At 38.2% G+C, this 72,089-nt stretch overlaps 2 protein-coding genes and 13 non-coding genes across 15 annotated transcripts in view; 14 read left to right on the top strand and 1 right to left on the bottom strand.

The window, feature by feature from the left end:
• The window catches only part of LOC119915997 (alpha-N-acetylgalactosaminide alpha-2,6-sialyltransferase 1-like), a 13,162-nt gene extending 2,725 nt beyond the window's left edge, over window positions 1-10,437 (top strand). Inside the window, exons 3-7 of the mRNA XM_038735821.1 lie at window positions 6,592-6,730; window positions 6,812-6,915; window positions 7,947-8,030; window positions 8,344-8,443; window positions 9,626-10,437. Coding sequence (XP_038591749.1) covers window positions 6,592-6,730; window positions 6,812-6,915; window positions 7,947-8,030; window positions 8,344-8,443; window positions 9,626-9,835 — 637 coding nt within the window. The 3' untranslated portion in view covers window positions 9,836-10,437. The remainder of the gene's footprint in view (window positions 1-6,591; window positions 6,731-6,811; window positions 6,916-7,946; window positions 8,031-8,343; window positions 8,444-9,625) is intronic.
• A 26,409-nt stretch (window positions 10,438-36,846) lies between these two features.
• Window positions 36,847-48,808, bottom strand: LOC119915996 (alpha-N-acetylgalactosaminide alpha-2,6-sialyltransferase 2-like). Its single transcript, XM_038735820.1, has 9 exons — window positions 48,641-48,808; window positions 48,137-48,413; window positions 47,588-47,750; window positions 42,196-42,358; window positions 39,674-39,812; window positions 39,486-39,589; window positions 38,875-38,958; window positions 38,465-38,564; window positions 36,847-37,603 (listed from the first exon to the last, which is right to left on the bottom strand). Exons 1-9 carry the CDS (start codon window positions 48,733-48,735, stop codon window positions 37,394-37,396), a joined length of 1,335 nt encoding a protein of 444 aa, XP_038591748.1. The 5' UTR covers window positions 48,736-48,808; the 3' UTR covers window positions 36,847-37,393.
• Window positions 48,809-55,859: 7,051 nt separating this feature from the next.
• Window positions 55,860-55,975, top strand: LOC119916639. Its single transcript, XR_005447129.1, has one exon. It is a non-coding gene; the product is annotated as a U5 spliceosomal RNA (small nuclear RNA).
• A 100-nt stretch (window positions 55,976-56,075) lies between these two features.
• LOC119916641 lies at window positions 56,076-56,190 on the top strand. The gene has a single exon (XR_005447131.1). It is a non-coding gene; the product is annotated as a U5 spliceosomal RNA (small nuclear RNA).
• Window positions 56,191-56,290: 100 nt separating this feature from the next.
• Window positions 56,291-56,405, top strand: LOC119916644. The gene has a single exon (XR_005447133.1). It is a non-coding gene; the product is annotated as a U5 spliceosomal RNA (small nuclear RNA).
• Window positions 56,406-56,894: 489 nt separating this feature from the next.
• LOC119916652 lies at window positions 56,895-57,010 on the top strand. The gene has a single exon (XR_005447141.1). It is a non-coding gene; the product is annotated as a U5 spliceosomal RNA (small nuclear RNA).
• A 1,438-nt stretch (window positions 57,011-58,448) lies between these two features.
• On the top strand, window positions 58,449-58,563 carry LOC119916642. Its single transcript, XR_005447132.1, has one exon. It is a non-coding gene; the product is annotated as a U5 spliceosomal RNA (small nuclear RNA).
• A 954-nt stretch (window positions 58,564-59,517) lies between these two features.
• Window positions 59,518-59,632, top strand: LOC119916646. Its single transcript, XR_005447135.1, has one exon. It is a non-coding gene; the product is annotated as a U5 spliceosomal RNA (small nuclear RNA).
• A 488-nt stretch (window positions 59,633-60,120) lies between these two features.
• LOC119916640 lies at window positions 60,121-60,236 on the top strand. The gene has a single exon (XR_005447130.1). It is a non-coding gene; the product is annotated as a U5 spliceosomal RNA (small nuclear RNA).
• Window positions 60,237-60,336: 100 nt separating this feature from the next.
• LOC119916645 lies at window positions 60,337-60,451 on the top strand. Its single transcript, XR_005447134.1, has one exon. It is a non-coding gene; the product is annotated as a U5 spliceosomal RNA (small nuclear RNA).
• A 488-nt stretch (window positions 60,452-60,939) lies between these two features.
• On the top strand, window positions 60,940-61,055 carry LOC119916638. The gene has a single exon (XR_005447128.1). It is a non-coding gene; the product is annotated as a U5 spliceosomal RNA (small nuclear RNA).
• Window positions 61,056-61,162: 107 nt separating this feature from the next.
• On the top strand, window positions 61,163-61,277 carry LOC119916647. Its single transcript, XR_005447136.1, has one exon. It is a non-coding gene; the product is annotated as a U5 spliceosomal RNA (small nuclear RNA).
• Window positions 61,278-61,765: 488 nt separating this feature from the next.
• Window positions 61,766-61,881, top strand: LOC119916651. The gene has a single exon (XR_005447140.1). It is a non-coding gene; the product is annotated as a U5 spliceosomal RNA (small nuclear RNA).
• A 1,457-nt stretch (window positions 61,882-63,338) lies between these two features.
• Window positions 63,339-63,452, top strand: LOC119916648. The gene has a single exon (XR_005447137.1). It is a non-coding gene; the product is annotated as a U5 spliceosomal RNA (small nuclear RNA).
• A 660-nt stretch (window positions 63,453-64,112) lies between these two features.
• Window positions 64,113-64,226, top strand: LOC119916636. The gene has a single exon (XR_005447126.1). It is a non-coding gene; the product is annotated as a U5 spliceosomal RNA (small nuclear RNA).
• The last annotated feature ends 7,863 nt before the right edge of the window (window positions 64,227-72,089 follow it).

Below are 72,089 nucleotides of genomic sequence, written 5' to 3'. Positions count from 1 at the left end.
GGTTGGTTGGTAAAACATACAGCCAGCGTTGGTGCTTATACAGCAGGTTGTCGCTTTTTTCTTTTCTTTGCCATGCAGAGCTGCCAAAGCTGTCTTAGCTATGTCAATCATTTTAAGTGGAATTGCTCTACTGACATAGGGTGACCAGATGTCCCCATTTACCAGGGACAGTCCCCGGTTTTTGTGGACTGTCCCTGTCTGGAGCTGTCCCCGGAAATGTCCCCTTTTTTAACTGTGAGTTAATCATAGACTGTATAAGGTGTTAACAGATCTGAAATCAGATTTTATGTGGCCAGAAAGACTGGACAGCAGAGCATACAGGTGTCATGCCAAAAAGTGATGCTGTATGACCCAGTCTCTTTACGTCTACAGCTGCTTTTGTCTCGATCAAACAGACATAATGTGCAAATAAACATCACTTTACTGTATGTCCGTGGTAATAGCAAAGGTATGTCTTTGTGATACTTTAACGTTTCTTTTAACGGAATAATCACAATTGAGGCCAAATAGGGAAAAGTGTTTGCAGTTTATAGCGTAACCAGGCATGACATTTACGTGATCATAGGCAATAATAGAAGCTTGTTGTTGCCGATGCCGATTTATTGTGACTTGATGCAGTATAATATTTAAATGTTCAAAGAAACTGAGTTACAAACTAGTAAGCTGAGGAGGAGTGACCCTGAGCAGCAGCAGTGTGTTTACCAGGGAAACTACAACTCACGGTGAGCTGTTTGAGCACTATCGCTGGCTGTCTTTTTTACAAATCAACCACAACAAAAACACAGACCAGAGCTCCACATACTGCTCCATGCTTTTCCCCAACGTTTCCCCAAACTCAACACTTCCCCAAACTCAATACTTCGATTTGAGTGTGTAATATTTCTGAGGATCTATCCACAGAAATACAATATAATATCCATAACTATGTTTTCAGTGGTGTGGAAAGACCTTACATAATAAACCATTATGTTTTCATTACCTTAGAATGAGCCTTTTACATCTACATAATCGCGGGCACCCCCTTTGATGGATGTCGCCACATTGCATCATCATGTTCCTACAGTAGCTGAAAATGGACGGGGCTACAGAGCGCATTTCATCACTAAGTTGTTCTTGTTCTACTTCTGGTAGAATTCAGGCAGTGCAGACACTCATCACTATGTTGAACACGTACTTTAGAAGAAGAAAAAGTAGTAAGAATATACTGCAGGGGTCTGCAAATAAGTTTTGCATCGGAGCAATATTTTCAACCATTAGATGGTGGCTGAGAATATAAGCCATAATATTGACTTTCATCAATGTGTTATTTAGGAAGGCGCAGGACTCACAACTCAAGGGTTGAGGGTTTGATCACACCTTGAGATAACTTTTTTTTTCTCTCTTCAACAAATGGATTTTGCAGCAAAGGTTTGTCAGATCACGGTATGTGCTGCACTACTTTTGTTTCAGCGTTTGATCCTCATCCATCAGCCTACGGACGCTTTTGCATCCCCAGTATCTCCAGTCAGAGGACATTTAAGGGAATCACGTTTTCTGACGGCTCTTTCAGAGGTGTGTCAAGCAGGCTACAGACTCTTTTAATCTCGTTCAGAATTTTTCAAAGTAAAAGCTCAGCTCAACTCCAGTGCATTGCAGTAAACAAGCTTCTTCACTTTTATTTTGTAGGCAAAACCACCAATGAGGAAGAGATTATGCGAGTAACTGTTGCTGCCATGAGATTAATTTCAGCACCATTATCAAAGCATTTATTTATTTAGCACCATAATCTGGCAGTGGGCCTGATATTATTGATGGCGGTTAGTTTTGACGATGGTCCATAATCACAGACAGAATTAATGTGTTTTCCTTGTCAATGTTTGTATAAACTTTATTTAATATGTGGTTTATAATGGGCTGTGGTGCAGAAACAGTGACAGTGTTTCACACTCTTAGCTTACATTTTCCATGTTGTCTGTCACTAGCCAAGTCACAATAACTGAACTGGTTTTACTGAATATTAAGTAAATATCATTTCTTAAATAAATATACCTAAAGAAACCTAATTTCTTGACTGGCCACTCTCTGCTGTCTCAGAAGAGACACCTGTTGTGCTGTGTCAGCCACCGTAGCTGTCCTACGCTCTTTGAAAGGGTAAGGGGACAGTGGTAGACTGGACAGATGATTGCAATTCACAACCCATAATCTTACACACTGAACCTTTAAAAGTAAAATGTTGCTATTTTTCAGAATCACAAGAATCAGAATCAGAAGAATCAGAATTTTGAAGTAACTGAAGCTGTCTTAAGCTGCTTGCACACCGCCCAGACAAACGCAGAACGACTCCAACCAACACACTGATCAGTGTTTGATCAGTGTGCGCTGTCAGTCGGTGTTCGTCGGTGTCAGTCGGATGGAGTCTTTAGAGTTTGACATGTCCAGCCGGTTCAGGTGGAGTCGTAGAACTTGCACCGTTTTCCAACAAACTACAACATTCTGAGAGTGTTCCTTGACAACTAAGCCTACTCGCATGCGGAACATCAGCGCGCACGACTTTCTTCGATGTATATGTAGGTTAGCAAGGTGTTTATTACTCGCCCCTTGGACCTCGGAAACAGACCCGTCTGTGAACAGCCTCTCCTCTTCGTGCAGTCCGAATCAGAACATGCACTGAAGGAAGCAAGAGGTGTCGTGCTTAGAAGTAATTATCCGCCGAAAACTGATTGCACGCAGCATGTTAAAGCTCTAACGGCAGTATCTATACATCTACAGCTGCTTTTATCAAAGAGTCATAACATTCAAATACGCACTTTATGTCCATGGTAGCAAAGGTAGGTCTTTGTGAAATGTTAATGTTTCTTGTAACGGAACAATCACAGTTGCACTTGCCCAAAAGACAGAATATACCTTAATCAGTGCTTATTACTAGTTGCAATACATTTAAATGGCCAATACAGCTCATATAGCCAGTGCAGTTTTGAACTTGCCAAAAAACTGATTCCACTTCACTACTTGTGACTAAAAGGTTCTCAAAATGAATTGATTTCAGTTATAAGCGTTATATTTGAGTTATGGCTGATTGTAGCTCATCCAGTCCTTTCAACCTGTAAAAATGCCTTTAGGGCCAATACAACCAGTAACAAGCAGCCTCGACCCTGTGACTTAAATAAGAAAAAATAGTCAGTTCCTGTCTGGTTTGTGTGAACTTGACAGTTTGCTGCCAACTTTACAGTGTTGGTGTTAGTTGGGCACAGTCTGAGCAGTGTGCAAGCAACTTTAACTAACTACTATGAGGAAATAAAAAGATTCTATTGTGTTATGCCAGTCATCTGGCCAAAAAGTCACACCTTAATTATAGCCATGGTTAATGTTATTACTAAATCCTGTGGTTTTCCCATTATGAAATGTCTGCATGGCACTGTATGTAGCCAAGATGATACATGTTTGTGATGTTTGTGTATGACATTGGCACTAAATGCATCTTCTTCACAACTTATGAGTCATGAAACAACGCACCGTTTAGCTTAACAAGACTGTCGGTGCTGAAGTCCATGTTTGACAGTTTGATACACAACGAGGCTTCACTTGCCGCTATTTTGTTCATTTCCACTCTAGCTGCATTTTACGTTACTTAACGTGTAGGCCTACTGAGGCGCGTGAGGGGGGGCTGTGATTGGATGATGACAGGTGTCATGACCATTGTCACGTGTCAGCATTGCTGCTGTTGCTGTTGCATCAGTCAGTGGTTAGATCAGCATATAGCCTAGTCAAAAAACAGGACAAGAGAGGTCACGTATGGGACAAATCAATTGGGCTGCACTTTAACTAACTACTATGAGGAAGTAAAAATAGTCTATTGTGTTATGCCAGTTAGTCATCTGGCCGAAAATTCACACCTTAATTATAGCCATTGTTAATGTTATTACTAAATCCTGTGGTTTTTCCACTATGACATGTCGAAATGTCTGTGGTGACACTGTATGTAGCCAAGATGATACATGTTTGTGATGTTTCTGTTTGGCATTGTACGAATGAAATTCTTAATTCACAGGCTCACTCCAACAATGCTCAAATAACATGTATTTTTTTAAATCACAAAAGTAAAAAGAGAGAATCTAACATATATGATAGAGCAGCAGTTAAAATATAAAATCTAATAAATATATAGTATATAACAACTCTTAAAATCCTGTGTAGTTACCTTAATGTTGTTTGTGCAAACATGTTCAGAAAACCTGTCTTACATTTCACCTGTGATCTATCTTAAAAATCCCATGTGCTTATATCATGTAAATGTATTATGGGGGGAATGTCTGAAAAACCACATACATTTAACATGTGTGCCATGTTAAAGGTACTGTATTTAACATGTGGTAAATTCACATGTGCCTTTTCCTGAAGTCTAAAAATACTGGATTCAGCCTACTACCCACCTCATCTAGGTTTTTAATTGTAGTACAACTCCCCCAACACTGCTAAAACCCCCACATTCCCAGAAATGTTAGCAGCTAGTAGCTAGCAGCTCTGTGAGGCTGTACTTAGGCACAGAGGGGCTTTGATGTAAATACTAACGCTAGCATAGCAACAAGCGCACTATAACCGTAACCTTTTAGCATGCTAACATTTGCTAATTAACACAAAGTACAGCTGAGGCTGACTGTATTTGGCCATAAACATTTACATTTTTACCTCATGGTAGTGTTGCCTTTGTCACTATGAAATAAGGAACAAAAAGTGACCAGCTGCAGCAGTGTGGGTATGGTTTTGTGTGAATATATAGTGTATTTTTTTAAGCAATTTGTCATAATGATAGCTAATCTCTTTAATAAATATTTGGTAGGTTTATCACATTTAAGAGTAGGCCCACATTTAAGAGTAGGCTTAAGACTTTCCTCTTTGATAAAGCTTATAGTTAGGGCTGGCTCAGGGGAGTCCTGAACCATCCCTTAGTTATGCTGCTATAGGCCTAGACTGCCGGAGGATTTCCCATGATGCACTGAGCTCCTCTATACTCTACTTTCTCTCCCTCTCTATGCAACCTCATCCCATTATTGCATGTTACTAACTCGACTTCTCCCCTTTCCGGTAGTCTTGTGCTTTCTCATCCCTCTCCTCTCACCTCCCATCACTTACTGCAGGTTTTTTCTGGCTCTGGAGCTGTGGAGTCTGGATCTGTGGCTGCGGGTCACCTGCTGCCCCCGTGTTCCTGCTTGACACCCTCTGCTACAACAACTACTGTTACTAGTCCTATTGTTATTATTGTTATTATAATCATTAACATTACGATTATTATCATTAACACTACTATAAATATCTGTACCATTTTTCATTTAGTCTATAGCAACATCACCTTTACTTTCTGTACCTCTGTGTGTATATTATGTAGGTTACAAAATGTTATCCCCTTCATCTAGCCTACATATGACTAACTAAAAAGAACGTAGCTTGTGATGTGTTTTATTTCCAGTTCATGCTTTTTCGGGCAGTTCATCAGAACTTGATGAATAGCCTGCCATTTGCAGTTTCATCACTATCTTCATAAAAGTCAAGTAACGTGCACCGTCTTTGGTCCTAAAACATTCATTGTGATCATGTCAGCTTTCGTTCTTTTCGTGCCAAATGCATCTTCTTCACAACTTATGAGTCATGAAACAACGCACCGTTTAGCTTAACAAGACTGTCGGTGCTGAAGTCCATGTTTGACAGTTTGATACACAACGAGGCATCACTTGCCGCTATTTTGTTCATTTCCACTCTAGCTGCATTTTACGTTACTTAACGTGTAGGCCTACTGAGGCGCGTGAGGGGGGGCTGTGATTGGATGATGACAGGTGTCGGTGACCATTGCCAAGTGTTGTGATCAGCATTGCTGCTGTTGCTGTTGTATCAGTCAGTGGTTAAATCAGCGTATAGCCTAGTCAAAAAACAGGACAAGAGAGGTCACGTATGGGACAAATCAATTGTGCCTAATATAAGGGACATCCCGGCTAATACGGGACGGTTGGCAACGCTACCTCATGGTGATGCAGGAGGAAAATCAGGGGTTGTAAACTTTATCCTCTTGGCAGCATGCAGGTCTGTCCTAAATGTGAAGGGAATCTATCCAACAGTTATATAAATATATATTTAAGTCTGGACCAAAGTGGTGGACTAACAGACGGACCTTGCCATCTATATAGCCACTGACATGGCTAAAAATATCAAGGATGACGGTAGCTAACATAAGGACAAAAAAATATATATCAAAAGCATAGCAAAGTATACATAATGTATACATGTGTAATATACTGTATGTTAAGCATTGCATTTCCTATAATCTGACCTATCCATGAAATATATATACGTATGTGCTCATATAATGTCAGTCAATCCTTGTATATGTAGTAAATAATATACCAGTCAGTATAGACAGGTATGTGTGGTATTTGTTCAGCTGATTTTTGCTATTTGCCTTTTTATCATCTGTTTAGCATGTAAGTAAAGAGACAGCTGCTGTCAACCGCAGTCAGAGTCCTTGTGTGTTTCATTATACACTAAACTTGATACAGATACTTTGTATACTTTACAGATAATAAATGAAGGCCACTCTCACATTTCGATCTGTTTGTGTGGCAGGATGAACGGTGCAGCCATTAAAGGTTTTGAGGAAGACGTAGGAAACAGAACATCAGTGTACGTTCACACAGCCCACTCCATCACTGCGTCGCTGATATTTTTCGAGAACTATGGATACACATCTGCCCCTCATGATGAGGTACTCAAACTCGATTGACATGAGTGTAATATTAAAACCCCACACTTACACACTCACCTGTCATCTTCTTTCTTTTGGCAGGGTATAAAATATGTGCTGATTCCTGAGGGGATGAGGGATTTCAACTGGCTAGAGGGGCTTTTCAAAAGAGAAAGGATCTCTACTGGCCCGTATACCAATGAACGGTAAATAACAATTCTATATACTATTAGTGGAGGGTAGCATGCACACACATACACACAGTATATCCAGTGCTGGAACATAGTGGATGGGGCCTGGAAACGTGTCACCAGGTCTAATATCTGATGCAGGAGAACATTTATTTATAAAATCACATAACTTGTGACTTACTAAACTAATGGAATAAGGCAAGCAGGTATCATGTCATGTTAACCACTCATAAGATACACTGTATGCTGCTTTGTTGCTCAACAACTCATACACTGAACTTGAAACAAGTGAAAAACTACAACCCAATGTCTTGTAAATTCGGCCCTAAAGTTATTCATCAAGTGTTTATGATTTCCAGGACAGCTTTGTACCATCTTCCCTGCAAATTCTTCACTTTCTTAAGAGTAGGGTCACCATTATGTTCCTTAGTGTCCTTTGTCAATTTCTCATGATATGTTACCACTTGTGTTGTATGGAGTCTTGAATGTGCTACTGCAATTAAATTAAATTAGGAAATATTTAATTTTACACGTAAATATGGATGTAAATTAAATAAAAAATAAAAAAATGACTGCGCTATGTAACATTGAATTCATGACATTTATCACTACAATGGCGTAATGGTTTACGGCACGACTCTTCATCAAGCAAGCTGTAACAAGAAGAAAAAAATACATTTTGTACAATGTAAGGTCTTTGGAAGAAGCTAGCTTGGATTTGGATATCACATCGGAGGAAGCGAGGAAGAGAAAAAATTGCTTAAGATCAAAAACTAGCAAGTCCACAATTTCCCTTCTGAGATACATTACCTACCCTAGTGCACTGACAAAGGCAACATCCGCCCATACTGTTAGCAGCTGCCAACAATAACAGCAGATTATCATGAGTCACCCAGAAAACAATGTAGTTTGAAAGGCATTCCTCATCCAATTGCCTCAAGCTCCAGCAAAGAGTATTAACATCATGTACAGACAAAACTAATAAAGCCCACTTAGCATGTTCTTGTTTCATTAACCCTATTGACATTTATATTTTAACCCTCCAGGCCATGGACCTACTATGGCGGGCAGTACAATGAGAGCCGCTTCTATGTTCTGCACCAGGATTTCCTCAGATATGTGCGGAACAGGTCAGCCTCCTTTTATAATCCTACTTTCTTACTTTGTGTGGTTTATAACAATAATGATAACCCTTTTGCTTCACAAAACAGGATTAAAAGCTGAAAATGAACAATAACAAAGTACAAATGTTTGATAACATTACAAAAAGTAATAATAAAACCAACAGATAAAAATGAAACAAATAACAAAACATTTCTCAAGTCAAATAAACCTGCTTTAACTTTATGGTCACTTTGGAGTCTGTAGTTTACCTTGTCTTATAGGTCAGACAGATTTTTGTATGTATGTCTATGTTCATTTGGTGTTGTTCATTGCCCACAGGTTCTTAAAGTCTGATTATCTGAATGATTCAGACTGGGCGATAGTCAGACCAACCAATGGGGCATTCACTCTCTTTCTGGCTCTGCACACCTGTGACACTGTAAGTTAATATTAGCCATCTAAAGGTATCCATGCCTCTATAAACATGAAGTATACAGTTATAGATTTTAACTCTAAATTGGTATAGTTTATGAAATCTTAAAAGAACAGTTAGACATTTGCTGAGAGTTAGATGAGAAAATAGACACATCTCGTGTCTGTCCATTAATTATACAGCTGGAGCCAGCAGGCGTTTAGCTTAGCTTAGTATAAAGACTGGAAACAAGGAAACAGCCTCCTACCAGCATCTCCAAAGCTCACCAATTAATGTCTTGTTTGTATTTGTATTTGTCTGTATTAAAACTGAAGTGTAAAAACGACAATTTGTGTTTTATTGGGTTAAATACGTTTTTACGTTTCAGTTTTTCAGATATAACATGTTAATTAGTGAGCTTTAGTTGTACTGGTTCAAGCAAATGTTGTTACCAGGCTAGCTGTTTCCCCATGTTTCTGGTCGTTATGCTAAGCTAAGCTAACCGTCTGCTGACTGCAGTTTCCAATTTTTGGGGCAGTTGTCAAAGAAATATTGTGAGCCAGGTTCAGTTGTGATGAAGACGTTTCGGAGACTGATGAAGACTTAATATAGCGTGGTTTATTGAGCCCAGCCGAGGAGAAACAGTGCCAGCATACAACATGTGGACACGTCAAATACCAACACCAAATCTGAAGGATAACATCTCTTGCTCCCTTTTATGTTTCTCTTTCATCTTTAGTTTCTCTGGTCATCTTTAGCTGGCCTTAATCTAGAACAACTAATCTATCTGAGTTTAGACTCCAGTGCTGCATCATATTGGAATCTATTACTACCCATGAGTTGTACTCTAATCTGTGGAGCCAGTGAGTTCTTGTAAACATTCTTGTAAGACTCAACCTTGCCAGATTCCCAGAGAACACTGATGTCTGCTAGCCTGACCCTTGAGCTACTGTCTCTACCTTACCAGTCTAACTGTTGTCTCCCTAACAAGGACAGTCAGCTAATGACTCTAAGCTAGGACTGTCTTACCTTTCCCTGTTACATCAATTAAGCCCCCTAAGAAATATAACAGACATGATATTGGCATTAATCTTGTCATCTAACTCTCAGCAAGAAATTGAAAAAGTGTATTTCTCATAATGTTGAACTTTTCTTTTAACAAATCTTTTCTTGGTGTGAGTTCTTCTGTTCTCTGTTTTTGTCATTCAGGTGAACGCATATGGATTCATGACTGAGGACTACAAGGAATATTCCAACTACTATGTTGAGAAGAATGTTAAAACTGATGTCATTTTCTACGCCAACCACGACTACATCCTGGAGATGAAATTGTGGAAACAATTGCATGACATTAAAGTAATGAGGCTATATCAAAGAACAGACTCAGAAACTGGGACAGAAAAGCTGAAGCAACACTGACACACTTTGTTCACCCTTCTTCAAAAAGCCTTGCCTGACAATGTGTGACCGACTGCAACACTGTTTAGATTAGCTGTGATAAATAGGGGCATTGATCTGGTTAACCAGGTTTGTTTTTCAGTTCTGGTCAAACAGGAAATGGAAAACAACATACAATGGTTAACAAATTCATCACACCACTGATGAAAAATGTAATATTATAACCTTCATGAAGGTAGGAATTATAGAAGGCTAATGTATTGGTGTATTGGTTGGTATTAGTTAATTGTAATTGCAAAAATTCATATAAAGGTACTGTTGTTTTTTAGCATTGTTTTCCCATGTCATCCCATTACATCTCAGTGGTGGAAGAACTTGTATTTTATCTGAGTATTTTGATATCATGACACACTTCCTATTTCCACTTCTTATTTGACAGCTACACATTTTTGCACACCAAACATGTAAATGTTCAAGTAATTGTTAACTATTTTGATAAACATGTAGTGATTTTTCATGCAATAATGCCAAACATTTCATGGTTCCAGTGTCTCAGATGTGAGGACTTGCTGCTTTCCCTTTTAATTATTTTTAATACTAAGTAAAGAAAGTAAACTTCTGTACTTTGACTTAAGTAAAATTTAAAAAACAGGACTTTTACTTGCAGTGGAACAACTTAATTTTTAAATAGAGGATCTGAATTATTTTTCAACCACTGGAAGCTACAGCGACAAAAATATCGTGCATGAAGGAAGTTGCTGCTAGAAACGTCAAAAAGTTATAGTGACTCAGCTGTTTTGTCGTTGCTGAAATCTGTTTTTTAAATGTGCCTTTTGTCATGTACTGGAATGCTATCATACTAGTCATGTACTGGTGACATAGTCATGGGCAGCGCATGTTTGTGTGACGATGACTGTCGGATGAAGAGCATTGTGGTCAAAACTTCAGTCAGATTATACAGGAGTGGTTTGAGGTTTGTTTTGGCACCACACTACATGTCACCATCATAATAAGGAGTTATATCAGTCTCACTATCATCACACAGACGGATTCACAAATGTATTTCTTGATTCCACAAAACAATACACACAAAAATATTTATCATTGTATATAAATATAAAACAAATCCACAAATAAACAATTACTATTTCTGAAGAATATGTATTGTTTTAAATAAATGTAATGGAAATCCATAAATATGTATTTAAAAATGTTTGCGTTCATTTTCATTTAAAAACATATTTCGATGTAACATTTAAATTGAACGAACTGCTTGTCATTTGCTCAGGGGCGATTCCAGGATCAAATGTTTACGGGGGCTTAGCCCGTAATAAGAGTTAGGACTAATTGTGACGTAAATGCAGTCAATGTGGGCAGACTTGGCATAATAAGCATAAGGTCTTGACTACCTGTCTACTTTCTCACCTGGTTCTCTCTGTGTGCGTACCCATTTATGCTCTCTCCATCTTTGTGCTGTAAACCAAAAGGCAAATGTAACAACAGAACAGCATTTATAATATAATAAGAGGTAGAATTATAAAAATTAAAATTATTCATCAATTAAAAATTCATCAATAGTCCCTGGGCAACTTAACTTAATTTGATACAAACAACAAATTAGCAAACATAACTTGATTCTAAGAGGCCCTCCTACCTGACCCGTGAGCCATGTAAACTTTTTGCTGTTAGCTGCACATGTTGAAATTAGTAGACTTGTACATAGGGATGGGGATCGTTAAGTTTTATTGATATTGATACCCTTATTGAGACTGCTTAACGATCTGATTCTTTATCGATACCACTATCGATACTTTACTATTATTTAGTGATGGTTATTTGGTAAAACCCAACGGGCATGAGATAGGCCTGCATGGTATGAGGAAAATATTCAATGTGCGATAATGTTATATATTGAGATGACATATCACTTGCGATAAATAAACATATATTGAAGTGTTGGCTACATATTAACTGCCTGGTTGTTTTTAATGTAATATTTTAAATAAAGCTAAATGTTGTTTCCAGAGCAGCAACATTAATGTTTACAACAGCAACGTAACTCAATAACTTTATCTGACATCACAAGTAGTGAGTGACGTTTAGAAAGAATAACATCAGTCTGTATCAGTCCCTCCTCCTCTCTCGCTGGCTGCAGGTAATCTCAAACCATACTGATTTTCGGGTTTTGAGAAATTTTGGAACCAGGTCCTTTTGGAACTGGGTCTCGATCCCCATCCCTACTAGTACAGAACAGAGTGAGGTATAACAAATAGGTAAAAAGGTATTTATTCAATAGAATTCAATAGAATTGAATTTTTAGACTCTGAAGCTAATAATGACACAATAAAAACATTGTAGAAACTATCAAATGTAAAAAATAAATGAAAACAAACCAAGAAATGTGCTGCCCTGCAAGGTTAACAAGACAATCACTAGAGAGATGCTCTGCAAGCTAGCAAATCAACTTTACATTACTGTTATTTGTTGAAATCAAACTTGGAGAGGAGAGAACACAAATCCACCTGATCCCAGATGTTTGACGCTGTCCCTATTGTTACACATTAGAGGTGTTACTCTGCACGTAGCAGTGTCTGTAGAGCATGTGTCACAGTAGGTGTTGATTGTTCTTTCAGTCGTCACTTCTGACAGCAGAGTGTTGGTTAATCCTCTCCTCTGTTCTGCCACAAGGAGGAGTCAGTGTAAGGTAACACTGAGGCCTGTGCTGTCAGGGTAGTCCCTTCAGAAACTATTTATAGAAAGGGGAGAGGGGGGAAGTGGAGGTTTATGCTTTGTTATATGTGATAACTGATGTCAGGAGGATAGACAGCTGGGAAGACAATTATGTCAGAGGATTGTAGCAGCACTGATATTCCCCGTGTTTAATGATACTTCAGATAGTTCCGGGAAGTTGTTAGCAGGGAATTTGAAAGCGTCTTTGGAATTAGTCAATAAATGCATTGATTCTAATATTTAGCCCATTTAGCCCAGCAGCATGTATGTAGTTAAATCAAAATGTAAAAGAAAATTTAATACTGAGTAGGGGAAAGCGAGGTATGTTGTCACACTTTTCACACTGTCTAATATTTACTGAGCACCGTACATCACAATGGTACAAATGTCATACAAAATGAAAGAATGAAGTCTTAGGGCAGACGTTTTGTATTCATTGCATCATCTCATTATGGAGTTGTAGACTGCTGAATAGAGAGTGTGCACTTGTGACAATTTGCCCCATTGGCAGGTAAGTTGTCACACTGGATTATCAAACAGTTAGAAACTTGTGAATATTGATCAGTGAGTTTCAAATTGTAACCAGAACTAAAATTAAAATCAATCAACAATCAAGCCTAGAGAATTTGGATTGTAAATAATTTAACTCAAAACAAAAATGTTGGCAGAGCTCACATTAAGGGGTACAACCTCTTTCTTTGAACTTTAAAATCAAACGTTCTCTGGAGTGCAAATAGATCTATGGTAATTGAATGTAATGCTGCAGATAACTTTCTTAAATGTGTAACTTCTTAACTAAATAGATGTGGTGTTTAAACACACTAATGAAACTAATTTTGCATTTCTGTACAACATACATATGTATCTGACTAATCAGACATGTGTTTAGAGTCACAGTTCTGGCACACATAAATTGACTGGCCTGAGGTGCAAGCATCGCAGGCCCATTTGTTGAATTTCACACACTTTAACTACGTCTTCTTTGGAATACTGCATGAAAATGGCTCCACATAGATGAGGCCAAAAGAGATGTCAGCGGCTTACGTCAAAATCTTTAGCTGTACTTCTGATTGATTTGTTCTTCAACTTCACCTGCTTGACTGCCTTTAACATTATGTCAGATGGTGTACTATCATTCTCTGTCTTCTGTTTTCTTCCTTCCTTCAAAAACACATTCCTCATTGCAATTCCAAATTAATTTTTTTATTTTTGTATTTGTCTATTACCCTTGTTGACTAACTAAATTAATAACTGGATGATAGTAGTGTGTGTGTGTTTGTATCTACTAACATACTACATGCCTACGGTACAAGACCGTATATACTCTTGTCCAGGCATATGGCTGCTGCTGTAAACTGCAGTGTATAATATTCTATTTACAGTAACATTTAATACTGATGTCAGAGGTAATTACACAATTTCACATTTTTTTGAGCATGTTCTATGTTTATTTGTACTGGTCATTGAGACAACTAGCCCCAAACTGACATTGTGCAAATCATAGGTGCTAATTTTAGCTAAATCTCAAGGCGAGCTTAACATAGCACTTCAGCAGAAGTATCAAAAGACACGTTATTGTCTCCTCTACTTTGTGCAAAGTTATCATTTTGAACATTTATACCTAAGAAGGTTGGAATACATAAAATGTAAAGTGCAAATGTTTTACTTTTAAGCAAAAAAATCATAAAATTGTGTCAGATTAAAGTGACCTTGACCACATGTGAACAGTAAGTTGAACATAGAAAAAGAAGTCACACAAAATGGCGATTTGATTTTTGACATAGAGCCTCTATTGTTGGAGTTATGAGCAGTGTGAAAACTTACACACGAGACAACTTACCCCGCTCTCCCCTAATATTTAGAGCTAGCATTGCCTGACTTTTTGACATAGTTTAGGCTAAGCTAACCTATATTGCGGTTCTATATCGCTTTAAATTCTAAATTCTTGGTAAAGAGCAACCACACCTTATTGATACAGGGAGGGGGGGAAAGTAATGTTTAATTCAGTCAGGACAACTTTCATCAAAGACTGATATTTCAAAATTATATCTGGTAGTATGGCTCTGTTCTGGGATCTCCCTGCCCATCCATGCGCCTACGTGGAAAGCCATGAGGCAGCTTACACATGCCTATGTGGAAAGCATGAGGCAGGGAGAGCACACCTCACTTGCCTATCCACGTGCCTACATGGAAATGCCATAAAGTAGGGAGAGCACCCCCCGAGGCCGAGCAAACATGCAATTTACATGTTTAATCAGATACTAGTGTTGGGCCGCGCAACCATGACGACTACATGTTTGACTACACAAAGGGGGTCAGAGAACAATAGAAAGCTCAGATGGCCCTAGTCTGTTAATTCACACCTACCTGTGAGCTCTAAACTTTAAAACCAAACCAAAGGTTTGTATTGGCTGAAGCTTTCAGGAGGCAGAGTAATCCCAGGAAGTATAGCCATTTTGTCAACGGAGGTATAAAACACCTCCGAACCCTCATCGTCATTCCCCGTCTGTCATAGGACTGTAAGGAGGTAAACAAACTTTGCCTTTCTGCAACTGCACAAGCAGCCATAGGAGGTATTTTCTTTCAGCGCTGAACTTTCTTTGTTCCTGAATACAGACTTCACTCGCCAGACGAGCAACTCTGTTTTCTTCTTTCCTTTTTAGCTCTATTATTTTTCTTTGTTACCAACACAATTTTGGATCCCTAAGGAAACCGGTAAAAACACAAGATAACATTTTGTGCCTGCAGAAGAAGACGGAAAAACTCCATGCTTAACTGAGAAAATATCACCTCCATGTTTTACCTTCTCAACCAACGTCGATTTCACTGATTACTGTTGCTGGCGCCAAAGAATCAGCCAGGCCGTTGAACCTACCGGCATCGTCAGAACCGAGCGGAGAGAAACTCCGCCAGATTTCCCAAAAGGACTGACGCATCTAATCGCTATCAAAGCAACACGTAAGAGGCTTTAGTATGTCTGGGCAGCAGATAGTTCTATAACCTTGTTATTGTAACTTACTTATACAAGCTTCATATGGGGAATTTCTTTTAGGAAACTCCAAGGGATATCGAAAGACCGCCGCGTCTTGTTTATTGCTGTGTGTTTTCCATGCTACGCACGTTGTTGTGTCCGGTACCACCTGCTGGGCCGTGGCTGCTTTGTTCCTATTACTGTGTGAAAACGTATCAGTATTTCTATCAAGCCAGGGAACACGGTTGCTGAATGCAAGTTCACTACCGTCCCTCTCATTGATAAAGTTATAGCTGAGTGTTTGCAACAGTAATTAGGATTAGGATTTTTGGTGTTTGTTTCTGTTGTCTGAGAACAGATACAATTGCACATTCTATCTAATCCAAAGCAGCAACCGCTGCTGAATAAATCATTCACTGTGATTGGCTGTAAGATCATTTGTGGTATATTGTATGTACATAGCATTGCTTTGTGCCTTTCTCTCCTCGTGATCTCTGAAGCTAACCAGACCTGTGACCCACAGCAGGCTAGCATCAGAGTGCATCCCCATTTTTTTTAGTTCAGGGGAGAGTGATTTTTCGCCATCTTGATCTTGAAATCACATGGTTTGAACCGCCATCTTGATTCCAAAATCAGCTGGCCTCTAGCACAACCGGATTTGGCAATCGGATCCGCCCCTTCTCTTAGTCTCTCCCCCTCCTTTGTCTCTCACATGCCCACACACACACACACACACACACACACACACATATGCTGGCTGGTTTGTTGTATGCTTTGTATGATTTGTTTTATTGGCTTTATTTCATTTTGCTTAGAAAAGTTAATAGTGATTTACTTGCTAAAGTTATTGATCATTGATCTATGCTTGAGTTGAATAAATCCTATTATAATTTTAATAATTCGGATTTGTACTGAAGTACAGGAACTTGATTAAATTACATTTCACCACTGACTTCTAATGGAAACTATAGAAAAAGGATCAGTGTGTAGGCCTACATGATTATTTAAATTCATGCCACAAAATGTTACTCATGTATCAAATATCTTGGAGATGGTTGCACTGTAGCCTCATTGTCCGTTGTGATTACCTAAGATTAATGCAGCTTTATGAACCAACATGCACTACGGGTGTGTGTGCACATCAGTCACGGTGACTTGTGTTACACAAAAGACTTGTGTTACACAAAAGACTATTACTTTTAGCAGTCACTGTTAAATTGATCTCACTTCTAATCAACATCAACAGTGTACAATCAAATCCAAACATGTCTAAAGAGGGAAATATAAACAGAAAATGCTGTTGCTGCTGCTTACTTCAGAATCAGAATCACTTTATTGATCCTTTATTAATTGAAGGTAAAATTCTTGTGTTAGGCCACAGTTGTTCACTTTTAAATGATTGAAATTCCTGTTTTTTTGCGTGGTGGTGACACATAGATGATATCTATGATGGTGCAAGAGAATGGGACATTTTTTGAAAGGGGCAGGACGGACAAACCAACTAAAGATAAACAGAGACCAGTGACGCATTTTAATGAAGCTTACAATCTTTTTCCACACACCTTGCCCTTTAGATGAATCTGACCTATGCCCCATTTATTCTTGGGACTCTTAATGTAAGGGCAAGGACTACATGCCATTACCTATCAATGAGTGGGATTTTTCTTTGTTAGAATTCTTATAAACTCAAAACTGTACAGTATTTCACAAGAGGAAAGCACAGTGTCAATTTTTCTCATTTCCTACACAAGTGATCATCTCACAACCCCTTGAGACTTAGTCTGGCTATTTAACAAACTAACTGTTTCATGATAACAAACCGTAAGATGAGTGTTGGATATTATGGATTATGAGCAATTGATTCAAATGTTGTTGATTTCATTAAACTTGCAATTGTTTTTTCAACCACTGATATTTTTTAGGTTTGGCCAATGATTTAATCAGTAAGTATGATTTGCTCCCATGGTGCCTCCAGTAGATTTGTTCATGGGCTGGATTTGTTATAAATTGTAGGTGTGTGTATATTCAACAATTAATTGTTATAGGTTCCCTGTTAATTGTTAGCCAGATACTGGGAAATGCAACTTTGCAAACAACAACAAAAAGTTCTCAGGTCAGAATAAAGCTGTTTTAACTTTATGGTCACTTTGGAGTCTGTAGTTTAGCCTGACTTCTCTGGTTTCTGCATTAATGCCATGGCACATCCAGCCATGGACAAATTGGGTGTAGGGTACGCACACCAAAACACTTCTACTAGGTGTTACTAGAGGAAAGAATCAGACAAAAAGTCTGCAGCAGTAATATTATGTCCCAGCGCCTTCAACTGAGCAAAGTTTCGATCTTAAAGAGGCATTGTCAGGCATTGTCAAAAGACATTTCCCATGGCCACACCTTTAAATTCTTTCCAAGTTAATCATATTAAGAAGGAAGTTAAGTGAAGCAAAGAAAGAATTTGAACTGTCAAATTATAGACTTTATACCTTTTTTTATTCATTCATTCCCACATTTAAAGTACAATTTACTATAATTTCTTTTCATATTTTTGGCAGTCCAGAGCCCATAGGCCTACTGACACCTTCACAGTGCTTGTTTTGTCCAAACAACAGATCATACCTAAAAAATAATAAAATAATAAAAAGGAAAAGCTGCAAATCCTCACATTTGAGACGCTGGAACCATAAACTAAGGTTTGACTGCCTTGTGAAACCAAGTAAACAATGAGTTATTCAAAGTTTTTTAGTTGAATAACATTTTGTATGTGACTTACGTTACGCAGGTGAGTTAAGTCAAGTGACCTATGTATGTACCAAACTTATTAATTTGCAACCGTTTCACAACGTTAACCACAGGTTTAACATCATGAAACTTGCATTATTTATGTTGCTGCGCTGGACTGTTTTTGTTGTTGTTGTTTGAATTGATTGAACAGAACATTAAATACAGAACATATCGGGGGCACAAAAAGAATGATAAATACAAATGTAGAAAAAACAAGAAATTTTCTTGTGTGTAAACAAGAAAACAAACTAGCCATATTAAAGGATCCAGATATATACAATAATTTAACATCATTAGCATTTTTTGAAAATGTAAAACTTTCTTAATATTTTGAAAGGTTGATTTTGAAAACAGGAAAAAGGGGTCTACAGTCACTTATTTTACACTTATGAATATAGAATTTAGCAAATATAAAATAAAATGTATTATTAAAAATGTCATCCTCCTCCTTCTTGTACTCAAAACCCCAAAAAGAGAAATAAAACTAATTAAAGAATATTTGTATAAAGACAATAATAAAAATAATTATTTGTATAACACTTTTCAATACCAAAGTAATTTTCAGCAATCAGTGTAAAACGTAGACACACACACAGTATCACACACAGCGGTGTGCAATGACTAAAACATAAAACAAGTATATGTACAAGTAAAGCAGTAAAAAATCATGCATCACATTTTAGTTTGAATTAAGTAAATAAAACTTAAATCAGTCAACAGATAAATAATGGAGGAATAAATTACACATCACACATTAAAAACTATTTTGTATAAAAACATTAGTCTTATGAAGTGAGATAAAAACCAGGAACAGACTCTGCAATCCTGATCTCCTCTAGCAGACTTCCAAAGTGCAGGGGCCCTGACAACAAAGGCGCTGTCTCCTTTAGTTTTTAGCCTAGACCTTGAAATTGTTAGCAACGCCCTACCAGAGGATCTCAGTCTGTGTCCCGGCTCATAGAGGGATAAAAGCTCACAGAAACGTGAAGGTGCTAGCCCATGTCTGGCCTTAAAAGTAATTAAAATAATTTTAAAATCAATCCTAAAAGAAGAATCATCTGACCAAAATGTTTCAATATGGATGGAAAGTCTAAAACAAATGCACAGTTGTTTCAGTGGTAGCGTTACAGAAAGAGCAACTGGTGTCAATGCTCTTTTTAAATCTGGAAGAAAGAAATATCTTTAATCATTCGATAAAAGATATTTATATTGTAAGGACCACACTTTTTTCAACAAGACCACATGAGGTACAGTGACAGTATCTTGTCCAGTTTGTCGTTTAGGTATAAGGACATGTTGAAAGTGAAGTGACTACAAGTAGTACAGTAAATGTACTTTCCACTACTGATACATTTTGCCTAAATTATTTTTGATATCTATCCTATACATTACAGCCTAACAAAAATGCATGCAATTGCTGACAAAATAACCTCATCTCAGCCATTAGGACAGTAAGTAATGTCAAATAGCTATAGAGTGATCACCAGCAGTAGGTGACAGTCTCACTTTATGTTAACGTTATGATTATCTTATTATCATTGAAATTAACAGAACTAATCATTATCATTATCACTACAGCATGGCACACAACCTACCCAAGGGCATCACTTTGTGTTGAAAAGTAGTGGAGAAATTTAAGAGCTTCAATTAGGGGTGTGACGAAACACTTTGTCCATGAGACAAGACATTGCACAAGATTGTGGTCATGAGAACAAGACAAGAATATAATTAAACATATTTAGAAAAAAATATTTACTGATGAAATATACGATTTGGGCTCAGGGGGGTTGTCCCCCAGAAGATTTTGAGCATTAAACACTTAATTTCCACGTCTTCATTTATATTGAGGGAAAGACAAAAATCAGGTGGCCGGTGAGAATCCAGAATATAAAAATCTAATAGAATATAAGCTGTAGTTTGTGGTGCTGTTAACCTCCACGTGTGTACAGAGGGGTGTCAGTTGACCATCCCATTTATATTAATGAGGGTAGAATAAATAGTATTGTCTTACTAAGGTGAAAAAACACCTTAGTGAAAAAAATTGGTATGTTGTTTTCCACTTCCTGTTTGATCAGGATTAAAAACAAAACTTGTTAACCAGATAAAGGCCCGTAATTAAGGTGAGTTCCAGTTGACATGGGAAGTCGGAATTTCCGAGTTTAAAGGTCAAAATTTCAAAGGGAACGCCCCCTTAAGTCAGAATCCCGACTTGGGAAGTCTAACTGTTGATACCAGTTAGTGAAAGCTGTAGTTAATACTGTTTATTAGCACTTCTGTGTACTTGTGACTCATATAAATGTTCGTACACAAAGTGCTGTCCAACAGCTGTCTGTGGACGTGTTGCTACAGTGTTTAGTGTGAGTAAATACCGCACAATGCATTTTTTTAATCAACCGGCGTATCAATAGCTAACCTGGCTAGTTGTAAACAAACAGCTGGCCGAGCGAGGTTTTCCAACTTGTAACTGGAACGCCAACTTGGGTGTGACTTCATTCCCAGCTCTGACCTCCGACTTCCGAGATAAATGGAACGCAGCATTATCACACAGCTAATCTAACAAATTGTCAGATAAGGTTTGAGTTTCCTCATCTTTTTGAAGAAGGGTGAACAAAGTGTGTCAGTGTTGCTTCCGCATTTCTGTGCCAGTTGAGAGATTATGATAGTATGATTGTTGTATTACTCAGAGTAACCAAAATTATTGTGTTTTCTTATATTGATCTCTGATGTATTTTAAAGGTAGAAGTTTATATGTTGGTTTATCATTTATTAAACTAGACCTGATGTGTGTGTTTTTTGGAGAGGTGCAGAAACAGGGGTTCTCTGCATGATCAGATAAGGAGACTTGAACAATTGTCACGGTCTGGTATGGGTGAGGCAGGTTGGAGGACCCAAACGCAGGACACAGAGCGGAGCAGGTATGGTTCAGTGGTTTTAATAAGCAAACAAAAGGCGAGCACACTTACAAACAGAATAGCTGATGACTGAGTCCCAAAACAAAGGTAGTCCAAACAGATATCCAAAGGAAGCAGGGTAATACGACCGGGAGACACGACAAACAACAGGAGACCTCACAGCAACAACAGGAGACAGCATGCAATGACCCGACAAAGACAAGACAGAAACACCAGGTATATATACACACAGGGACTAACGAGCAGGGCGGGAGCAACACAGGTGAAAGACATGAGGCTAATGAGACACAGGCAGGGAGAGAGAGAGCGAGTGTAGGGGAAAACAGAGACAGAAATGCAGAGTGTGACAACAATGGGAGAGGGGTGGTTTGGAATGTGGTACAAAACATCTCTTCTCCAAGATATCTCATTTCAGGAACTACGCTTCTAATCTGCCCAGCAACAGCATGGTGATTCGTGGAGTCAGAGGACAAACATTGGGGTCAGAGGACTTGGGCCAATCATGGACTAACCTACACTTTTGTTTTATGACATGACGATGTATACTAAAACACAGGGTCAGGGAGAGATAGCCAGTCAGACTTCATGAACTGATACAGCTTGTTGTTTGAGAAGGAAGATCGACCCAGAGCTCTGTAAGCTTTATTCATTTACTTGTAATCAAACTGATTAACTTGGACCAAAAACATCTTCTCCTATTGCTTCATGAAAGAACACACAGGACCAAGGACTACACATAGTTTAAAAAGGTTCATTTAAAGTCACAGTCCAACACAGTTTCTGAGTCTGTTCTTTGATATAGCCTCATTATTTTGCTGTCATGCAGTTTTTTCCACGATTTCATCTCCAGGATGTAGTCGTGGTTGGCGTAGAAAATTACATCAGTTTTAACATTCTTCTCAACATAGTAGTTGGAGTATTTCTTGTAGTCCTTAGTCATGAATCCATATGCGTTCACCTGAGAATGACAAAAGCAGAGAACAGATTAACTCACACCAAGAAAAGATTTGTTAAAAGAAAAGTTCAACATCTTCAGAAATACACTTATTCAGTTTCTCATGTCGGTCTGAAAAATTGGTAGCTACAGTCAGCAGATGGTTAGCTTGGCTTAGCATAAAGACTGGAAACATGGGGAAACAGCTAGCCTGGTAACAAAATTGCCAACCAGAAGCACAAAAGCTCACTTCAGGGGCGGACTGGCCATCCGGAATTTATGGAGTTATCCCGAACCGGGCCAAACCAATACTTTCAAAATGGTCCCTCCCAACTTGGACCAATCCTCGTTTTTGCTGACATTTGATTGGCTCAACGGCGCTGATCAAAGGAGTTCACTTTCCAGCTGGGAGTTTGGTCTCAATACATCACACAGCCCAGGGTTGTGTGACAAGTATAACAGAGCAGGTAAATATGTCGAAAAGAAAGACAGAGGAAAAAGACATGGTGCCGGAAAAATAAGAATTTTGAAGACAAAAACGCTGGTACAAGAGGCAGCTAAATGCATTGTAGTTTTTGATTATATTTAACTATTTTAGCACTTTGACTGACTCTGGTTTGATTTACCTGGTCTTGTTCAGTGCAGTGGTGCCTTGCTTTTAAACAAACTTAAGAGGCAGTCAAGTTTCTTGAAGGTCTTTATCAAAATGAAATTGTCTGTACAGGCCTACAAAGGCTACAACAATATTTATTAAAATAACTGCAAAAATCTTTCGCCATGCCCCCACACTCACTCACATAAAAGGCCTCTCCATCTCAAAGTCCCGGGCTGAATTTCAGTCCTAGTACATCCCTGGCTCCCTTATTAACATGTTATATTTGAAAAACTGAGCCATTAAAACAACAATTTGTGATTTAAAGAAATCACTACATCTGGTCAAGAAATAGTCCTGCACATAAACAGAGGTGGGTAGAGTAGCCAAAAACTGTACTCAAGTAAAAGTACTGTTACTTTGCAAAAACAAGTACTCAAGTAGAAGTAAAAGTAGTCAACGTACATTTTAACAATCAAAATAACTACTTGAGTTCCCCAAGTCTTTTATTTGATGAGGATGTGACTAATTATTTCAGATGGTCTTCCTCAGGTAAAGGAGTCTTTGACCTATAAGTCAGGCTAAACTACAGACTCCAAAGTGACCATAAAGTTAAAACAGCTTTATTCTGACCTGAGAACTTTTTGTTATTTATTTAATTTTCATATTGTGTAGTTTCAGTTTTATTGTTATTTTTTGTAATTTTATCAAACATTTGTCTTTATTGTTATTACAGTATTATTATAAACCAAACAAAGTAAAACAGTAGTGGGATTTTAAAAGGAGGCTGACCTGTTCCGCACATATCTGAGGAAATCCTGGTGCAGAACATAAAGGCAGCTCTCATTATACTGCCTGTCATAATAGGTCCATGGCCTGGAGGGTTAAAATATAAATGTCAATAGGGCTAATGAAATAACAACACGCTAAGTGGGTTTTTATTATGTCTATACATGCTGTTAATAGTCTTTGCTGGAGCTTGAGGCAATATTGGATGAGGAATGCCCTTCAAGCTACATTCTGTTCTGGGTGACTCAGCAACCACAAAATGAAAATATGTTCATTGACAAATCACTTGTGAGATGTTTTACTTAGTTACTGTTTTCTATTAAAAGTTCACTCCCCTTGTGTGCCAGGAGAAATCCAGCCTGTTTTCTGTTTGTGTCACATTGTGTTTTATTAGTAAATTAGCGTCTAGCCTAATTAGACCATGGGGTTTTTGTCAGGTCGTCTCCTGCGATTGCTGCTTGTAAATTTCATCAGTATTCCTGCCTGTTTCCTCATGCCATACCGGTTTGTTTAGTTTTTGTATTTTCTCCTTTGTTCTTGGATTTTCAGTCAGCCAGCTTCCTCTGTTTTTGTTCCATGAATCTTAAAATCACAAAATAAATGAAATTCAAAAAAATCTAAATAATTGCCAAAACTTTAAGACTTGGATTCATGATCTCAGTATTTATAAAAATCCTGCCTATTGCCCTGCTTATGTTTGTTTTGTTTGGTGTATGTGCCATGAGATGTAATAGGATGATGTGACAAACGTCAACTGACCTCATGGTTGGGAGTGCATGGCAGCACAAAGTGAAAGTGACATAAACCAATTTACATGTATGCACAAACAACATTGTGGTAACTGCAAAGGAATTTGAGTTATAATAAATATTATGTATATACATTATTAAATTCTACACTATTTTTGTTATATTATACAGTATCTCACAAAACTGAGTACATGCCTCACATTTTTGTAAATATTTGATTATATCTTTTCACGTGACAACATTGAAGAAATGATACTTTGCTGCAATGTAAAGTAGTGAGTGTACAGCTTGTATAACGGTGTAAATTTGCTGTCCCCTCAAAATAACACATCACACAGCCAATAATGTCTAAACCGCAGGCAAAAAAAGTGAGTGCACCCTAAGTGTAAATGTCCAAATTGGGCCCAATTAGCCATTTTCTCTCCCCGTTCTCATGTGACTCGTTAGTGTTTCAAGGTCTCAGATGTGAATGGGGAGCAGGTGTGTTAAATTTGGTGTTATCGCTCTCACACTCCCTCATACTGGTTACTGGAAGATCAACATGGCACCTCATGGCAAATAACTCTCTGAGGATCTGAAAAAAAGAATGGTTGCTCTACATAAACATGGACTAGGCTATAAGAAGATTGCCAAGACCCTGAAACTGAGCTGCAGAATGGTGGCCAAGACCATACAACGGTTCAACAGGGCAAGTGGGGGGTCAGTGCTCAGACCATACGCTGCACACTGCATCAAATTGGTCTGCATGGCTGTCGTCCCAGAAGGAAGCCTCTTCTAATGATGATGCACAAGAAAGCCCACAAACAGTTTGCTGAAGACAAGCAGACTAAGGACATGGATTACTGGAACCATGTCCTGTGGTCTGATGAGACCAAGATAATCTTATTTGGTTCAGATGGTGTCAAGCATGTGTGGTGTCAACCAGGTGAGGAGTACAAAGACAAGTGTGTCTTGCCTACAGTCAAGAATGGTGGTGGGAGTGTCTGGTCTGGGGCTGCATGAGTGCTGCTGGCACTGGGGAGCTACAGTTCATTGAGGGAACCATGAATGCCAACATGTGCTGTGACATACTGAAGCAGAGCATAATCCCCTCCCTTCGGAGACTGGGCCGAAAGGCATTATTCCAATATGATAACATTGTAGCAAAGTGTCATTTCTTCAGTGTTGTCGCATGAAAAGATACAATCAAATATTTACAGAAATGTGAGGGCTGTACTCACTTGTCTGAGAACTGTATGTTAGTCTCTCTCTTTTAAATTTTGTGAATTTTCTTTATACATATTGTTTCAGGATTGGAGAGAGTCAGAGAATTAAGACCTACATTGCCAATGACTGCTTCACTGTAAATGTGCATTTAACAATGAACTTGAACTTAAGATGTTAAACAGAAAGAAGTGACATGGCTGAGGTACAGGTTTATGAGTGTGAAGCCCTGTCTACTTGTTTTGTCTCACAGTCACTTCAACTGTCTGCTAGACCAGCAAGGTTAAATTTTTGGGCCGGACAGAAGATTAATGATTTGTTCCGTAACTCAAAAACAGACAGTCCCAAACCCACGATAGAAAGTGTCTCAGTTTGTCAGTTTTGAGGCTGGATCCAAAGAAGGTCATGAGAGCCAAGTGGAGAAATGATAAAACAGTTGCTATGCGGAACTGGATAAACAGATCAAATTCCAGAAAGCCCAGGAGTTCTTAACATTCACACTGGCAGCCCATTTAGTTGTGATGTTTTGGGCCGACTGACTTCCTGGTATAATAAAAAAAAAATTTCTACCTCCTTTTATGATTAGTCAACCATGAAAACTGATGTGCTAAACAGAGTTTCTGAACCACAAAAATACCTACAAATAGCCAGGTTATCTGATTATAAAATCAATGATGTAAACTATTCAAATGCAGACTAAATGGGTCATGGCACCTATTAAAGCTGTTTCTGAAGAGTTCACCAATTAAACTTTTAATATCACATAGAACGCAATTTAATACTTGATGGCCGAACTGACCAAGTAATGAATTTTTTTTTTCAGCAATACAGGTGCATTTCATAAAATTAGAATGTTGTGGAAAAGTTCAGTTATTTATATCAATTTAATTCAAAACGTGAAACTTTAATAAATTCATTACATGTAAAGTAAATTAATTCAAGCCTTTTTGTTTTAATCTTTCTAATTATGGCTTACAGCTCGTGTAAATCAAAAATCCATATCTCAAAATATTAGATAATTAGAATAAAGAATGTATAACACAGAAATGTCTACCTGAGAAGATACTAATCTCTCAGTCTGGTTCAGTACACATAACCACAATCATGGGGAAGACTTCTGACTTGATAGTTGTCCAGAAGACACTCATTGACACCCTCCACACAGGTCATTGCTGACAGGACTGGCTGTTCACAGAGTGCTGTATCAAAGCATTTTCATGGAAGGTTGACTGGAAAGTTAAGGTGTGCTAGGAAAAAAGCAACAGGGATGACTGCAGCTTTAAGAGGATTGTCAAGCAAAGCCGATTCAAGAACTTGGGGGAGCTTCACAAGGTGTGGACTGAGGCTGGAGTCAGAGCATCAAGAGCCACCGGGCACAGATGGGTCCAGGAAATGAGCTACCAGTGTCACATTGTTAGTGTCAAGCCACACCTGAACAATGTCAGGCAACATCAGAAGCATCTTACTAATATCATAACATCTAATATTTTGAGAAATGGAACTAGACAGCTGGGCTTGGAACCAGCAAACAGACAGGCAGGCTTGGTAGCAGCAACAGGGTGTTGCCCCGACAGCCTGCAATGAAATACAAAAGCATTTTTAACCTTCACATGCCTTTTTTTCTTTCTTTCTGAGGAAACTAAATTCAATGATTTTAAAGAATGTTCAAGACACACAGATACCCTGTAGAAGAGTAATAAAAAAAGACCTAGGAAAAATGACCAGCAACATCTTTACTCAGTCATGACACCTCAAAGTATTTAAAATATAATCCCAGAGAGCTCCCTAAAAACTGTTGTTACGTTTTCCTAAAAGCTACCAGACATAGAGCACTAAACCACACCATTGCTCATTTTAGTTATAATGAATACACAGTTTTTACACAGTTATTACATATGAAGGCGGATAAGATGTTAGTTCGCTGAGTCCATGTTAACCCGATGTTAACTTAATTGGAGTTTGTGCGCGTTCGCATAAAACGAGTGTGTTTGGCCGAGTTTTTTCACAAAGGCGCATGCACCGTATTTCTCCAGAGGAATGCACATTGGTAGTGTCAGGAAATTATCAATATAAAGACAGGTTAACGGCTAAATCTAATATCGTGGCAGACTACAAAGCCAGGGAGGCTTATTGGACTAAATTTGTAGCCAAGTGTTCTTATTGTAGGCTAGTTCAAATGTCTATTGTGTAGGCTATTTTATGGGCTCTTCTTTTATGTGTAATATGATGTAAAGGTACAACTGCACATAAGGTCCATTTTCCATCCAAATTGGTCCATCCAAAAAAAGGAGCCAGTGGAGGGGTAGTCCTAATAATCCGAGAGAAAATTTAATTTAATCTGGCCTACAAGTAAAAAACTTGAATATTCACTGACATTATAGTCACACATTTGAGAGAAACTTTGCTTTGCAAGGCTTCAACATCACTCACACACACACGTCTGCCGTGTATTATGCATGTACTGCAGCTTAACTCGAGCCTCTGTGATCCTGCAAAATCCTGCAAAAATCTCAGCCTCCTCTGCCCTACTTGCTCCTCGGTCCCCCGTGCCCGTGTTCCCCCGGCATCCTCCTCTCCCTCAGCCCCTTGTCCCTTAATAAAACCTGTTAAATCCAGATTTTGCGTTTGAGTCCGTTCTGTCCTGACTCACAACAAATAAACAGTCAAACGCACTCTCATGATTCTTCTCTACCATATTATTTTTATCTCAGCCACAGTTATACATTTGTGCAATTACCAATGCAATGTGTCTGATGCTACTTTACCTGTGAAATAGGAAATGAGACACGCAGCTGTTTCTTGGTAACATGGTGATTTTAGATAAGATTTAAGATATGAAAGGGTACTGGTGAGCCGACCTGACAGCATTAAACAACATGGCATGAGTGAGTGTTTGGAAAGAGTGAATAAATCTGTCATGATGCAGTAAATACTGTTCCTTTTTTTTCTTACATACAGTTGAAGGTGCTCTAAATAATATTTCTATATTAATGTTGGCGGGAGGAAAAACCCTGAGAACGGTCCAGAGGCCTAATGGGCCCTCGCTCTCATAGTCTGAAGTCCTCAATGTAACTGGTACCTCAACCAATGTGAACTATTGTCCTTTCAATGTAAATAGTATTGTTTTGAATGAGACAGAGATTCTCATAAAGTACAAATCAACACAGGTTTAGTGATAATTGCAAGCAAATAAAACAAATACATGTGTGCCCGAGCAGGTCCAACTCTGTATTACATTAATTGTTATATCCTGTCTCGCTCCTCCGCTTGTAGGTATTTTGGTTAGACTCACATTCTCCACCTCCACACATATTCAATATTAAAATAGTGTATTACAACCATACAACACTCCTAAAGAAATAAAACTGAAATGTTACACAAGAAGTAAAACATCATCTTGATCTTAGCAAAACACTGTATTTGCATAAAACAATCACACAGATGGACATTAACACAGGCAATCCAAGTTCGTATGCTGTATCACATGACGACCTTCACTGCCTTCAGTATATATATACATATATATGTGTGTGTGTGTGTGTGTGTGTGATTTTTGAAACCCTATGGCCCGGGGAGGCCTATCACGCAAAATAACTAGATTAGTTATCTTCCTCTTTCTTCCGCATTGATTTTGTTTTTCCTCCTCAGTTGCTGCACACCCATGGTCCACCCACACACAGTGTTTTCAGTGTACAAATTGTACTTGATCTCTTACGTGATTCAGTTGTTTTTGTTTTACCTGTTGATGCAGGACAACTTAACCCATTATGTTTTTCCAAGTATTTGTTGTAGTATGTTTTGCTTATTGATAGTCGGCCGTAGAGATATCACAGAAAACAAGGCGAGAGAGAGACATGCAACAAACACTATTCGTTTGTGCTTTTAGTGGTCAGCACCCTGACCTCTAGACCACCAAGGCTGACCCCTTTGTGTAGTGTTGTGCATGGCTTACAATACCAGTACCAAAACCAGTACACTTAAAGTGATACAGATCCCAATAAAGTACTTCATTCAAAACCTAGAGTAAAATGTCTTTCTGTTGAAGCCAGAGTAGTTGATTGGTATTATTTTTACTGTTGTTATGGACAAGTAAGGTGATCTATTTTCTTTTCTTCTTTTTCTTTTTTCAAATAACTGTTTTATAAAAACATTGGGATGTTGTTTCACATCCCTGCTTATCCTAATCAGGTCATCCTCACAGATAATATTATCAGAGAAAGGACAACAGCTTAGGAGTTTTTGTATTTGAATGAGAGAGGAGGAATGAAATAGTTTAGTGATCACTGTGAGTTGTATAAAACAAATTTAGTTAAAGTTTTAATGTGTTTGTTAAAAGTAAACAATAGAGAATAATTTTGTTAACTTTCAATAAATCCTGAAGAACTGAATTTAAAGGTCTCGTCGAGATCTTTTAGCTTTAGTGGTGAGTCGCAAACCTCCTCCAAAAAGACGACAGTAAGAAGTAGAAAACGAGAAAGGAGTTGGCTTAAACAAGTCACTACAGAGTCTACAGAAGCAAGCAAAGGAAAAGAAAGCCTGCACATCCAGCCGATCACACGACTCGGCTACATCTGATATAAGCAGCCGCAGGCTCCATGAGCAAAATCAGCTGATCACTGCTGCGCCACAAAAGCATTGTATTGCTGTGATGTAACGCAGTAATCAGTCGGTAAAAGGTGAGGTGAATCACAAATACAAATGTACAGAGGAGTGGTAAAGGATATTGGAAGATGAAACCAAGGGAAAGACCAGCTTGTAGAGTTTAACTTCCAACACTAGCCATGTTTCCATCAACGTTTTTTAATGCGCATTTTGAAGTATCGCATTACGAAAGGTTGATGGAAACAGCAAAATTCTGGGGAAAAAATCCATGATTTCGCAAAAATGTTTTTACGCTCGCTTGAGGTGGTTTTTGCCTTTGTTAAAATAGAGTAAATGCACAAAATGGGAGATGGAAACACTTTTTCCGAATAAGTTCTGACGTAGAAAACTTCTGATCAGCTGTTTCTGCTGTTGGCGTCTTGTCCGGTTGTGCAGAGTTCTGTATGCCTGGTGACAATTTCATGCACCTCACGGCTGGTAATGCTCATTTGTGCTGAGAAAAGAGGTGGATGACAATCTCGGCAGTTCCCTTTCGGTCGGTACACTCGGTACAACACATTAGTATGGGGATTGTGTCCTCGCAAGACCAACCTGAAAAACTTTATCAAAACGTCAGGGCCAATGAGACTGTTGCAGGCAAGGGGAGTCCCGCCTTCCCCATGGCCTATAAAAGCCACTGCACAGTCTCATCTCCTCAATCTAAACTGCACTTCACCGAGTTAGCCCATGCCGAGGGGCTGACCTGTGTTGTGGCACCCTCTGCAGCTAGACTAAGTAGATCCGTCATTTACACCACTTCCCTGCTGAGAGAACTGACTGGGTGACATCCCGCGCTGTCACGTCCAGACAATAAAACGCCATGAAAGTGTGTGGAGAAGCCCAGCTCGCGGCAGAGCAGACTACCTCCACTGGAACCCCTTTGAAAAGGGCCCAAGAAGCAGCCATGCCCCTGGTGGAGTGCACGTGCACCCCACTAGGAATCTGTGCACCCTTTTGTGTATAAGCACGAGAATCAAGCATGAACTAGGCGCGTGTAGCCAAATAAGGGAAAAAAAGGCATGCCCTTCTGTTTCTTTAGGTGTGTTGCTTGCATGTTTAGCTGCAAGCAAAACAATACAAATCATTAATTTGAAGTTGTGTTTAAATTCATTTGGAAATGTCTTCATGCAAATACCAGACAAATTATATGTCTTGCTGTGCGGTTAATTGTACGTACAGACCATATAAGCCTGTGCTCTAGTTTATTTGGTGAGTGAAATTCTAGTATGTTATTTATGTGTTAGATATCTGTGTGGATATACATATACATAGCTTTTTAGCTTAGCTCATTAAGCTAATTAGACAGTTTCAAGCGACCATAAGCTGTGCTATTGATGCTATGTTAACGGAAGAGTACGCTAACTGCAGTTTTAAAGAGTCAAGGAAAGTTAGCAAGAAGAGAGAAATCTAAATGTATTAACAAAGTGTTAGCATTAGGGTGATTATACGTTTGAACAATAGGCATTTGTGTGAAGTTGGAAAGTAGGAAAGTAGTAAGTTGGAAAGTGTGGGAGATAAAAACCCTCAGACTGGGCCAGAGGGCAAACGACCCCTCACTCTCACACTGCATTCTCTTGAATGTAACTGAAACTTAGTAGATGAACTGTCCTCTCAATATAAATGGTATTCTTTTCTATGAGACACAGATTTCAGTGAAGTTCAAATTAACTCAAGTTTTGTGATAATTTCAAGCAAATAAACAATTACATTGTTTTAATTGTTGCTGGTCCTGGGAGCAGACTGCCTATACTTTGTATTACATTGGTTAATATAATAATATCCTGTCTAGCGCCTCATCTTGTGGTACTTATGTTAAAACCCACCTTTTCCACCTCCATATCCACGCATGTATAATATTAAAACAATACTGTAACCTCTACAAAAAAATAAATGTGAAATGTGACATCAGAAATAAGACATCATCTTGATATTAGTAAAAAGTGTATGTGCATAAGACAAACAAGAGTTAACATCAACATCAACACAAGCACAGGTTTGTGTGCTGTGTGCTGTATCACATGATGACCTTCAGAGCTGCAGCCCTCTTACAAAAGACACTTTGTATTCAAAAATGTACTCTTCTACACTTATCAGGCCTTCTTTACCCCGGGCTCCTATGTTTATAAAACTTAGTTTACCCCTATCAAGCCTGGCTCCAGGTGCTATCAACTTTATGTGAGAATCCAACAAGGTATCCCAACTTCCCCTCTGACCAATTAGCAGCACTGTTTGACTGGCTGCGTGTGTGTCTTTGCACAATGTGAGGTGTGTATGTGTGTTGTGAGAGTAAAAGACTGGAGCGAGAAAACAGCACCTAAAAGTTCAGTGTATCATTCAATAAACACCTTAAACATTATTCTAATAAACATGTTAATCATTATCCTAATCTAGCAAGGCATATAAAATATTCACACATCACGGCTACATTAAAATATTCAACGTTAGAAATGTTAGACAACAGTATTTTTCCTGTGTTCCTTTCTTCAGTGCTCTACAGAGTGTGTTTTACTGCTGGCCCAGGTTTCCTGAGAGATTATCATGCTCAGGCAATCTCAGAGTTGAGTATGCTTATGTCAGTTGGGAAGAAGCTGCTTGTGTGTCTTCAGTCAGTAACTGTCAACCCATGTCGTCTTTTGAAGTGCCAGAGGAGCGGATTGCAGAACCCATTGAGATGTTGAGCGCCTGTGTCCAGCACAATATATAAAATTCCCTGCTTCCCGCATGACTCAACTGCTTCTCTTCTTTGCTTAGCCTTTTTTTTACTTTTACACCACAAAACCTGAATTGCATTGCACTCCACATTCATCAACTTCCTATGTTAATTGGAAATAGCCTCAAAGTGGTCGCTGATCTTACAAAAAACGATCGCCCACAACCAGTTCAAGGCTGCACGCGGGAAATTGTTGTTTGCGTGATCCTGTAAAGATCGATCTAAAATGAAAACTAAAATAGCTAGAGCATTCATTCTAGCTAATGTTTCTGTGTTTCGCGCCATCACGCTCGCAATGACGTTATCACCTTAAGTTGGTGGTGATAGGGTATTGCCCTTATCTGGCCGCGGGAGCTCATTGTTTACATGATACTTTATTGATTCTGTAGCTACTATTACATAGTGTTTTTCTCCTGAGTACACGGATATATGTCCTGTTAAAACAACGGAGCCAACTTTCAACATAAGAAATGTTACTGAATCAGAGGTTTTGAGAATAATTAGATCTCTCAAACCATCTAGGGCTAAGGACATATTTGGCATGGATGCAGTTATGCTCAAAGAACTTGGTATAACCCTAAATAGTCCCATTACCAGAATTATTAACCTCTCAATTTCCCAGGCAAAGTTTCCAAGTGTCTGGAAGCCTGCTGTTGTTGCTCCAATTTACAAGAGTGGAGATTCCTTTTCTACCTGTAATTACAGGCCTATCAGCATCTTACCTACAGTGTCCAAGGTTGCAGAGAAACTGGTGGCTGAGTAAATCATTTGTTGTTTGAATACTAGTTCTTTTGTCCTGCACCCAATGCATTTTGGCTTCAGATCCAATTATTCAACAGAGACAGCTAACTGCTTTTTTTGTAGAAAAAATCAGATCCTCATTAGATAAAGGTGGTGTTGTTGGAGCTGTTTCTTGACCTTAAGAAGGCTTTTGACACTGTTAATCACAGAATTCTCATGTCCAAGTTATGTAGCCTCAATTTTTCTTCAACTGCACTCAAGTGGCTCGAATCTTATCAATTAAGTCCCTCCAAGTACAGAATCATCGATCAGCTGCCCTTCATTTTTTGACAGGTGTCCCACAAGGATCTATTTCGGGTCCATTACTATTTACATTATATATTAATGATCTTCCATCTGTATGTCTTGATATCAACATCCAAATGTATGCGGATGATACTGAAATTTATCTACATGGTAGCATTAGGACACAAGTTGCTAATGGACTTACAAATTCCATGGCTCATGTAACAGCATGGTTGCAGCGACCCAACTCCACATTCACTGACAAGGAACCCGCAGGCGGGTCTTCCAGCTCCGCTGTTCCGTTGGTGCTCGCCAAAGTAACAGTAACGTTAACTGTACGGCCATCAGAGTCACACCAAATGGAGTAAATTATCAAGTCACACACATAAAAAGTGTTTCTTTATGATGTTAAGGCATTTATTTAATCCTACGAAAGGACAAGAACAAATTTAAGACCTTGGTAAACGACATTTAATACTTTGGTAATGAAATTTAATACTTTTAAGGCCTTATTTTTGGAATATGAAATTTAAGACTTTTTTAATACTTTCAAGACCCCCTCGAGTAGCCTGTCTCCACATCATCAACACATTCGCTAATGTATGATGTCAATGATTGTGTATATTCCTCAAGATTGATGTTGCTGGATGGTAAATCCTTTTCTAATAAATATAGCAACTTCTGATTAACCCACGCCAATATCAGGTTTAAATAACTAACTTCCAGTTAGTCCCACCCATTCAGAATGTGGATACAGATACAGATACAGATAGAGATAGAGAAGAGATAATGTTGTACTCATTCATCCCTACTAATTATACACTGCAGTTAAGTCATATGTTCAAATTCCAACCAAAATATACACACTTTTATGGTAAACAAGAAAGGACTAGTGCCACCATTGGTGAGGGTACTTGACAACGGCCTTATGAATGTAAATTGAAACACATTCGGAATTTAAATCTTCTCAACTTGAAACGATTAATTAGGTATTTCATCTGTTCCATTCTGTGAAGAACAAATGCTGGGTCAGATGTATGACCAGGCAGGACCAGTTAAGCCTGGTCCCCACCTTCACCAGCTTTATAAACTTAGTCAAAAAATACTCCATTATTTTCTACTATAGTCAATAAGTTTGCAATCAAAAACTTCTCTGGAGATGGTCAAGAGTCGGTGCAAAAGAGTTTATTCCAATACAGGACAGATAAACCCGTACAACATCTCTGCAGGTCGGAGGATGGAGTCAACCGTGTGGTCTGCAGACAGCCTTATATATCCCCCTCTGGGCTGGTTTGCCCCCTCCTCTCCTTATGGTGAACTTCTTATCATCTGCTTTTATGCTGCTTACACATGTTGTTTTAACAATTAACAATGTTTTCCAGCTGTCATTCATTACTGTATTGTTGACTCTCTATTTTTACACTACTGGATAAGAAATTCACCATTTACATTTCAACTTCAGTCTCATCCTTATTTTTTAAAGTTATGCATGCATAATCTGACACACAATTACATTTCTTAAAAGTTAATACAAGAATAACATGTGTAATGCTGTATCTTTCAATAATGCTTGGTTTCTTACAGTAATCTTGATGTTATGCTGGCTGTTTTCTACTTTCTGCTTATCCTCTCTCTGATGTCTTTTCTTCATCCTCTCTCTGACGCTTTTTATTCAGTATTCTTTCTCTGTCGTGAAAATGATCATCCTCTCTCTGTTGTGAAAATGATCATCCTCTCTCTGTCGTGAAAAGTTAAGGAAAAATTCCTTCAGCAAGTTCACTCAAAGCTCACACAGGCTATAAGCATCAGAGGTTGGAAGTTGACAATCAACCCTTAATCAGTAATTATTAACATGTAGTCTTAATATCAGTAGACTAACACATCAGCAGTTCCTCATGTAGTCATAACAGCAGTGGACCAAAGCATGCACTTGTCACAGCAGATTTTGAACACCTGCAGCCTCTCCTGCAGTCATAAATTTACAGTAGATAACAGTTGAACAAGGCCCTGCTTAATCACAGTGTCTGCAGTCAATGCTTCTACAGTGAGCCTGTTTCTGCATTCATGACTACAGTACAGCACTTAAGAGTAAGTAGCAAATAAGGCACATCTAGGCAATGTACAAATAATAAAAATGATTAATGATTAATACTAATTAAGGATAATAAAATGTTTAAAAATTATGAATTAAGAGTGATTTATGATTAATACTGACTAAAGATAATCACTGTTGACTGTTTCTTGACTGATGTCTGTTTTTTGTCTGCACTGCTCCCCCTCTCTCTGTCCTGTAGGCATGCCCTCTGCTGATCATGCTATTTTAACCATAACCTGACTTAGTGGAATAAGTTGGTGTCTTTTGTGCTGTGTGCTAGAGACAGGACATTCTTACTGTGATGGACTATATTGATGTATGTTTTGTAACACAATTTTCACTAATTCTGCTTCCATAGTTTCCTTTGCTGGTGTTTTTGATGATGCCTTGCTGTCTCACTGTGCTTCCTCACTCTGCTCCCAAAGCACATGTGTTTGCTTACACACATACATGTGCTACTCCTGAGCCTGGGCAGTTAGATACAAAAAGAAGCACATACGCTCAGAGCTATAGATTGGGGTGGTGATGGAGCATAGATAAGATGTTTGCCTTTAATGTGGGAGACCTGGGTTCGATTCCCACTGTGAGACGTCCACCATGTGTCCCTGAGCAAGACACTTAACCCCTAGTTGCTCCAGAGGTGTGTGACTTCTGACATGTATAGAAATTGTAAGTCGCTTTGGATAAAAGTGTCATGTATATAGAGTTTTAACACTGTGATCCAAACTTTACACTATAAAATAACACTTTAAATGATGACAATGTAGACCACCATCGCTCTAATAATTAATGATAACAATTTAGGCTATAATGCAATATAATAAAATAATAATTCACAACACAAAGATGTAGAACAGTATAGGCCATTTAAAATCAAAATATGGGGAAACTACTACAAACACACTTATTTACATAAAGTTTATTTGCATGATTGTTTGCATCATTACAAGAATGTGTAACACAACAATGTACAGAATCAAATAAAATGTAGATACCAAATGCAAACAATTAGCACTAACCTCCACATATCTTATTACTTGACAGCATATTTATACAGTGTAGGCTATACAGATAAAGAAAAGAAAATAGAAAATTTTAAAAGATAAATAAGATTTTCTGTTAAAAAATATATTATTACATTATTACAGTACACATAAAGTACATGAGAACATGTCTCTGTAAACTTACAAAGTTTCTCACTAATTTGTTTTTCCACCCAGTAAGACACTGTCTTACTGTTTTTCATTTAATAAGTTAACCATTGGTATGTTGTTTTCCACTTCCAGTTAGACCAGGACAAACAACAAAAGTGCTAAACCAGATTAAGGTGCCTATTTATTTATCACGTACATACCAAATCTAGAAAAGTGTTGCGTAAACAGTCAGTCATACATTGTCTGACAAGGTTTGTGTTTCCTCATCTCTTCCAAGAAGGGTGAACAAAGCATATCAGTGTTCCTTCAGCTTCTCTGTCACAGTTTCTGAGTCTGTTCTTTGATATAGTGTAATTATTTTGCTGTCATGTAATTTTTTCCACAATTTCATCTCCAGGATGTAGTCATGGTTGCCGTAGAAAATGATATTGGTTTTAACATTCTTCTCAACATAGTAGTTAGAGTATTTCTTGTGGTCCTCAGTAATAAATCCATATGCATTCACCTGAGAATGACAAAAACAGAGAACAGATGAACTCACACAAATAAAAGATTTGTTAAAAGAAAACTTTGATTTTGAGAAATACTCTTGTTCAGTTTTCTACTGGGAGTGAGATGACAAGAGCAAGACCACTATCAAGCCTGTCAACTAGCAACGCTAAAGGTCACTAACCAACATGTTATATGTGATAAACTGAGGAATAAGAAATCAACACCAAGACATAGTCCAGCACATAACCCCACTAAAAACACACATTTATGTTTTTACACTTTGGTTTTTATCCATATTAAACAAACAAAAAGATTAGTGAGCTTTAGGCCCCATCTACAGTACTCCGTTTTTGTAAACATGAAGTGGATGGTCTATTCCGTAGTTACAGAAGGTTTGGCGAAAGAATAAAATACTACAGATGAAGAACCACACCAGATTGTATTTTGTATGGACCAATAACGAACTGGGACTGTTACTGAATGTAACACGGAAGTTAAAAGCGGCTGCAGTGGCCGCAGAAAACAGACTGGGAGTCGTCGCAAAGTAAATGCCGACATACACAGTACAAGTGTAGGATATAAGTGTTATTTGCAAGCAGCTGTTTCCCCGTTTCTGGTCTTTGTGCTGAGCTAAGATAACTGCCTGCTGGCTCCATCTATATAATTAATGGACAGAGATGAGAGGTGTTGATGTTCTCGTCTAACTCTCAACAAATAAGCACATTTGCCTGAATGTCGAACTATTCATATAAGAAGTGATAAACAATACCAATTAAGAGTTAAAGTCTGTAACTGTATAGTGCAAACTTCATGTTTAAAGAGATGTGGATACCTTTAGATAGCCTTAGGACAAGTTTAAGTAATAATAACTTACAGTGTCACAGGTATGCAGAGCCAGGAACATAGTGAATGCCCCATTGGTTGGTCTCACTAAGGCCCAGTATGAAGCATTCAGGGAAGCAGACTTTAAGAACCTGTGGGCAATGAACAATGTCAAATACACACATTAAAAATCAGTCTTTAATCTATAAGACAGGATAAACTACAGACTCCAAAGTGACAATAAAATTAAAACAGCTTTATTTTGACTAAGAAATGTTTTTATTATTTACATATTTTTTTTATCTGTTGGTTGGATTGTTATTGTTTGTAATGTTATCAAACATTACATATTGTCCATTTCCATTTTCTAATCCTATTATTGTTGAAGCAGATTGGGCTGCAAGTTATCACCATTATTATTATGAACCACACAAAGTAGTAGGATTTTAAAAGGAGGCTGACCTGTTCCGCACGTATCTGAGGAAATCCTGGTGTAGAACATAGAAGCGGCTCTCATTGTACTGCCCGCCATAGTAGGTCCATGGCCTGGAGGGTTAAAATATAAATGTCAATATGGTTAACGAAACAATACGCTAAGTGGGTTTTATTATGTCTGTAAATGACCTTAATACTTTTTGCTGGAGCTTGAGGCAAAATTGGACGAGAACGCCCTTCAAGCTGCATACTGTTCTGGGTGACTCAGCAGCCACAAAATGAAAATATGTGAATGATAAAAATCACTGAAATATACTAGGCAGGCTCTGTTATAGTTGTGGGTTTTAGTTATCTCCTGTTTTCACTCTTCTCATGTTTCTTGTTTTGTTTTCTCCTTCCTGTTTTCTGTTCGTGTCACATTGTGTTTTATTAGTAAATTAGCCTAATTAGTCCATGGGTTTTTTGTCAGGTCTTCATCAGTTTTGCTGCCTGTTTCCTCATGCCATACCGGTTTGGTTAGTTTTTGCATTTTCTCCTTTGTTCATGGATTTTCACTCAGCTTGCTTCCTCTGTTTTTGTTCCCCGCCTGTGTGTGCATGTTAACCCTCCATCCTTAGTGTTACAGAGTTGTTATTCACCGTCGGTTGATGTATTGACCGGTAGAGATCTTTTCTCCTTTCAAAAGACCCTCGAGCCAGTTGAAATCTCTCATCCCCTCAGGAATCAGCACATATTTTATACCCTGCCAAAAGAAAGAAGATGACAGATGAGTATGTATGTGTGGGGTTTTAACCATTACAATACTACATTCTTCAAGTTTCAGTACCTCATCATGAGGGACAGATGTGTATCCATACTTCTTCAGCAATATAACCGATGCAGTGACAGTGTGAGCCGTGTGAACGTACACCGATGTTCTGCTTCCTACATCTTCCTCGTAACCTTTGACGACTGCACCGTTCATCCTGCCACACAAACAGATACCCACAAAGTATCTGAATCAAGTTTCTGTATGATTAAACAAAACAAGGACTCAGCAGGTGTCTGTTTATTTAGCCTACCTGCAAAGCAGATGATTATTGTCAAACACAGCTATTAATGAAAAGGCAAATAGCATGAATCAGCTGAACAAAGAAACACATCCCGGTCTATTTACTGACCGTTACATATTGTTAACTACATACAAGGACTGACTGAGGACAGGTGAAATATGAATGTAGGCTGCAATGCTTAACACACTGTATTATTATGTATGTATACATTATGTATACTTTATTTTTTTTACGTCTTAAATTCTTTATTCTACCATCGTCCTTGATATTTTTAGCCATGCCTGTGGCTTTTTAGATGGAAAGGTCAGTTTGTCAGTCCACCACTCTTCTCCAGACTGAAACATATATTTATATAACTGTTTGATAAACAGCTATCACTTTTAGTACAGACATGCATTGTTCCAAGAGGATGACGCTTACATACAGTTCATAGACTGAATACATTTTTTTTAAACTTCATGAAAAAGGCACATTTCAATGTGGAGCAGCAGTTCACTTGACAAAAATAAATCCCATTTCGGCGCATGTGGTTTTTCAGACATTCCCCCCATGATACATTTACATGATATAGGCCCATGGAATTTTTAAGATATTTCACAGGTAAAATGTAAGACAACATGTGAAAACATCAATGTCATATGTAATATCATGCAGATTCACTAGGAACATGTGGGTTGTGTGAAACAGCATTTTGCGTGATGACTTCACATATAAGCACTTCTGGTTTTTGGACATTTCATATGTGTAAAATGTGAATTTCACATTTTGTGAGGGCACATTTAACTACTTTCATGCTAGCAAAAATAAATAAATAAAGGATTAAACATTTTTTTCCTGGCTATGTGGAGAAGGCTTTGAAATAGCATTTAGACCTTTATGCCGTAAAATATAATTACAGAAAATATAATTGAATTATCCAAACTTTTACTCATGATCTCAGTATTTCTAAAATCCTGCCTATTGTCCTGCTTATGTTTGCTTTGTTTGCTGTATCTGCCCTGACATGTATAAGGATGATACAACAAACATGGCTGATAATAAAACATGGAATTGCTGTCAGCACAAAGTGAAAGTGACATATAGCCTACATCTTTACAATACACTGATGTACATGTCTGCACAAACTGCACAGGAAGTTGTTATATACTGTGTGTATATATGGCAACTGCATTGCCAATGACTGTTTCACTGTCATTTTTTTGCATGACTTGATCGTAAGTGACACGACTGAGGTTTATGGGTGCGAAGCCCTGTCTACTTGTTTTGTTTTGTCACTTCAACTGACTGCTAGACCGGTGAGGTTACATTTTTGGGCCGGACAGAAGATTAATGATTTGTTTCCTAACTCAAAAAGTGTGACAGTCCCAAACACACAATCAAAGTATGAATTATTTATTATATCATTTATAACGATATAATAAATAAAATAATTGTGACATAGACCTGACCTGAACCAGGTGCAGAAAATAGATTAAAAATATTTTAATTCAAATATTTTAAAACCTCATTTATTGAGGTTTTTGGTACGCTTGACACCTGCCCATTAAGAGATAATGAGCATCCTAACTACTGTCACTACTGTAGCTTTGATTATAGGTGTTTAACGTCTCCTGACAGCCTGCAGTCGAAAACAAAAGCTTATACTTGAGCTAACAACTGTACACGTCAAATTGAAGTGGTGATTGGGGTGGTCCTGTGGTCCTGAACTGTTCATACCACATTTAAACAAGTAATAATAATCTGAGATTTGTGCTTAAATCTGAACAGTTTGAAATCTCACCACATTTTAACCCTCTTTTCTCAATATACTGTATCCTACAATTAGTTTACTATGCTTTAATGAGGTTTGCTTGGAGTATCGTGCTTAAGAGAACATTATTATTATTTTATGTATCATCCATCGAAGTTCAGTCAGTCAACCGATATATTCACCCGATTTTAATTTAGTTATGACACTACTTGCTTGCAATCAGAAATGAGGCTTTTTGTGGACCCTTCCCCATTCGGGCCCGGTGTAATCAGTTCCGCTTTCTCCCCCCACTACGAGGCCCTGTGAAGTTTGTGTACACAAATTTTGGCCTCGTGGGATCCCCACCATAGCTAAATATTGCCTTGGCAAATATAGGGAATGACCAGTGCTCCCGATAGCCGTCAACTCAGCAATTACACAGGAATATATGATCCTTAAATTTGTCTTCCATGAATTATAAGTCTGTAAAATAATTGTAACCTTACAGCGAGCCAGGTGAGGTCTCACAAATAAAATCAACAGGTTTGTTCTGTTCCTCTTTCTTACCGGAAAACATAATCGTGAGCATCGATCTCTTTCCCCATTTTAGAGCCATTGAGGATCCCCCCAGTGGCCACCACAGCACATCTCACACACCCGTCACTGCCTGGCTTTGGAAGAAGAAGAGGCTCCTTTGGCTTTGGGATCAACTTCAGCACTGACATCACATCTGACAACCAAAAAACACAAAATGCACAAAGAAGCTGTAAAAAAAACAAGCTGTTTTTGTTTACCTGTCCGTGCAGGACAACTTACCCATTATCTTTTTTGTAAGTACTTGTTGCAGTATGTTTCGTTATGTTTATTCAGGCTGACCGCTGTTATCATTCTTATTTGTACAAGTTCACTTAAAAAGCTGCCCACTATGGATGAGACTGCTGAGAGTGAAAATAGTTAAGTAGAAGGCCATAAAACCAAAACAATGAGCTGAAAGATGCTAAAATGTTCTTTAAAACTAAGAGCAAGTGTTACTGAAACATTTCAATATGCGGGCATAACGCTTAGATGTTTTAATGTCACTACTTTTACTACTATCTCCTCGTACTGTTGTTTTTTCAGTTCTTGCATTATTTTATAATATTTTTTCCATCATTCCATCATTGTATTTATTTTTTTTCCTTTGAAAATCTCTTTGTGCACTATGCTTGACAAGTGCTATGTGAATCAACTGTATCACGATCATTACAGTTTTTCTCAATTGCTTAAACACTAGTAGTGTGTGTGTTTTTGAGGGCTTGTGTGTTATGTCTGAGGACAAAGTTTGTTTTTTCAGCAAAATTGAATGGTTTTGAGTGGAGAGCTTCGTTTTGACCTGAAAATAGGATGTTTGGGTAATTGGGTGAGAAGTTGTGGATTTGTGATTACAGAAAGATTTAGATTAGATTCCAGAAAAACAGGCATAATTTAAAGAAATGTGTTTAAGCTATCGAGAAAAACTGTAAGCGTGATTTATACAGTCCCCACTGTCAAATCGTCAGGTGCGCCAGGGCTCTCTCGCGGACATTTTGAGTCCTTTTTTAAACACTTTTTCTAAGTCTGAATTTCTGTAGACTTTGCCTGAGGGAATTTCCCACTGTTCATAGCGTTGTGGCGTGGAACACCAGGTGAAGCTCGGAAGCAAGAGAAAATCACGGAAAATCTCCCTTACAAGAGAAGAAGAACGGTACACAATCAAGCATGGAAACCAACTCTGATGTTAATTGTTGGAATTTTTTTATACGTAGGTTTAAGATGGTACATAGAGCACATGAAGACAGAGAAATCCTAACAACTTATTACACATTTAGTTTATTCAACTATTTATTTTAGTTTTTGCTTAATGATGCTGTTTTGACCGACAATAGAGCATTGATTATTGTCAAATGTAAATTGACATTTACCTCTCCTCCACTCTGTAGGGCAAGAGCCTATAAGACTTAAAACTAAAGCAAAAACATGTCATCAAGGTAATGTAATAACCTGGCAAAGTACCTCTGACTTCACCCACTAAACGGAAGAAAACATACCCATAGGGGCGGGCCCCCCATTAGGAATTATGGACAGGGGATAACATTTTTCGAACTGGGCCCCTCATCGACACCCACTCCAACACCAACTCCACACACCCACCCATAGTTCTAATACAAACACACCTAATTTAAAGAAGCTCTTGGCCATTAGCCTTATAGTGACACAGATGGAGTCCCTAACAACCTCCAAATTCAGTGTTGTAGACTCATCCAGGCCATTTTCTCATATATATTTAATTACTCTATATGATTATAAAGCACAGTTGTGTTCCTCCTTTTAACTTAAAACAAGACAAGGACGGGGAAAAATGCCCTTCAGTGTTTGAGTGATTAGAGAAAACTAAAATCAAACACTGAAGAAATTACTGCAAAGCATTAAATCATAAAATCAAATAATGAGTGAACAAATAAACATACTTCATCTATCAAATTCAATCGTGAGAGCTAGATTAAACAAGGCTGTATAGAGGTCATGGCTGAGTCAGCGGAAATGATAAGAATAATATAAAGAGGCTTATCACATGTATAGCTTATTGTAACTATATTTGCGGCTGTATCCTATTACTAGTTCTGCTGACTAGTGTTTACTGTAGGTCAATTTTCTTGAGGCTTTTACAGGGGAACTTGTGGATGCTATTCATATTTATTAACATAAGGGGAAACACAAAATTCAGGTGGTGAGGCTTCAAAGTATAATGGAATATAACGCAGTAAAACTCTCAGGGTGTTGCTTTTAGATATATTTCTCCTGTAGATAAACCCTTACAAGGTTACAAGGTTGGTTTTGTCATTATACAACATAAGGTTGTTGTATAACAAAAACAAAAAGTTTGTAGTCTCTTATTTTCTCATTTAATATCATCTCTGCAGAGTCAGCACACATGTATAATTTGGCTAGTCTTCCCTTTTGTCTTTGCCTTTGTTTGGGGAAGTAACCTCTTTAAATATGACTGTGGCACCTTTTCACCTCAATGATAAAGGAATTCATTTTAATTCAGTTAGAAACTCCTGGACTTTAGTAGTTCCTGTGTTTCAGCATTTTTTTGCATTACATTCACTCATTACACGGCAGCTGCAAGTGTAAGCAAAAACTGTGGGTCTCTGGGTTTGAGTCATTCATTTGTCACGTGACATCTCGGCTACTGTGGAGCAGGAATGAACTGATCGTTCATTTTAATTCAGTTAGAAACTCCTGGACTTTAGTAGTTCCTGTGTTTCAGCATTTTTTTGCCCATGTTCAAAACTTTCTGCACATTCAGAATCTCTCCCACATAGACCATCTGTGCTCTGACATGTCCAGAAAAAAGTCATAATAAAATATAAAGCCTACATTGTTGCTCTGCTGATTTGGCCCCTTCAGACTGTCAGACACAGAACCGTTTGGGACTGTAGCCTACTGGATGAGAGGAGGAGGTGGATAAACGAAACTTACTGAAAATACTTCTGATCAAGCAGAAATTTCACCACTAATCCACACAAATGTTCACTTCAGCACCTTTGATAAAGTGCAGCTCACAGTCCCAAACAAAGGAGGTCTGCGGCTCAGATTTTAGATGTTTATTTTGCAAGACTCTTTCAGTTAGTTACAGTGACTCACAGAGCGTCTCGCTGGTGTCTCATAAGCTGGGTGGAGTTCACTCGCCCCAACTTGTTATCAATTTTCTACATTTGTTTTTCACTGAGAGAGAAAATTGATGTGCAGCATGAAAGCATGTGAACACTGGCAATTGCATGAGTCTCACGGTCAATGCCTGTTGTAGCTAATTTGCATTAGTGTTGGGTCATTCAAAGAACTTTTCGTTCATTTGACCTAATTTTGTATGTGACTCAGGAGGAACGGGTTGTCTCAGTGAGTAATTCATTCATTTTCACGCATGTGTGAATAGTCTTGGACTCTTACATTCACTCTTACATAAGCAAAAACTGTGGGTCTCTGGGTTTGAGTCGTTCATTTGTCACGTGACATCTCGGCTACTGTGGAGCAGGAATGAACTGATCGTTCAGCGCTCACATGGGTCCTCCTCCGAGTCTGTCGTCACTCGGCAGGCTGACTTACTGCCAGCACCAGGAATGAGAGGCAAGTCTGTTGTCAGGTAACAGTCACTGGACTGACATATATCTAATATCTATTTTGATCATTTTGTGACATTTAATAAAGCGTAACATTATTATAGCGCAGTAATGTTGTGTTAAGTTATAGTTTTAACACAGCCGCACTGTAACTTTAGTCCTGCTAGTGTTTACAGCCAACAGCTGATGAGAGTTGTTCTGGGTCCACTTCAGAGCCCTGACAGGGATCTACCGAGAGCCGAATTACCTCCGAGGTCGTCTCCTCTCCAAAACAAACGGACCGGCTCGTAAAAACATTAAAACACAGCCACATAGCAACATTAGCGTTAGCCCTGTGGTTTGTTTACAGCTAACAGCTGCCGCCAGAGAACGCAATGTAACTTTTACTTTTTATTTATCGACAGAGCCTGCTGTTGTTTCACTGCTCCTGACTGGTGAAAAACCTGCAGTGTTTCAGATTATTATTAAATTTGTTAAATTTTAATAAGTGTGTTTTATTCATCTAGTGTGTCAAGCTTATTACTTCAGTATATTCCCTGTAAATCTGATGTTAATATATAGATTTTACTCATTGCTAGGCATTAGGCTACTGTATGAATGAGCACTTTAGAGATATAGTGATAGTAATTATAATTATATATATATATGGCAGGTCTGGTAGTATACTCAGGAAAGATTGTGAAAATGGATGGATGTAGCCGGAGTAGTGGCTTAATCAAATATTGACACCATATTTCTGTGGTTTTTACATGGTTTGAATTTGGTTGTGGCTCCATGGGGCTTTATAGAACCATGATAGAGGAAGATCAAGAGGTGAATTTGTAACTAGCCCAGTTAAAATGAACGAATGACACAAAAAAAGGTTGGTTCATTTTAATGAACGAAATTTGGTGACTCGAGTCTTTCAAAAGAATGACTTTTCCCATCACTAATTTGCATCGTACCGTATTGTATTATTGTAGGCCTAAATAAAGTCAGGCATCAAGGGGATAGGCTAATACATTTATTTATCATGTAAATATATCTAAAAGGTTTTGTTATTCATATAATACAGTAAGTAGAGTGTTGTTATCCCATTTAAGGGTCAACCATAGACCTTGGCATGCCCCCCCCCCGCGCCTTGGGCTGGGGTCATATGTACCCTTTGTGTCTGCGTTTTGACCAGACTATTTCACTATAGAGACTTACAACGTTGCACCTAACCAAGCCTATATTTTTAAAAACTATAGGTTATTTTATTGCCTAATCAATCAGAAAAAACTGCAATAAGCTGCTGCATAATCAACCAAATGGACGTTTTTTTGGTTAGGATGGCTACCACATGAGGGTGTGATGACAGCTTTTTCACAACATAACTGAGAGCAGCCCATTCAAAATACACATATATAAATTACCATTTGAACATAAATTGATCATGAACAGAACTTTCAGATGGATGTGTTATGTATTTTGCGAAGCTCTGATAGAAAGTCTAATAGTTTATTCTCAGCTAAAGAAAAATAGGAGAAAGTAATCAAAGTAATTTTGCAGATGGGATTTGCCAGGACATATTACTTTTTCTCTCATTTTCATGACTAGAAAATTGTTCATCTGTTTTCCAGGTTTTCCAGGGCGTCCAGAACCCTGTTTCCCTATCTTTCTTTTCTGTTTATCCCAACAGGCTTGTCAAATGGAGCAACATTCCTCGATGGGTCAGATTTTCTGTGATGGTGCCAAAATAATGTGAGGAGTATTTTTGCAATATGCAGAAGAACAAAGGAAGTTCACTCGAAAAACAGTGTCTGCGCACTTGTCTAACACGGACACACACAAACACCTACCGTCATACTTGTAGTCCATAAAACCAAAAGGGTTGTTATAATGTGATAGTCTGTTCCACTCGCTCATGTTGATGCTGTCTTTGTGCAGAAACAAAGGTACGTTGGGAAGGAAAGCCTTCTTGAAGCTCTCATCATTAGTGTTGTGCAGAGACTGGGCGCATGTCTGAGAGTGAAGGATAAAACATTAAGTCATGAAAAAAATCATTCTAAAAGGGAAAAAACAAATATATAAAATGTGATTTCCACCATGTTCATTTGGCTGAAAAACCATTAAATTATTTGATCGAGGAAGAAACAGCAGGTAAAATCAGGTGCTAGAGAAGTGAAACAGTCTGAAGCACAGATGATTTACATTCTCATTTCCAGCAGTTAGGAAACAACTTGTCCATGAGAAGCTACAGCATTCATTAACAGACACACTGTAACCTACTTTCATATAAAAGTCACATAACTGATCATATAGCTCTGCAGATGTCAGCCAGATTTATCCACTATCATGAAGTTAATACATTTATATTTTTAAGTCCAATCTTGTCATAACTTGCTTACTGTCTGTCTGGGTGGGGCATCCTGGTTATAAACTTCCCCCAAATCCTTAAAAGAAAGAGGCTTGAAGGTTGCTGGAACTTTGATGGGTTTTTTAGTCACAGCACGACGTGTAGAGGCTCTCGTTTGATTGGCTTTGACCTTTATCTCTGTGTTTCTTTTTGTGGAATCAGTCATTTTTGCTTCCTGTGTTGTTGTAAACGCAGCAGGAGGTGGGACGTTTCCTGTTTTATGCAGGAATGCATTATTATCTCTGCGTCCGTTACTGAGAGCAGTCGAGCTGAGTTGAAAATTTGACAAAAGAGCAATAGATGTAACATATGAGATTCGGCAAGATACACTTTGATGACCATACTGTACCTACAAATGTGCTGAAATTGATTTTAAGAAATGAACTAATTTAATGGAAATATAGATTTAAAAATAGATAGATAGAAAAAATCTTACAGTTTTAAGTTCCAAATTTATCCTAATTATTTCTCTTGACTAAATACAATTACAACTTACCTTGTGTTTATTGATAAATATATCCATGACAACGTTGAAAGTACACTGGCCACTGCCATCAGAAACATGAAAGAATACTTATTTTTTATCGCCATGCCTGAAAACTGGAGGTTTTGCTATTAAACTAAATGCAGAGTGTGTTTTCTGATTGCATTCTCTGCTGTTTTTAAGTGCAGGTGGAAACTCCCCCTAGGTTAATATACTTCTCAGGGGGGCAGGGCCTCGGGCGAGAAGGGTCTGCTGCAGACTGTAGCTCAGGGGCGTGAGCGAGGGGCGTGGCGTGAGCGGTGCTACAGTCTGAAGCCGGACGTTATTGCCTCAGACAGGCGGCGGCCTCCAGGCTGAAAATTTAAGCCGTAAGGAAGGTTTCAACGATTTCAGTCCCTCAAACAGCCTCCATCAAGTCATGCATTCCTTAAGGGCTTCTCAGGTGACTTGCCGCTAGGTGTTGTGTGAACCAGGCTTCATTCGGCCCACCTCTTCCACACCTGTGTCTATTTTCGGATAATTGCTAAAATGACGACAGATGGAGCTGCCCACATTGAGCTTCAGAACAGCTCTTCTGAAACGTGTGATTGACGTCAACGAAACTTTGTCCCGTCTATCGGAGCAGGCCTGCTGCATAGTTCAGTGACAGATGGACAAAAAGGGGGAACCAGTACCTACATGATGCAGGGAATTACACAAGAGTGGGGAAGTTAGTGAAAGGACCACACACAAAAAAACCTGCATGGGCTAGCACTGATCACTTGTGCAAACTTTTTTATATTCATAGGATAAACTATGACATACAACTGTGTATACCGTAAATGTATACAAAGCCCAGGAAAAACCTGAATCAGATGCTATAAATAAGGCCAAAACCAACAATTGTCATTGTTTGGACAAAGAATAACCAATGTGTTCAACTAAATAAAATCTTTTGTAAACTCTATAAACACAATATAGGCTACCAGAAATCTTCAATGAGTTGCTTGTTTATCCATAAGAACCAGAGCCAGTGTTACCCTACTTGTTTTTTCAAAAATCCTTGAGCTTGACAAATAATTGTTTGAAATGCTGTTCTCTCCATTTAATGATTGATAACATTTGAATTACTAAAGCTTAGATACTCATCCTTAAATTGATAAATGTTGCTGTAGCTTGATTGAAATCTTTTGGAGCATTCACAGCACCAAATCAAAACTAAATCAAAATTATTACAGTTTTTCTCAATTGCTAAAACACTAAACCCCATTCTCTGAACCAAATGCTCAGTGGTCTAAATTCATTTGTCAAATCTGTCACTCTTTTGGCAAAACCTTGAACAAGTTCCAATAGTGCACTGTGATGCACTTGTGTTGCAAAATGGTAAATGAATGAGGCTAAAGTTAAACACAGCTACAACACAGCTGTCATCATTTACATAGCAACTCATAATTCACAAGTCCTTGGCCACTATGCTCTGTAGTGTTTTACATATTGACTGGCTGTATTTATGTTTTGAAGGCATTGTTTGATTTTACACAGATGGTTTTGATGTGATTATTTGATTTTGCTAAAAGAGTCAGGGGTTTATGAATTTAGTTTAAAGATTAGGTTTTGTGTTTAAAGTTTTGAGAAAATGGATGAAGGTGTCAAGAAATGTGTCTTAGTAATTGTGAAAAACTGTAACTCAGCTTCTAAAGTTTGATGCCACAACAGTGTGAGTGAGTGAAAAATGATGAGATTACCCTGAAAGTTATTTAAACATATAGCCCCACCTGCTGACTCAATAGAGATATGACACACTCGTTCAGATAGTAAGCGAGTGAAAGAAAAAGGAATAGTGATCAACATATAGACCTACGGAAGCCCTAAGCGGCCCTCCATTCAAATATTAATTTTACTCCATTTTCTCGTGATAACGGGACAATTTTCTTGTGATCTTGAGAAAACAAACCATAACTGAATACAAGGGTCGTCCGGTGTTTTTCTTTTGGATAATTATAACTGTTATCAGTTCAGTGATGTAATGGGAATTCCATGAGTACCATCTCCAAACACAGTCATGTAATTAATCAGAATCAGCTTTATTTGCCAGGGATGTGTACATATACGAGGAATTTGACTCTGAATTGTACAATGCTCATGATGCGCTTACTTATACAATAATACAATAATACAGTAACACAGGCTACAGTATAGAGAATAGGGTGAATTGCTCTAATGTGGGACATCTGAGGTCTAGTGTGTGTAGGTCCCCCATAAATACATGAATGCCAGTCAAACTCAGGCTTAGCCAAACCTGTGGTGTCATGTTTCAAAATCACACCACCTCTCAAATGTCCAGTCATAAATGAGGGTGGAGCCATCATGAAACCGGAACCATTTGTGAAGACCACCCAAAAGTTAGTGACATAGACTTTTGACAAACTTAATATTAAGGAGTATAAATACATTTTAAACCGAATAATCATGCAAATTTTTGGCCCAATGCAGTTATGAAATGTTTTTCCATCAAAAAATACTATAACTTTGTATGTGTAAACAATATATTTTCTATTTTTTATCAAATTACTGAGTGTCCCAGATTAAGAAATGCAGTTTCGTAAAGTGGGACAGCATGATTAGCCTAATGTGGGACAATTGGAAAGTACATCGGTCAGTCAAAAATGTGTGGTGGGGCATGGTTAGTGGGACAAAAATGGTTATTTACAGGTGTGGATAGGATAAGAGAAAGAAACTGAATCAGTGGAGGCAGGATAGGATGAAAGGAACCTTAGAGGAGTATAGGAAGATTGTTGAAGATGGTGGGGTCCCTCAGCTAAGACTGTTGGCCAGGGCATGGAATGTGCCTAAATCAACTCTCCATCGCAGGGTAAAAGGCAATGGCCACTTTCACCACACAATTGGAAGGAAACCACTTATTAACCTGGAGGATGAAGCTGAGCTGGCGGAAGTTTTATGTACATTAGGAAAACATGGATTCCCCCTTAGGATGGAGGATATACAGAAACTGGCCTACCAGTTTGCAGAGAAGAAGCAAATTAGGGGATTCAGTAAAAGAAAAGAAAAAGCTGGCTACAAATGGTTTCGGGGTTTCTTGAAAAGAAACAAGAACCTGAGTATCCGAAAACCAGAGGCGCTCTCAGCCTCGAGGGCTGCAGGGTTCAACCCCACTGTGGTGAAAGATTGGTTTAACAAATGTAAAACTACCTACATATATACACACTATAAACAAAACAGACAGAGACAGACTCAAGACAGATTGAGACAATAGTGCAATGAGCAGAATGCAAAGGGTGCAGGAGTAAATTATTGTAACCATTATTGTTATTATTATGTACATGTCAGAGGTGGATGTGATACACAGGTGCATATACACATACAATCAGACAATTAGAAACTTTAAAGAGTAAGTTAACAAAAAAAAAAAGTATGGCTACAGCCTTTGTCAGCTGGTTAATTTGTCTAATCTTCGCAGGTCTTTAGACCACGGTGGAAACGCACACAACAGTGGGCTGAAGGAACCTTTTAGTTCCTTGAAAAGCGATCTGGGGACTTAAAAGTCCCCGGTACCTTTAGGCGAAAAGTGGCTTGGCTACATGAAAGTATGCACTCCTATTTGCTCGACTGAGGCATTGAAAACGGCATCAATTTAAATTTAATTTTTCCTCCTGTTCATGAATTGCACTGCATGCAAGTATTAAATAATATGATTCCCGATTAAACTGTACAACATATTTGAGGCGTTCTTTTGCAGAAACAGATCCTAAATCTGGATCTTTTTTTGCGCTGCAAATGATCTTAAATTGTGTTTTTTTTTTTTTTGCGCACTTCAGGGGAAGTCAATCAAAGGGGTGTTTGATTATTCAGAAAGGCTTTAAGCCTACAATACTCAGAGGTAGGCCTAATATTTCGATTTATTTTACACAATAGTAGGACTATTCATTTCAAACCGTTTCATCCTTCTGCCACGTGAGTCGTCGTTTCTCATTTCTCCTCTTTATGTAGTTACGCATGGTTAGTAATTTTTTTTGGTTGATATAAAGCTGGCTCTTCAGTCTCCACCGATACTTCATCTACCAGACTGTGACAAAGATTTCACTTGACCGTTGAAGAGAAGGAGGGTTACATGACTTCAGTGTTGACCACGGGGCACGGCTGAGACCTGTAGCCTATTTTTCATACAAACTGGACTCTGTTGTAGCAGGCCCGCCAAACTGCCTGAGAACTGTGGCAGCAGCAGGAAAAGCAGTCATTGCATCACATAAAATTGTGGGTTATTTAGATTTGACCTTGTGAGTCCCGCATGCAGTGTCAATGATTTTGATTGAACAAAAAACATCTCATCTTTCCACAGCCATGTGGCTGAGAAACGACACTGTGTTTCTTGACAGGTCTAACATCACTGTTAAGAGATGCACTGTGCTAAATCCTGCTACTCTCCTCCCATCTCCTGATGAAGGACAGACGCATTATTATGTTGCAGTAATAACAGAAGGCTGCTCCACAAGGGCAGACACCTCTAAGGAATGCAGACATGGAATTTGTGAAAATGCAGACAATGCAATTGTTTGTGGACGTCTCAGCATCACGTGATCCAGCAACTGGTAAACATCGAGCAGGTTTTGCAGTAACAACTTTGCATGAGACAATTTTGGCAAAACCACTTCCTCCAAACTATTCTGTACAAGCAGCAGAGTTAGTTGCACTGACAGAAAACATCCACAGGCAAACGTATCGCTCATCACAAACTGGTTGCCGAACTACATGATTCTGTGCTGTTGCCTAAAATGATTGCTGTGTGTAAATGTGATGCTCACACTAACAAAATTGATATTTTCTCGCAGGGAAATGCCAGAGCAGACCTTGCAGCAATGGCTGCAGCAAAACAATGTACTAATCACTCAATGTACTGTTTTAACTGACCAGCCATTGACTCCTACAGCTGATTTGCAGGAATTACAGGCAAGAGCAACTCCAGAAGAGAGAGCTGTTTGGAAAATGCTGTTTTATATGACCCAAATGAGAAACCATGCCTAAGTATCTGTTTCCTTATTAGGTATCAAAAGGGAATATGATACAGGAACTAAACAGATACTGGATAATTTGTGCAACTAACAATGGTGGCTATTCAGATTCCACAGGTGGCACATCCATCTCCAGATAAATCTCCAGACCAGGTGACCAAATGGATTTCATTGAACTGTAAAAGGCACACCTTTCATTAGCGCAGCATTGAAAAGTGTAGGAGAGTACATGGGTATTAATCTGAGGTAACATCGAGCTTATCACACTGCTAGCAGAGGTGCAGTAGAAAGAGAGAATGGCACATTGAAAAACAAACATTAACTTAAATCTTGTGAAGAAACAGGTTCAACATGAACAAAGTCTTTGCTAATAGTTTCAATGCACATGAGAAGCAGGGTGAGGGGCAGAGGGGTCTCAGTCCTTTTGAAATCCTATTTGACAAACAACTGAACGCTAGAATTGGGCCAGTGAAAATACAACTCCCTGACACCAGTCAATGTGAGGATGAAATGTTGAGATATTGTGCTAACTTGTCCTCAGTGCTTTCTGAAATCCACATGGAGGTCAAACACGGCATCCCAGATGTCGGCTCGTAGGTGGAACGGCAGATACTGCTCACAACAGAATCAGCAGTAAAGGTGGCAGAAAGAGCAACATGGATTCACGCCGGGGGGTGGAGGTCTCTGAGACCACCTAGAACCACTAATCTCCCAAACACTCACTGCGGGCACACTGATCAGTAGGAGCGGAGAGAGGCATCGGTGGCTGTCTGATGGGGGACTGTGAACAATGGACACAAAATAGATGGACTGGCTATTGAACTTGAAACTTGACAGCTCAGTGGAAGTGGGTTTTTTCCACCATTACTCCCACCGTGCAGGGCCTCAGAAATGTGGCGTTGCAAAATAGAACGGCACTGGACCTGGTGCTGGCAAGTCAAGGCGGAGTTTGCCACATTTTTGGAATGGACTGTTGTACATACATCCTAGATGTCTCAGATAATGTGACTAATGTCACACAATGTTTACAGTGGCGTTACAGCTGAAAAGTACTGTGTCCTGGAAAGGTGACAGTTCCTGTTCAGGTCGCAAGATCTGATGGGTTACACTATGATGCGTTACACCTGCTGAGAGTCAGTAAGATGCCTAAAGGTCAATAAAAAATAATAGTGCATACTTTAAACCTCTCACTTGAATAAAAAAATCAATAAATTAATAAATACATTTTTGTCATGGATCATTTGTTTTGGTTACATTTGGCCACTTTAAAAGTAGGCCTATAGGCTAAAGGTAAAGCAGGGGTAAGACAAGCTACTGTAATCATGGCAAGAAACAAATGCCAAAAAGTTAGGGAACATACACCTTCAGTGGAAGAAAGGTTAAATTTATATCAGAAGTCACACATCTCTGGAGCAACTAGGGGTTAAGTGTTTTGCTCAGCACACATTAGACATCAGTCTCATATTGTAATGCAACTTGTTAGAGTAGTGTCCACTTTTTTCTGTTATTCTCACACTGTTAAAAACAGAAAACAAATGTTTGAAACAAAAACAAGGTAAACTGCCTGTTTTCTATATTGTCAGATGCTATATTGAGCTTAGTTTTAGTATTTCTGTCATCTTGTTGGAATAAAAAGCATTTCTGTTTGAAGCAGTTGTAGCTTATAAATTCATGATGGGGTCCCAACTGTCCCATGACCCCTACATGCAATACTAGAATATTTTAATTTTAATCTTAAAAAGTGCTGTTAGGTAAATGCAAAAAGGAGAAATTCAGCAGTTTAGTTAGGTCTGTTGCCACAGGGAGCCGCTGTTCTGCATGAAATCTGCAGGCTCCGTGTGGTCACACTAATGTTTTAATGCAAACTATTGGAGTGATCGTCGGTGGCATTTTAGTGTGTGTAAATTGTAAATTGTTGTTATTCACTAGAATTAACTTTAAACAAACAGGTAAATAAATAACACTAAGAAAATGAAAAAGAAAAAAAAAACAACAGCGACGCCCTCAACTCCCAGCATGCCGCGCGTCACAATGTGAAAGCAGGATTAGCGTTGCGATTAGTCTCAGAGTTAACCAGTGCAAAGTTTAGCTCACATCCATCAGCATAGATATGTTTCTCCGAAGCATGAGACAGTTTATTCTGCCTCGTGTCATCAACAGTACACCAGTGGTGAGGTACCTGTCTCCGCTGAATTGCTCGTCCTCTCGCACTTTCTGAAAATAGATCACTCTGATTTCTCTTCAGATCGTATAAATCTTTCGCCTTTTACTAAAGATTTCCGTGGAGAGGATCAATAAGAGTATTACTCAATTTTTTGATGCCCTGCCTCAGTGTGGGGCTTCCTTCTATGTTGAAAGAAAACCAGCCTTCAAAGTAGGGCGATATGGTTACTCCACTTGCAGGTTGCGTGTCACCGCTGAATCCTTTCATTTTAAATAGATGACTCTGGTTTCTCTTCAGAACGTATAATTCTTTGCCTTTTACTAAATGTTTCCGTGGAGGGGATCAATAAGAGTATTACTCAATTTTTTGATGCCCTGCCTCAGTGTGGGGCTTCCTTCTATGTTGAAAGAAAACCAGCCTTCAAAGTAGGGCGATATGGTTACTCCACTTGCAGGTTGCGTGTCACCGCTGAATCCTTTCATTTTAAATAGATGACTCTGGTTTCTCTTCAGAACGTATAATTCTTTGCCTTTTACTAAATGTTTCCGTGGAGGGGACCAATAAGAGTATTACATAACTTTGTGATGCCCTGCTTCAGTGCGGGGCTTCCTTATATGTGAAACAATATAGAATTGTTATTTATTTCCTGATGATACATCTCAGTGTATAATCTCATCTTGTTCTACACATAGCTTAAGTCCACATGATTTGAAATGTATGAATTGCTCATGTGATCGTCTGTCCATTTATTGTTGGAAGGACACAGTCAGATGATTTAATGCATTACTTTGAATGCTGTATCTTTCTGCATGCTCAGCCTCTCAACATTTACCACTCAGTATTATTTTGTCTGGTTCTTCTTCGCAACACACAAATAAATAGCTACACATGTCACTTAACCCCAACTTGAAAAAGGTTTATCTGATTGTCTGTACTTTACAGTCAGTAGCCTGTTGTCCCCCCCTGTCCTTCAACAATAGATACCGGAGTTGTGGGTGTGTGTTGTTTGTTTTGGTTTGGGGCATCTGCATTACACCAGTGGAAAGGGAAGGGGCCCCGCTGAAGTGCTCGTCCTCTCGCACTTTCTGAAAATAGATCACTCTGATTTCTCTTCAGATCGTATAAATCTTTCGCCTTTTACTAAAGATTTCCGTGGAGAGGATCAATAAGAGTATTACTCAATTTTTTGATGCCCTGTTTCATTGCGGGGCTTCTTTATATGTCAAAGGAAAACTGATTACTAGCCTTAAATATAGAGCAGTATGGTGACTCCAGCTTTCACTCATCACAGCTACTGCTACACTGTGATCTTCAAATAAGTTCTTTTGATTAGGTCTAAAACCAGCTGCTTCTGTGATCTACTTTTAGAAGGACACAGTAAATTATTGTATGCTTTATCTTAAATCATGTATTTTTCTGCATGCTCAGCCTCTCAACATTTACCACTCAGTATTATTTCTATATTTCAAACAGTCCTATATGCAACACAAAATTAAATGGGCTCTAGGCTATATGTCAGTTAAACAAGGTTCACTGATTGTCGGTCCTTTACAGTGAGTAGCTCGTTGATGCCCTGATCTTCGACAATAGAGAGCAAGTCCCTCCCCTTCTGGTGGAACACCATGGTTATTTCAGAAAATGTGTACTGTAGGCTACACCTTTTTTTGGATCCCGTTTGAATAGTTCTCTGAAATACACACATGAGGTTTGTCAATTTTAAATATAATTTTGCAAGTGAAGAAAGTCGCAGGTTATCATAAAACACTGTAACTGGGCTGACTCCATACTGACAATGTTTGTTTTCTTTAGTAACTCCAACATTACACCAGTGGAAGGCTACATGTCACCGCTGAAGTGATTGTCCTCTCATTTTAAGTAAACGTAGAGACGGAAGTTCTGTCTTTACAACAGAGCTACTGGCAATTCTTGAAAGGTGGTAAAGCAAAAGCCCGTCTTGATATCATAAGTGAAATTCTAGCTGTATTATTTAGAATTACAAAGATTGGTAGCAGTATTATGTTCTGCTGCGTCCCTGGGCATGCTGGACTTGAAGGAAGTGAAGTAGCAGACTGTCTAGCAAAATCAAGCTTAAAGAAGTTAGAGACAGATATAAATATATCATTGGGAAGAGTGGAGAAGAAAAATGGCAAAAATTGTGGGAATTTGAGACGGGGAAGGGGAAACATTATTACTCTTTGCGATCTCAGTTTAAAAAAGTCAGGCACTGTTATGGATCCGGAAGAGATTCTGTTAAAATCTGTAGTTTAAGACTCGGCATTGTGGGTTGAATCAGTCCTTATATGTTATTGGAAATCATCCTACTGGGCTTTGTGAGTGTGGGAACTCTGAAACAGTGGAACATGTTTTGCTGAAGTGTAACAAATATAATATAGAAAAGAGCCTTTTATTCAAGAGATTATCAGATTTGGGAGTTCTGTCATTCTCAGTCAAATCTATATTGGGTCAAAATGAGAACCACCACTTTTGATTGTCAAAGTAGTATTACAGTTCTTGCACGATACGGGTCTATATATAAAAATTTGGAAGCAATAACGTTTTCATTATAGCGACGTCCTGAGGAGGGCAGTAATAAGCCTAGAAGCGTCTAAACTGCCGTAAATTTATATGAAGAAGAAGAAATAAACTCAGCTCACTCTGGTTTCTCTTCAGAACGTATAATTCTTTGCCTTTTACTAAATGTTTCCGTGGAGGGGATCAATAAGAGTATTACTCAATTTTGTGATGCCCTGCTTCAGTGCGGGGCTTCCTTATATGTGAAACAATATAGAATTGTTATTTATTTCCTGATGATACATCTCAGTGTATAATCTCATCTTGTTCTACACATAGCTTAAGTCCACATGATTTGAAATGTATGAATTGCTGATGTGATCGTCTGTCCATTTATTGTTGGAAGGACACAGTCAGATGATTTAATGCATTACTTTGAATGCTGTATCTTTCTGCATGCTCAGCCTCTCAACATTTACCACTCAGTATTATTTTGTCTGGTTCTTCTTCGCAACACACAAATAAATAGCTACACATGTCACTTAACCCCAACTTGAAAAAGGTTTGTCTGATTGTACTTTAAGGTGCGTTCCAGTTGACATGGGAAGTTGGAATTTCCGAGTTCAAAGGTCAAAATTTCAAAGGGAACGCCCCCTTAAGTCGAAATAACCGCACTACCCTGACTTTGTGATCCAAGATGGCTGTCGCGGTATCAACAGTTAGTGAAATATGTAGTTTTATTAGCACTTCTGTGTACTTGTGACTCAGAAATGTTCGTACACAAAGTGCCGTCCAACAGCTGACTGTTGACGTGTTGCTTCAGTGTTTAGTGTGAGTAAATACCGCACAATGCGTTTTTTAAATCAACCGGCGTATCAATAGCTAACCTGGCTAGTTGTAAACAAACAGCTGGCCGAGCGAGGTTTTCCGACTTGTTAACTGGAACGCCGTCAACTCGGGTGTGACGTTATTCCCAACTCCGACCTCCGATTTCCGAGTTAAATGGAACGCAGCATTACAGTCAGAAGCCCGTTGTCCCCCCTGTCCTTCAACAATATTATTCAACAGTATTACTCAATTTTTTGATGCCCTGCCTCAGTGTGGGGCTTCCTTCTATGTTGAAAGAAAACCAGCCTTCAAAGTAGGGCGATATGGTTACTCCACTTGCAGGTTGCGTGTCACCGCTGAATCCTTTCATTTTAAATAGATGACTCTGGTTTCTCTTCAGAACGTATAATTCTTTGCCTTTTACTAAATGTTTCCGTGGAGGGGATCAATAAGAGTATTACATAACTTTGTGATGCCCTGCTTCAGTGCGGGGCTTCCTTATATGTGAAACAATATAGAATTGTTATTTATTTCCTGATGATACATCTCAGTGTATAATCTCATCTTGTTCTACATATAGCTTAAGTCCACATGATTTGAAATGTATGAATTGCTGATGTGATCGTCTGTCCATTTATTGTTGGAAGGACGCAGTCAGATGATTTAATGCATTACTTTGAATGCTGTATCTTTCTGCATGCTCAGCCTCTCAACATTTACCACTCAGTATTATTTTGTCTGGTTCTTCTTCGCAACACACAAATAAATAGCTACACATGTCACTTAACCCCAACTTGAAAAAGGTTTATCTGATTGTCTGTACTTTACAGTCAGTAGCCCGTTGTCCCCCCTGTCCTTCAACAATAGATACCGGAGTTGTAGGTGTGTGTTGTTTGTTTTGGTTTGGGGCATCTGCATTACACCAGTGGAAAGGGAAGGGGCCCCGCTGAAGTGCTCGTCCTCTCGCATTTTCTGAAAATAGATCACTCTGATTTCTCTTCAGATCGTAAAAATCTTTCGCCTTTTACTAAAGATTTCCGTGGAGAGGATCAATAAGAGTATTACTCAATTTTTTGATGCTCTGCCTCAGTGTGGGGCTTCCTTCTATGTTGAAAGAAAACCAGCCTTCAAAGTAGGGCAATATGGTTACTCCACTTGCAGGTTGCGTGTCACTGCTGAATCCTTTCATTTTAAATAGATGACTCTGGTTTCTCTTCAGAACGTATAATTCTTTGCCTTTTACTAAATGTTTCCGTGGAGGGGATCAATAAGAGTATTACATAACTTTGTGATGCCCTGCTTCAGTGCGGGGCTTCCTTATATGTGAAACAATATAGAATTGTTATTTATTTCCTGATGATACATCTCAGTGTATAATCTCATCTTGTTCTACATATAGCTTAAGTCCACATGATTTGAAATGTATGAATTGCTGATGTGATCGTCTGTCCATTTATTGTTGGAAGGACGCAGTCAGATGATTTAATGCATTACTTTGAATGCTGTATCTTTCTGCATGCTCAGCCTCTCAACATTTACCACTCAGTATTATTTTGTCTGGTTCTTCTTCGCAACACACAAATAAATAGCTACACATGTCACTTAACCCCAACTTGAAAAAGGTTTATCTGATTGTCTGTACTTTACAGTCAGTAGCCCGTTGTCCCCCCTGTCCTTCAACAATAGATACCGGAGTTGTGGGTGTGTGTTGTTTGTTTTGGTTTGGGGCATCTGCATTACACCAGTGGAAAGGGAAGGGGCCCCGCTGAAGTGCTCGTCCTCTCGCACTTTCTGAAAATAGATCACTCTGATTTCTCTTCAGATCGTATAAATCTTTCGCCTTTTACTAAAGATTTCCGTGGAGAGGATCAATAAGAGTATTACTCAATTTTTTGATGCCCTGCCTCAGTGTGGGGCTTCCTTCTATGTTGAAAGAAAACCAGCCTTCAAAGTAGGGCGATATGGTTACTCCACTTGCAGGTTGCGTGTCACTGCTGAACTGATCATCCTTTCATTTTAAATAGATGACTGTGGTTTCTCTTCAGAACGTATAATTCTTTGCCTTTTACTAAATGTTTCCGTGGAGGGGATCAATAAGAGTATTACACAACTTTGTGATGCCCTGCTTCAGTGCGGGGCTTCCTTATATGTGAAACAATATAGAATTGTTATTTATTTCCTGATGATACATCTCAGTGTATAATCTCATCTTGTTCTACACATAGCTTAAGTCCACATGATTTGAAATGTATGAATTGCTCATGTGATCGTCTGTCCATTTATTGTTGGAAGGACACAGTCAGATGATTTAATGCATTACTTTGAATGCTGTATCTTTCTGCATGCTCAGCCTCTCAACATTTACCACTCAGTATTATTTTGTCTGGTTCTTCTTCGCAACACACAAATAAATAGCTACACATGTCACTTAACCCCAACTTGAAAAAGGTTTATCTGATTGTCTGTACTTTACAGTCAGTAGCCCGTTGTCCCCCCTGTCCTTCAACAATAGATACCGGAGTTGTGGGTGTGTGTTGTTTGTTTTGGTTTGGGGCATCTGCATTACACCAGTGGAAAGGGAAGGGGCCCCGCTGAAGTGCTCGTCCTCTCGCATTTTCTGAAAATAGATCACTCTGATTTCTCTTCAGATCGTATAAATCTTTCGCCTTTTACTAAAGATTTCCGTGGAGAGGATCAATAAGAGTATTACTCAATTTTTTGATGCCCTGTTTCATTGCGGGGCTTCTTTATATGTCAAAGGAAAACTGATTACTAGCCTTAAATATAGAGCAGTATGGTGACTCCAGCTTTCACTCATCACAGCTACTGCTACACTGTGATCTTCAAATAAGTTCTTTTGATTAGGTCTAAAACCAGCTGCTTCTGTGATCTAATTTTAGAAGGACACAGTAAATTATTGTATGCTTTATCTTAAATCATGTATTTTTCTGCATGCTCAGCCTCTCAACATTTACCACTCAGTATTATTTCTATATTTCAAACAGTCCTATATGCAACACAAAATTAAATGGGCTCTAGGCTATATGTCAGTTAAACAAGGTTCACTGATTGTCGGTCCTTTACAGTGAGTAGCTCGTTGATGCCCTGATCTTCGACAATAGAGAGCAAGTCCCTCCCCTTCTGGTGGAACACCATGGTTATTTCAGAAAATGTGTACTGTAGGCTACACCTTTTTTTGGATCCCGTTTGAATAGTTCTCTGAAATACACACATGAGGTTTGTCAATTTTAAATATAATTTTGCAAGTGAAGAAAGTCGCAGGTTATCATAAAACACTGTAACTGGGCTGACTCCATACTGACAATGTTTGTTTTCTTTAGTAACTCCAACATTACACCAGTGGTAGGCTACATGTCACCGCTGAAGTGATTGTCCTCTCATTTTAAGTAAACGTAGAGACGGAAGTTCTGTCTTTACAACAGAGCTACTGGCAATTCTTGAAAGCTGGTAAAGCAAAAGCCTGTCTTGATATCATAAGTGAAATTCTAGCTGTATTATTTAGAATTACAAAGATTGGTAGCAGTATTATGTTCTGCTGCGTCCCTGGGCATGCTGGACTTGAAGGAAGTGAAGTAGCAGACTGTCCAGCAAAATCAAGCTTAAAGAAGTTAGAGACAGATATAAATATATCATTGGGAAGAGTGGAGAAAAAATAGCAGAGTATTGAAGAAAAATGGCAAAAATTGTGGGAATTTGAGACGGGGAAGGGGAAACATTATTACTCTTTGCAATCTCAGTTTAAAAAAGTCAGGCACTGTTATGGATCCGGAAGAGATTCTGTTCAAATCTGTAGGTTAAGACTCGGCATTGTGGGTTGAATTAGTCCTTATATGTTATTGGAAATCATCCTACTGGGCTTTGTGAGTGTGGGAACTCTGAAACAGTGGAACATGTTTTGCTGAAATGTAACAAATATAATATAGAAAAGAGCCTTTTATTCAAGAGATTATCAGATTTGGGAGTTCTGTCATTCTCAGTCAAATCTATATTGGGTCAAAATGAGAACCACCACTTTTGATTGTCAAAGTAGTATTACAGTTCTTGCACGATACGGGTCTATATATAAAAATTTGGAAGCAATAACGTTTTCATTATAGCGACGTCCTGAGGAGGGCAGTAATAAGCCTAGAAGCGTCTAAACTGCCGTAAATTTATATGAAGAAGAAGAAATAAACTCAGCTCACTCTGGTTTCTCTTCAGAACGTATAATTCTTTGCCTTTTACTAAATGTTTCTGTGGAGGGGATCAATAAGAGTATTACACAATTTTGTGATTCCTTGCGTAGATGCGGGGCTCTTCAGATGTAAACGAGACAAATACTACAGGTTTCGTGAGTAGCGTGAATAAACCTGCACAGCGTAGCCTTATGTCTTCACTTTGTCCTACATCTAATTCCATTTGATCAGAAATGTTTCCACCACTTCTGTGATCTTACGTCGGTAGTTGAATGCGTTACCTTAAATTATGTTTCTTTTCTATATACAGTCTGATTTCTGCACGAAAGCCTCTCTACAGATCATCCAGAGTCGTGTTTGAGAGGGGGCGTGTCTTTCCGAAACCTAATATAATATTTATTTATAAGCGTGAATCCTAACACAGCGGGGAGCGATGCATCTGGCAATAAATTCCTGCTTTTGCTTGTGTTGCTTAAATTCATAAATTATTATTTTAAATCCATTAAAAATTATACAGACACGTTTGTACATTTGAAACGCTAGATAAACCAGAAGCAAAAAAAATCCCATCATGCCTTGCGCCATACCAGAGTGGAAAACTAATGCTAAATCAAAGTATAGTTTTTAAATTAAATCGCCACAGTCATTTATTTCTCCGCGTTTATTCAATCGCGCATTATGTAGCTTTGAGTTTTGTGTAAGTGCATATTACATTGAACCGGTAGTTAAAGTGCTGTTGTCGCCGGTGTGGTCAGTGTCAAGTTTGATGTGACACCAGATCACTCTTGATTCTCTTCAGATCGTATAAATCTTTCGCCTTTTACTAAAGATTTCCGTGGAGAGGATCAATAAGAGTTATACTCAATTTTTTGATGCCCTGCGTTTGTGGGGCTTGTTGCACTTGTGAAAAGCGAAATAAAATCCCAAATGTGCCAGAAAAGCTTGGTACTGTAGCCCAACACTAGAACAACTGAGCCTGCTTAGATGATATGAAAGTTAATACTGAACTAGTTATCAACAAAATTAGGAATTACAATTACTGTGAAAAACAACAGAAGATCGTGCAGAATATCCCCTTATAGAGTATTTTAGTGTAACATTTTATCCACCAGGTGGTTCTGACTTAAGATACACTGAGGAGAGTTTAAGGTGCACAGGAAGTTAAAGAATGTGTAAATAAAGTTCTGAAACTCCACAACAGCTATTGAACACAAAGGTACAAGGCAAGAGTGACCCCCAGTGGTAGACAAAGTACTCAGATATGTATCACACTGTAGAAATACTCTCTTACTAGTAATAGATGTGCATTCTTAACAATTATTTGATAATGATTTTTATTTAATTTGCTTTATTCTGTATACTGCTGGGTAGCTTGTGACCCTCCCACCACACACACACCCTATCAAATGTTATTTTAACCGATAATATTACATCATAATTTATTTGTTGATTATATTTTGTATTAACAATCTAAATCTGCAAAATAACTAGTAATGTGAATGTAGCGGGGTAAAAAGTAAAATATTTGCCCTCTGAATTGTTGTGGATAGAAGTATAAAGTAGCAGAAAATGGAAATATTCAAGTGAAGTGCAAGCACCTCAAAATAGTACTTAATTTACAGTACTTGTAAATAAAGTCAATCTATTTAGTTACTTTTCACTGCTGTTAAACAGCGTACACCGGAATAATATAAGATGATTAAGTTAATGATAACTGAAATATTTATGTAATACAGTATTATGTCTTTTAAACTGTAGAACATTATAACAGCTTCTAAAGTTATTTAGTTGTACTAAATTAGGTATTTTTTGAGGATAATGATCATAAAAGACCAATACAAGATCCAAATAAATAATCATTAAGATGCTTCATTAATGCATCACTTTACAAAAATAAATAATATAATATGTAATATTCTGAAAAGGAACATTCTGTATAATTAGTGCATTTTATTTTGATACTTACAGTAGATTTTGCTGAACAAACCTCTGTACTTTTACTTACTTACCTGTAAATAAGTATTTACTCACAAGTCTTGCTGACTGTCATTGTGCATTCATTGCTTCCAACCTTGTGTTTCTCAGCCACTGCATTTTCAGTACTTGCATTTATTTGCATCTCATCCGTGATGTCTGTGCTAATTGTAACTGTATTTCCATTATCTCTTTCATTTCGAGGACATTACAGTTTATAAATTCAGCGACAGACTTTATTTCTATTCAGCGCGCAGATTTTTTTTTACATTATTGATGTTCCCCCAGTGGTAGAAAATACGTTCAGTCTCTTAGTGAAGTACAATTTTGAGTTGCTTGTGTTTTACTATCTTCATTTTGTGCAGCTTATGCTTCTGCTTCATTACAGAGGGAACTATTCTGAACTTCTCTATATAAAGTAGTTGAAATGAAATCCACCTCAAGATGTGAATATATTAACACGGTACTTACCGTAAAACTTCAATTACAAGCTGTCTATGAAGGTTCTCAGTCATCCAGGTCATAGTTATCCAACGAAGGGCAACTGGACTTGGTTGAAGATACTGGAAGACGTTTCGTCCCTCATCCAAAGGACTTCTTCAGTTCGGATAACATTGTGATCCCATACGTGTCTGGAGTATCAGAGAAACTCAGGAGGATTTTCAACAAACACCACATCCCTGTGTTTTTTAAACCCACGAACACGCTAAGACAGATGCTGGTACACCCCAAAGACCACACACCCAAACACAAGAAAAGCAATCTAGTGTATGCGGTCCAATGCAGTGAGGAATGCATAGAACTGTACATTGGGAAAACTAAACAAGCACTACACAAACGCATGGCTCAACACAGAAGGGCCAACTCTTCAGGTTAAGACTCTCCAGTCTACTTACATCTGAAGGACAGAGGACACTCGTTTGAGGACCACCAGGTGCACATTTTAGACAGAGAAGATGCAGGGTTTGAAAGAGGTGTCAAGGAAGCAATCTACACCCGGGTTGAGAAGCCATCGCTGAACAAAGGAGGGGGTCTACACCACCACTTATCCCCCAATTACAATGCTGTCAATGCTTTCACTTCCTAGGAAACTCAACAAGCATTTCCTCTTGGCCTCAGGTGAAGATACCAACAGTCGTCGTTCAGACTCGGCCACGGGTGGCTCACCATGACGACTGTTTCGTTACCACAGCTAGGAGCACTAACAAACCAGCAGTATCAACGATCCTGGCAACCGACCCCACAGAGTTTCCCTACCGGTCAGTGACAACTGAAGAAGTCTCTTGGATGAGGGACGAAATGTCTTCTAGTATCTTCAACCAAGTCCAGTTGCCCTTGACTTTAACCTTCGTTGGGTTCAATTACAAGCCCTAATTAGACGCTTGTCCCTTTTACTGGCCTGGTGTGGCTACATGTTTTGATAACTAAATGCAGGTCTCATTAAGAAGCCTGGTCTGGTTTTTATAGAAATTCTTTGGATGTATAAAACCGCTTAAAACCCACTGGGTCGCCCGCTTCAGCTAAATTTAAGCTGCTTAGATTGCACATACTAAAATAACTGTTTAAACTTTTGTCATTATGGACACATCGTACACTGGTTAGATTCTCCACAGTTCAGTTCAGTTAATTTTACAGAAACAATTCAGACATACCAGTATAGTAAACAAGTGAGACAAGAAAAGCCTAATTTTTAGTGATGAAGTAAAAAAACATTTGATAGTAGCCTGTTTCCCATCTTTGCTGAGTAAGAGTTTTGTGTGAAAGGTTTCAAAGGGTTGTCTCATATAGGCACCTGCCCCAAATATAGGCAGGGCGAGTTCAGTGATTGAAGCATATAATTAAACGGGCTATTAATTGGAGTTTTACAGTATATATTAATGCATCAGCCCAAATGCAATCCCCAACCCCATTAATTATTTCAAACCAGCCAACAAAAATGTGACATTTTCTGATTTTCATTTAGAGATATTAAGTCAAGAAAAAACTACTAGTGTTCTCTCAGAAACGACCAAGGATCTGTCCTCAGTGGTAGCTATGTACCTGAAAATATTTTACTTCTTACCCGACTACATTTATTAGAAATCTATGATGACTTTGCATTAAGGTTTTACACCCAAAGCATATGAAGAGTGCTGCTTACATGTTAATGCATCGATAATTTAAAAAACAGTATTTTGAAGAAATCTAATGCTGAAATCTGTGGAAATTTATGTTGTGAATGTTTTTATTTATATAAAGGGAAACAAAATTTAGGTGGCAGGTGACAATTTAAAATATAAAAACATAATGAAGTAATCAGTAGCTTGTTTTTTTTAGCTTAAGTTAATTTTTTAGGACAATGCACCACTTGTTTCTTTTACATTTAAATTGCATTGCAGTTATCTTACTGTGCAAATAAACCTTTCTCAAAGCATTTTCATTTGTTAGTCAACATTTCTTGTTCCAAGCTATTTTTCATAACATTTTCAAATACTTTCAAAAAGTGGTGCGGACATGTCCCCAGAGTAAGTTACACCTATGTGCAAAAGTATAATTTTTGAGCTGCTTGTACTTTACTGAAGTATTTCCATTTCAGAGGGAAATATTGTACTTTTAATTTCTCTACTTTAATGTGAAGGCTACAGTTACTTTGCAGATGAAGATTCTGGATATAAAACATGGTCAGTTTACAAAATATGAAGCACCGTTATGATGCTGATTAAACTGCCCAACAGTAAACAGGTGTAAAGTTCATAACTATAGCTCCACCTACAGCTGCAATATTAAAATGCTTCTTAGACATTATAGCATCAGTGATTATAATCAAATAATCAAGACAGTGTGAGAAAGAATATGCTGTGTTGGGCTGCAAAAAATGATTATCCTCACTGTTGATTAATCTGCTAGTTATTTTCTGGATGAATCAATTAATAGTTTAGTCTAAAAATGGCAGAAAACTATTACAAGTGTCTTCAAATAATTATATTCCAAAACACAAGTTCAGGGAACAATTATAAAACAAGGAAAATCAGCAAAGATTTTTGAGGTACTTTTGCTTTTAATGTGACATGATTTAATGATTTTCAAAGCAGAAGCAGATTATTTTTCCATCATTTAACTCATTCTGTATTTTATTCACCTCTAATTCTGCATAATACATACTTTTACAAGCAATATGTGCTGATGAATCTTTTCTAAAGGTAAACATTTCAATAGGACATATCTGTAATGGAGTATTAGTACTTTTACTTAAGGATCTTAATAGTTTCTCCACCACTACGAGTATGAAATGTCATATCAAAAACATGATGTGACCATAAAGTGGACTGCACCTTTAGTCTCTGAGGGAATATTAGTTATATTTTCCTGCAACACACACACACACGCAACACACACACACAGATATGCAGTGTTGTCCCAGAGGAACATCATGAGCGCCCAGGCCATTAACAAATGCAGTAAGCCCTTTAAGTATGATTTCCTGCCCTTCCTCCCCAGTTCCTCCCCCAGCTCCTCCCGGTTAAAACGTGACACACATCAGTTGTGTGACAGGTCACGTGACGGCTGTAGCATTGATCCGGAAGGAGGGAGTGGAGGAGGGAGAGGTGGAAGAGGAGGGAGGCTGATGTTACAGAGAAACTGCGTCAGGTCAGCCACAGAGAGCCTGAATCATACCGGAAGCTCGGTGACTCGGCTTCAAAATAAAGCACAATAATGTAGCTTTCGTGCAGTCATTGTTTTTGCATGTTTTTTTGTTACGCTGGGGTCATAAACCGGTCCCTGTTTTACTCAAAAATAACAGAAGTCAAACTCATGTTGTTTTACTACATTTTCCAAAACCTGTCACCTGCATTTACTAATATTTAAATACTGAATCAAATGACTATGCGATAGCCTATATGAGGTAGCTCGAGACAAATCACAGAGAATTATCACCCACATCTGCAGCTTTATAAAGCTTTTTATCCTCTATTAGCTCCATGTTTTGATTCCATGTCATAATCATGGTTCAGTTACTCCAATCTCATCAGCCTTGTTTTAGCTCTGGTAAACCGACTGTATGCTACATGCTCGGCAACAAACAACAGACAAAGATAGCAACAAGCTGGTACATCAAGTAACTAAAAGAATTGTCAGGTGTTGATCGAGACTAAAACAGAGCAGAAATTAAAGTGATTACTGTACTTGTATGCATCACAAACATAATGATGAACATAAAGGGCTGACAAAAGACTGTGTCTGCTGCGTGTGTGATTAATATGTAACAACCACAGCAACAAATGTAATAATATGTCAGGGATGTGTGTCTGTTATTATATAGGTATAGGGCTTATATATAAAGGCTACACACATATATCCCTTCTGCTCTGGCAAATCAATCATTGCTGGTTGGCATAAAACACATCACTACAGGTTCACAACGCAGGAATGTCACCATGTTGTGTATGTTGCAGTTTACTGCTGTAGGTGTTTAGTTGAGCCCATTTTAACTACTTTATATACTGTTGGGTAGTTTAATCTACATCAATGCATCCTATTCTATAAGATCATCACATGTTTTTAGTGTTTCAGTCCTGTGAGATCCACCATCATGAAAACTGATGATGGTTTGTATCCAGAATCTGCATCTGCCAAGTAAATGTAGCCTTCATGCTAATTTAGTTAAATTAAAAGTACAATATTTCCCTCTGAAATGTAGTGGACTTTAAAGCAGCATGAAATGGAATTATTTCAGTAATCAGCCCAAAAATTGTACTTCATTATTTGAGTAAATGTTGTGAAAAATGTACTAAATGAAGTATTCAGATCCTTTACTTACTGTAAGTAAAAGTACAAATACCACAGAGTGAAAATTCTCCACTACAAGTAAAAGTCCTGCATTAAGAAGTATGTAAGTATTACCAGCAAAACTTAATTAAAGTAATAAAAGTGAAAGTACTAATTGTTCAGTAAAATGGTCCCTGTGTTTTATTATATGTGATTTTACTCGATTATTTTAGTGTGCGGCATTAATGTGTATGTTGAATTTTACTGCTGTAGTTTCTAAAAACTTTACATAATGTTTAATCTACAGCAATGCATCATATGCTGTAAGATCAACAAATGTTTGTGGCATCGCTCTGAAAACCATCTGTCTCTAAAGAGTCAGAAAAACAGATATTTTCAGCATTGTGATGATACATTTTCCAAATTATCCACGGGACGGTTTACAGGGAGAAATTTCTCAACCCATGAAGGAAGTTATTCCTTCAATTTATCAGAAATATTAAAATTCAAATCTCAAAATCAGTACAGTACAATCAGGTACAGTACTTGAGTATCCGAATCAGAATTAGAAATACTTTTAGTTACAGTTTCTCACGTAACAACGCATTTAATAAATAGAAGTGTGTAGAATTATGTACAGTACAGTGCAGTATGTGACAGAACTGTGATAAATAAACTATTATATTGATAACGATGATGATGAGTACTCATAATGTTGAGAGCTGTAGTGGATAAATCCTTAAAAATTGCAGTATTGGGACAGAATATTGCACATTAATCAAATATTACTTGGTTACATTCCACCACTGAAAAAGGTGTATTTAAACAATAAATTTTTTTTACAATATTATTACTCATACATTCATGTAAAAGCAGGATTTTACTGTTGTAGTGTGTTGAGGTTGAACTATTTTGTATCCGACAGCAATGAATGGTTTTTTTTCATTATGGATAAATCTGCTGATAATTTTCTCCACTGATCAATTGTAAAGTTTTTGAAAATAGTGAGAAATGTTATAACAATGGCCCAGAGGACAAGTGACACCTTCACAATGCTTGTTTGTCTTAAAATAACTTTTCAAAAACAAGTTACAAAGTGCTTTAACGAGTGTAAAGACAATAATACCAAAAAAACAATAATACCCCCAAAAAAACAATAATACAAAAACTATACAAGATAAAGAAAATAAAAGACTAAAATACACGTTTAAGATAAATATAAAATTAGTAAAATAGAATAAAACAATAAAACAGTCTGGAGTCGATCAATAGATTTTTGGGTTAAACAGGTGAAAAGGCTGTTGCAATAATACAGGCGTGATGAGATGAAGGCGTGTAAAATGGTCTCGGTGTCCTTAAAAGTTAACATAGATCGAATTTTTGCTATATTTCTAAGTTGATAAAAACATGATTGAACAAGCTTTGTGGTGTGCTGCTCGAAATTTAAATTACTATCAAACCAAACACCAAGATTCTTTGCCACAGGCTTAATGTGATTTACTAGGGAACCAGCAGATGGCAGTATTTGTTTTGCCATCTGCTGAGACCCGATGACCAGGATTTCTGTTTTGTCTGAATTCAGCTGGAGGAAATTATTGTGGAGAAAGAAATCGGAACAAATGTGTCTTAACTAGTTGGATCCTTTAGGACATTACACTGCCACTGTCTGGTGCCAAGGTAGTTATCCCTGATAGAAAGTGTCCCCCCCTGCTGCGGGAGCGCGCCTGCATTCAACGGTGAAGGCAGACTTTTGACTTCACAAAAGTAAATGAAAAATTTAACGTGGATTGTTTCATCTATTCTTTTGGTATTGTTTTATCAACAGGGTTTTTGCAGTGCAAGCTAGCACACGGATTATAAGAACGCTTTTATAGGCTAACGTTACATGTTATTGAACTTCGCACTAAATTGAGAATGTCTAAACAAAACTAGCAGTTTCAGTTTACCTCATAAAACAAACAGTGATTTCAAACTAGTCTGACGATGTTATAACTAACCACGTAGTTGATCACTTAGTCATCCATGTTACTGTTTGG

The sequence above is a fragment of the Micropterus salmoides genome, unplaced genomic scaffold, assembly GCF_014851395.1.
Source record: "Micropterus salmoides isolate LMB-PRFRI ecotype aquatic unplaced genomic scaffold, ASM1485139v1 Ms_hic_scaffold_21, whole genome shotgun sequence".
Classification (NCBI taxonomy): Eukaryota; Metazoa; Chordata; class Actinopteri; order Centrarchiformes; family Centrarchidae; genus Micropterus; species Micropterus salmoides.
The sequence above is the reverse complement of the archived record's forward strand: the minus strand, read 5'-3'. Positions and strand labels throughout refer to the sequence as shown.

Excerpts from the sequence above, each read along its gene's own strand:
- LOC119915996 (XM_038735820.1), bottom strand. The coding sequence starts at position 48,735 with ATGGCGATAAAAAATAAGTATTCTTTCATGTTTCTGATGGCAGTGGCC. Across the intron at positions 39,590-39,673 it reads CATCTGTCCCTCATGATGAG|GGTATAAAATATGTGCTGAT; the intron begins GTACTGAAACTT and ends TTCTTTTGGCAG. Across the intron at positions 37,604-38,464 it reads CTCTGCATACCTGTGACACT|GTGAATGCATATGGATTTAT; the intron begins GTAAGTTATTAT and ends TGTCATTCTCAG.